The sequence below is a fragment of the Callithrix jacchus genome, chromosome 18, assembly GCF_049354715.1.
Source record: "Callithrix jacchus isolate 240 chromosome 18, calJac240_pri, whole genome shotgun sequence".
Classification (NCBI taxonomy): Eukaryota; Metazoa; Chordata; class Mammalia; order Primates; family Cebidae; genus Callithrix; species Callithrix jacchus.
In genome coordinates, this window is record NC_133519.1 from 21,154,402 (window position 1) to 21,221,884 (window position 67,483).

Sequence of the window (67,483 nt, forward strand, 5' to 3'; positions counted from 1 at the left end):
AACTCACGTAAAAGCAGAGACTGACAGAGTTTACAACGTAGTATAATCTCACTGCATATTTGTTGAATGTATGAATGCGTCTTGTGAACCTATTTCAGAGTTCCTTCTAGTACACTATATAAGCCCACCCCCAAAAAACACACTCAACAACTGAAACCAAGTATGGCAAGTATGGAAGGTTGGGGATGGGTGGGGGGCAGGAATTTTTCCCAGGAGAACTAGGAAATTTTTGACGAGGCAGCAGCTTCTGGAAATGTCAGTGTTTATTAAACATTTAAGGACATTTGGAGGTTTGAGAAGAAATATACAGAATGTAGAAAAATCCTAAGAATCCCCTGTGGCTGGAGTGCAGCCTCTTCCCCCCCGCCCCCATTTCCCATTTGTTTTTCCTGCTTTCTGGTTGTTTAAAAACCATTTCTTAAGGCTCATTTGCCCCTCCTCCACTCCCTGACCTATGAGGATCCATTCTCTCTCCCTCTCTCTCAAGACCTGGAGTCCCAGAACAGTGCTCCAAAGTGGTGGTGGTGGTGGGGGGGGGCACCAATGCTATACCGAAGTGTGAGGATCGGGGCCCCTCTCCTTGGGCTGGCTCTTCATTAAGGACTTGGGGGGGGGGGGTGAAGAATTGCAAAAGCCACATGACGTCATTGGTCCTCAGTCATGGGTGTAAGGGCAGAGGATGGGCACAGATAAACAAAGAATGGATTAAAAAATAAAAAATAATAACCTAAATAAACCCTGAAGGACAGTCTGATCTGGGTGCTCTGGGCATTAGCTGGGGGGGACAGAGTATGGAGCTGGGGCCACCTGGTAGAGGGGAGGGAGGGGATGGGAGAGGAAACAACCGAGGGGTTTGGCTGGGGAATGCAGGGGTGGGAATGCCAGGTGGCCTGGATGTGAGGCAGAAGGTATCAAGGTCCCTTTCTTCTCAGTGCCCAGGCAGACAGGCACCAAACACACAGTCCTTGGGGCAGGTGAGGGGTAGGATTAGCTCCTGGGCTCCCAGAAAGCCAGGGGTGAAGGTGGGGAAAATACAATTGCCTAGGGAATGAATTCTGGAATGAAACTTACATCTCAAAGGGAGGTGCGGGCTGCGGGCAGGGCAGGGCGGGGGAGCAAGGAAGGGAAGCACCTAGACGGGGATAAGAGGAGCCTAGGTCCCCCTGCTCTGGCAGGGCCTAGGGTTGGGGGCGGCCATCACTTGTCCGAGTCCAGGCCCATCATGTTCTTGAGGGCGTTTTTGAAGCTGGTTCTGCTGGGGGACTTGACAGCAGGCCGGAGCTCCGAGCTCTGCTCATCCTTTCGTAGCTCCATCTCGATGACCACCACCTTTGGGCGTTTGGCGGACTCCACCCCTAACCCCCGACCCCCCGCCCGGCCCGCTAACCGCTATTTCTTATCCTTGCGAGACTCCCCCAGCCCCTTGGGTTTCTTCTCACTGGCAGCTTTGGTGCTTCTGCTGTGGTCCAGCATGGCATACAGCACTGGCGTCTGGGAGAGAGGCGCACACATCAGTCACCGCGCGACTGGGGCTTGACGGTTCCCATCCCACCACTCACTGCTGCCCGGCGGCTCCCAGGGTTTTCCTTCCCATCTTGCACAGGCCCCAAGTCCAACTAACCTGACGCCCGCGCTTCGACGAGTCCTTTCCAGGCTTGTGCAATTTCCCCTTCTCCATGGCACTGCAGGAAGAGAGGGTGCTGTGCATTTGGCCTTGCCGGAACCCCTAGCTCCGCGGACACAGCTTCCTCTTCACTTTGGCCCTTCCACCCACTGGAGTAGTCTCCGCCCAGGTGGGGGAACGGGGGATAGTGGGGAGAGGGGCAGGGGAGCCAGGTTCCCCCACTTACCTGAGCCTCCTCTGCAGGGCCGCTTGCCGGCGAAGCCAGCAGTACCGAATCAGGTAGAAAAGCAGCAGCAGCAACAGCACCACCCCGAGGACACCCCCGATCACAGCTCCCAGAATCACCCCGTACCTAGTTGGCACTAGGAGGGGTGGGAAAAGAAGTGGGAGAATGAGCAGGGCCCTGTATCTGTGGTTCCTAGTCCGCGTCTGTGCCCTGCATTGAGGATGTAGGACTCCCAGATAAAACTGCCTTCTGCCCACCCTCCTAGAGCCTGAAGGTCCTTAGACGGGGCTTTTTGCCCCTTGCCCCAGCCAGTCAGTCCTCCCTGATCCCCTCCCAAACTGCCTCCCAGATCATTGTCCCCATCTCCTCTCACACCTTTTTCAAAGACATACAGCGTGACCTGAGAGGTCTTGCCCACTATGTCTGGAGGGTTTTTGACGTCACAAGTGAAGGTGCCATTGTCGCTGTAGTCTAGGTTGTGTATGACAATGGAGCCATCCTTCCAGCGAGGGTCCCCTACCCACTGGATGCGCTCTTTGAAGGTCCCCACCTCGTCGATGTAGGGTTGTCCCTTGGCATAGTGGAAGATCTGTGAGGAATGAGGGGAAGCATGTGTCTCTCACATGCTTCCCCTCATGTGAACACAGCTGTCAAAACTTAGCTTCATAATTTGTTATAGAAAGAAAGCAAAAAAAACAAAACAAAACAAAACAAAACCAAAAAAAACGCTTAGCTCCAGCATCAGGGTGAGGGATCTTGGGCTGGAAAAGCTAGTGCTGCGGAAGGGAGGACTATGTAGACTGGACATAGTCAGGGTGATAAAGATTGCCATTTGCCTTACCAAAGGTGGGGTTATGGTTCATAAAGGATTTCCCTCTCCTTAGTCCAAGTTCTCTTTTTTGTTGTTCTTTGAAGCACTTTCTGTTCTCCAACCCCAGGATTCCTCCAGGCACTCACCGAAATAGCATCTCTGCCCCCTTCGGGCTGGTAGCGCCAAGTGAAGGAGATGTCATCTGAGACCCACTCACTGGACCAAAAGGAGCAGTGCAGGGTCACCCGGGAGCCCACAGCACCATGGACCTCCCTGTCGGTGTAAACCACGATGGCCTGGGCTGGGGACAGCACTGCAAACACAAATCAGGGAATCAGATGCACATATGGGCCCAGTGAGGTAGCGAGATCAGTAGGAAATCAAAGGCTGAGACACAGGTCAGAGGCCAATTTGGAAAAGAAACAACAAATTCTGAGCCCCAAGTCTCTAGGGACTAACTGAACAGATGAGCATAAATGCCGTGTCTGTCAAGCTTGTCAGCAAGTCTGTGCAGATGAAATCAGCACTAACAGAATTCTCCTGTGGACTTCCAGAGATTAGGTTTTGTCTTTTAAGTCTTACGTTTCCTTTGGATCAGTATCTAATTCTTAAGCTATCCTTTAGATGTAGTGTTTTAAATTTTTTAAATTTATTATAAATTATACAGGTAATACATATTGTGTTCTTATAAACTGTTCAAACAACAGAAATAAAACAAAAGTCTCCTTGGACACTCAGCCCAACAAATTCCTTTCCTCTAGTCCCTTCCAAGATGTAACCAGTTATCCATTTAATACGAGTCAAACTCCGTAAAAACTCAATAAACTGGAGATATACATGTACTTACAACAAATAGTTTTTTTTAAAAACATACATATTGCATTGTATTCTAGTGTTTTCTTTTTTGCATAAGAATATATGTATCTGGAGGAGCTTTCCCTGTAGATTCATAGATATCAATCTTATTTTAACAGCTGCATTGTATTTCACAATGCAGCAAACTGAAATTTCTTGCAGAAAAAAAAATGAAGATAACTAGAGAATGTAAGTCTTCTTCCTAGCACAACTGTCCTCATTGCTGAATCCCTGGTTGCTCTTGGCAGGGGAGTCAGAAAGGGAAGGACCTCATATCCCTCTCAGCTAGGTGCAGAGCAAGACCCCAAGCCTAGAGCTCAGATGACTCTACATGTGAGCCCTCTATAGTTCAACCGTCCTCACCCTCTTGGCCATTCCGGTCCAGTGCCACCCCCAAGACTTACCCACACAAGGAAGGCCATTCCAGAGAGACTATGTGTGTGGGCTGGCCCCAGGGATGGGCAACTGTAGACCTTTTTGTTCTACAGGAGGGGGAGGTGAAAATCAAACAAAGTCCCATTGTTCCAAGAAGGTTGGGGGGCTCATGCCACCCCTACTCCCACCCCCATTGTCCTGAATCTCTCACCTCAGCATGCAATACTATTTACTTACCTCCTGGAACTTCCACCTGAGAACCTTCTTGGGAATCCCCCTTGTGTAACAAGGGAGGTTATTCATTGGCTCTAACTTCTATTCTTCCTGTTATAATGTCAACCTTTGCCCTTCTCGGCTCTGCTAAATGGTTCTATGAGTGGAACAGGTGTTGAGATAGAACTCTCCCTCTCCCTTATACAACAAGATTCCTTCCCTCTACTTCTCTCACTGTGCCCTTCTCCAACTCTCTCTAATATTTTCATAGGGTACCTCCAAGTAGCCCAGTATAACCCAGAAGAGTCTAGAGCTCAAGCAGCTGACAGCAGAGAACCATGGGCATTCTGGCCAGCCCCCTTTCCCTTGCCGCCCCCCTCCCTCCCACCACTTGCCTACGGCTCATTTGTTGCCCTAGGAGTCAGGGCAGTTCAGAGAAGGAAAGGAGCCATTCCAATAATACCGATTTGACCTCTTGCTCACCCAAAATCTGCCAGGGGGCAAGGAAAGGGCTTGTTAACTTATGAAGGAAGACAGCTTTAGAGGGACAAGATCACAGAATCTCATAGAACCTTCCTCCATTCACCCACACAACAGGTGAGGAACCACAAAGAGACAAAAAATCTGAGGAGCTGAGACCACAAACCTGGGCTCCCTATTTAGACCACACTCTCTTTTTCCTTCTGGAAAACTAAGGTTAGGCACTTCCTGCACTACCAGAAGATGAGTGGGAACCAAACCCGGGGTTTGTGTCTGTTCCTTTCCAAGATCTAACACTGCTTCCCACTGGCTCTTAGCATGGCTCTGGGGGCAGGCTGCTGGTTTCCAGCCTGGGCCAGCCACACCCACTCTCTTTTACCCTTGCTACCATCTCTTTTACCCTTTCTTTTCAGAGAATACCTCTAGTGCCTCCCTCTAAATGCATATTTTTTCTTGTTTTCATACATAACTCTACATAAAACTTTATATCTATATAATTATTTTTTATTTTATAGATGGAGTCTCACTATGCTGTCCAGGCTGGTCTCGAACTACTGTGCTCAAATAATTCTCCTGCCTTGGACTCCCAGAATGCTGGGATTGCAGGTGTGAGCCACCACCTCACCTGGCCACGTATTTTTTTCTCTCTGTATATAATGTCACCTTCCTGCTCCCGCTTGCTCTTTATTTGGTTGCAGTGGGGAGAGCAGCAAAGGCAGTGGGGGCTGCTGAGTCCCCACACCTGAGTCCTGAGGCTCCCAGACTAGGGTGGCTCCACTTACCCAAAGAAGAGAAGAGCAGCACAGCCAGGATAGGGCTGGGGCTGGATGAGGGAGCCCCAGGAGCCATAGCTGGGGCAGGGCCAGGGGCCCGGAGCGTCTGTGGGGTTGAGAAAGTGGGGAACCAGGAACTGAGCGGGGGTTCCTGGAACCCGCTTAAAATCCCCTGGGGCCCCAGCATGAGGAGGCTGTCCTCAGCCAGTAACCAATTGCAGCCTGGCATGTGCAGTTGAGAGGTGGTGGGGAGGGGGCAGAGTGCAGGGAGCAGAAGGGGCATTGTATAGTCTGGGTGGAGGGGTGGGGGACACATACCACCCCATACACAGAGGGCTTTGTGTTTACTGGCCTCTCCCTGTCCCAGGCTGGAATGTTGTGGGGGGCTGGCTGGTGAGGGAGAGGGACAAAAACAGGGACACAGACAGACTTCTCTGAGGGACAGATAGGGAACCTCAATTTAAAGGCCATCAAAAGGGATCCCTCCTTAGCCTCCTTGCCTGAGGGGCTGCTTCAGAGCCCTAGGAACTAGAGGTGGGTGTCCCCCAGAGAACGCTGAAAATAGGATATCCCTTATCTCCACTAATGTGGGCTCCATTATGGACTTCTTGAGATGACCAAGACCTATAGGAGTTTTTTTCCTCTCACTTCCCTGCATCCTGCATGATTCTTCCCAGATAGAAGTTTTTCTCCACCTGATTATTTCCCGCCAAGAAGCCTCTGACCTTTCCCCCTTTGTCAAGGAGTCCTTCAGTGCCTGATGCTGCTATTTAAGTCAATTTCAATTTATATCAAGGATACACAATTGTACTGAGTGCCAGCAATATGTAAAGTATGAGAATGCAGGTAACAGAGAGAGGAATAAAAATTAAGTCCTTCCTTCAAGGAGTGGAAAATTAGGTTTGGGGAGGTGGAAGTGGGAGGATCAGAGGACAAACCCATCAACAACCAACTATAATAAGCTCGATGCTTCCTTTAGTAACGAACAAAGCTCTGGGAGTACAAAAGAGGGCACACACAGCTGCAACATCAGGGAGACTGAGTAAGTTACATGAGAAATTAAAGACAAAATAAACTTTATTCAATAAATGAAGTTTATGTCAGGCACAGTGGCTGACACCTGCAATCTCAGCACTTTGGAAGGCTCAGGCAGGAGGATCACTTGAGTTTAGGAATTTCAGACCCACCTGGGCAACATAGTGAGACCTTGTCTCTACTAAAAATTTTTTAAAAATCAGCTGGGCATGTTGTCGCATGCTTGTAGTCCCAGCTAATTGGGAGGCTGAGGCAGGAGGATCACTTAAACCTGGGAAAACAAGGCTGCAGTGAGCTATGACTGAGCCACTGCATTCCACCCTGGGCTACAGAAGGAGACTCTGTCTCAAAAATAAATAAATAAACAAATAAATAGTTCAGAGGGAAGAACAGTTGTGTCTAGGAGGTGATGTTAAATATGAACCAACCTTGAAGGATGACTGCCATTTTGGAAAGGGAGGAAGGAAGGGTTGCCAGAAGATAGAACAGCAAAAGCAAGGACAAAGAGGTGAGAGAACGTGTGTTTGTGTGTGTGTGTGTTAATGTAGGTTTGTGAGGTGCTGGATATATTCAGGGCAGCTCTTGTGCCATTAATTTTGACTTGATTTGGGGAAACTTGAAGTGGCATAGTCAAAAACAAGACCAGACAGAAAAGTCAAAGCTAGTCTGTGAAAGGCCTTAAACGACAGGTGAAAGAGGGTGAATTCAATTTGGTACATCATGAGAATCTGAAGGTGTTGGTGTTAGGGTGGAGTTAGCAATGGAAATGCCTACATAACCAGAGCTGAGGTTTTTTTTGTTTTTTTTTTTGAGGCAGTCTCGCTCTGTTGCCCAGCCTGGAATGCAGTGGCATAATGGCTCACTGCAGCCTTGACCTCTGAGGCTCAAGCAATCCTCATATCTCAGCTTTCCAAGTAGCTGGGGACCACTACAGGAGCATGCCACCATGTCCAGCTAGTTAAAAAAAAAATTTTTTTTTCAGACACAAGGTCTTGCTCTGTGGCCCAGGCTGTAGTGCCGTGGTGTGATCATTGCTCACTGCAGCCTCAATCTGTCAGGCTCAAGCGATCTTCCTGTTTCAGCCTCTAGATTAGCTGTAATTTTAGTGGAGATGGAGTTTCACTATGTTGGCCAGGCTGGTCTCAAACTCCTGACCTCAAGTGATCTGCCCACCTCGGCTTCCCAAAGTGCTGGGATTATAAGTGCTGGGCAGGCCCCACCACACCCAGCTAATTTTTCAATTTTTTTTTGGAGATGGGGTTCTCACTATGTTGCTCAGGCTGGTCTTGAACTCCTGTACTCAAATGATCCTCCTGCCTTGGCTTCCCTAAGTACTGGGATTACAGGTGTGAGTCACTGTGCCTGACCTCTAGAGGTTAATTTGAGTGGGATAGTCATTGTTATTCTCCATATGAGACCACTGCAGATCAGCCCATGTAAAGGAACGGTGTCCTGGTACCTTCCTGGGATCTCATTAGGCCACAGTCCTGGTGGGTTTGGTCATTAGTATTAGATTTGGGTTGTGGAATTCTAAATATGGGATTGCTTATGAAGTCCACAGGCAAAATTATCATCATTGACAAATGTTTACAGGACATTGTAGTCAACATTTCTATAAAATAGCAATTCAAAGTACTGTAAACAACAACAAAAAACCCAAAAATCTCCCCCTCCAAAATTTTCACCTAACTCCACCTCCCAACTGTAAGTAATCATTTTCTCCTTATCTAACTGTAAGGTTGACCAAAAGGTTGGAGAGGCAGACGCAGGGTCAGGTTTAGCAAGTTTATTTCAACCTGCCAGGCTGCTGCCTTACCACAGGCAGTGAAGCAGCAGTCCAGCTTACAGACTATGTGGGTTATATAGCCGGTTTGCAGATAGCGGGGTGCTATTCTAAGAAAAACTGCATCTTGGTTCTCAGGGGCTGACATTCTGCTTAAATGAGTTAACGTCCTGGGTTTGAGAGCTGGTGCCACCACATCCTGGCACCCAGGTGCCCTGTTTACAAGGCTTGAGGCTGTTTTTGTTATGAGCTTGGCTTAGCGTGGGAGAACAGGGAGGGGGTCTATGGGCTTGCCTTGCTGTGACCCTAACACTAACCACCCCTTTTATCTACACGCTTTTCAAGCAGCTGTTGCTACTTTATTGCATTTCTTTATTAATCCTGCTAAGGCTATAGCCTTCTTGGGGACAATATAAACGTCTGCAGCTTTGAACCCCCTACAGAACTTTTCACAGACTGAAGAAAAGTCCATACCTACATGCTAAATGAAATGATTAATATTTAAACAGCCTATTGGGCTGGGAGTGGTGGCTCACACTTATAATCCCAGCACTTTGGGAGGCCGAGGTGGGCAGATCACTTGAGGTCAGGAGTTTGAGACCAGCCTGGCCAACAGGGTGAAACTCTGTCTCCACTAAAATTAGAGAAAATCAGCCTGGCACGGTGGTACTTGGGAGGGTGAGGCAGGAGAATCGTTTGAACCTGGGAGGCAGAGGTTGCAGTGAGCCGAGATCATGCCATTGCACTCCAGCCTGATTGACAGTGTAAGACACTGTCTCAAAAAAAAAAAAAAAAAAAAAGCTGAGTGAAAGAGGCATCCCCTGGGTTAATGTGAAGCTCCAGAGAGCTAAGGTAGGATCAATGACTGGAAGTTCGACAGCACAAAGCTGTATTTAAATGTCTTTCTAATGAATAAGTTGTTCACTAAATAAAACTTGTTTTTTGAGGTACCCATCATTAAATGTGTGGGAGCAGAGTCTTGAAGATCGGCTGTCAGGGGTGTTGTAGAGGAGATCCTAGCTTGGATTAGAGAGGCTTTTCCAATCCTAAAGCGTATGAATGTGCTTTCTTTGTCAAGCATTATATAAATGCAAAATAGTACTATTCATTTGATGCAGAAATAAATGAATTTGTGCTATTTAAATCCTGAAGTGCAGGGATGCCAAATATACATAAGATCTGAATATTAATATAATTTTTTTTTGTAGTAATAAAACTAAAAATTTTTGCTCTGGGCTGTCCTTTTTTACTCCTCTTCACCCTACTCCCTACAAAACACTCAAGAATTGTGCACTCTGTTCCCTTCCTTTCTCACTTGTTCGTCTTCTTTCTTCAGTCTTGAGTGGTCGTCAGTTGATTCCTGTGCTTGGGGCTTGGGTTCCTATATATACATAAATCAATGCGTGTTCTCCCCCCAGGTTCTTCTAACTGTGGGTGTCACCCACATAGCGCTGAAACAAGGAACAAGAGAGCATTGTCCTCTGCTAGTGGGCGCCTGGTTCATGTGGCAACTCAAACCCAGGAATTGTGGGGTCTGATCCAGATGGTTAGACGAGGCTCCTCGTTCATGGGAATGGTGGTCCGCAAGGTCCTCTCGAGACCCCTTTACACACTCCCCAACTTAGATCACAATTTATGTATCTCTCTGGTTAAAGCTTCACATTAGAACAGGAGGGAGCCCGAAGTATCTTTTTCCTTGGGTGTCTGAACCGGCCAGCCACGTTTTTAGGCCGACTTAGGAGGGAGAGGGAGTACAGCAGACAGCTAAGCCCTCAAGGAAGACTAAACGAGTCCGCCGTTCTGTTCGGGAGTGGGATACAAATTGAATATGCACGCAGGTGGAACATAGACTGCAGATTTTGAGCCAGCGGCGTTTCTGCCGAAATCCTGGCAAATTCCGGTAGAAGTGAGCGGAATGAGGCGGGGGAGGAGACCAAAGAACCAGAAAACAGCAAACCATCTGAGGAGAGACGAGCGGAGAAGCTCCGCAGCCCTCTAAAGAGACTCTAGTCACGGGACATCCCAACCCCGCCCGCGCGCCTCCACCCTTAGGTGGCGGGGCCGTCTGGCGTCACTTCCGTCCAGACCGGAACCCGAGATGGCGGCGTTCTTGCTGAGGTGACTTTCGTGTGGGGCTGGGAGTTGGTGGCTGCGGCCCTCCGGAGACCTGAACTGGTCTCTCACGTTTTGCTGACAAGTGTTTACCCTGTGCCTGAGCGGGGAGAGGACTCATGGGTGTGGAGGCCAAACCCTCGGGAATCCTAGAGACCCCTTTTCCAGTCCCCCGCCAGCAGCTCCGGTGCGCTCCGTAGGGCTTCGGGGTCACTGACTCCCTATCGTGGGGCGCGCGGCTCTCGCCCCTTCTGTTTTCTCCACCTCCTCTAGTATTTCTTCCGCAAATTGCTCTCGTGCCTGCACCCAGAGCCGAGCTCCGAGAAAATAACGCCGAGGTCAGCCACCCACGGCTCCTACGATTTCGAGACCGTTATTTAGGAGAGAGAGTTCTTGGTGTATTTTGCCTTTGCTTCTAATGCCTTCAAACACTGGCTGCTCCCGGCAGTGAGTGGCACTGTCAGCGTTCCCAGCGGGCCGCTGGCAAAGGGTGCAGAAGGCCTGGACCCCTGCTGGGGTGATGATTGGCATTAGCACCCAGGGCAGCCCTCTGCTGCCCCAAAGCAGTACAGGGATTTCATTTTTAGTTCATCTTTTTATTTGGGAGAGAAAGTGGGTGTCCCAGTTTTTCTCTAAAATATGAGTTAGTTGTCCAGAGAAATACCCTAGATTTTCTTTCATTCTGAACTTTCTGCTCTATAGGTCTCATGCTCTACTCAGCCTCTCTACTCGCAGCGACTAGACTAGCGCCTTTAGAGGCTCTTGGTACAAATGCCAGTACAGTTTTGTGCCAGCCCTATTTTTGGAAATTATTTGTTGTGGAAAGTTAGCTTCAATGCTATTGAGATTTCAATCCCTGATTTTCCCAAATGTGTTCTCATTTCTCTTTCCACTTCAGTCACCCAGTTTAAAAATAGAGGGACTTTGTTTAATTTTTTTCAGTGATGAAATGATTCCTTTTGGAGTTGAAATCAGGGTTATCTTAATCCGTCATTTTCTCCCTGTTTTTCATCTCCATATGTGTCTTCTTTCTAAGGTATGCCAAGGCTTGTTTTGCTAGTGCTGCCTCCTTTATTCCAGATGGTTTGACCATAATTGAATGGTTTTGAATTCTCTGATATATTTTGGTATCGATGTTAGGGGCTTTTGGTAGAATTAACATTTAGTTTGAAATGATCATATTGGTCCCAAACAGTTCATTAAGGAGTTTTGGGATTAGTATTTACAAGCTGAGGATCATTATACTCATTAAGTGTATCCATACAGTATCATCTGAGTTGTATAGCACTGTCCATACTAGGATTCAATGCCAAGAAAGATGGTATTTTTCATTACTGGCAATCTGAAGTTCTCATGGGAAGGGCACCTCTATTTCTCGTAAGGGTTTTTTTTTTTCTTTTAGGAGGAAAAATGAGGAATTACATTTTTTTTCTTGATAGAAGTTTCCAGTCTAATTCCATTTTACCAGAGGGATCTGGAACTGTTCATAATGTTCTGATTTAACCTCAAAGGAAAATACCTTCTGAGAAATCCTAGGAGCTGGCTTCCAGTTCTACATTTATTTTGGACAAGTCAAGGTCATTGATTCCATGATTGTGGTTTCCTCATTTGTGTTGACAACGGCAATAACTTGGGCCCACTTAAGAGAAATATTGGTTAAACATTTTTTTTTTGAGACGGAGTTTCGCTCTTGTTACCCAGGCTGGAGTGCAATGGCGCGATCTCGGCTCACCACAACCTCTGCCTCCTGGGTTCAGGCAATTCCCCTGCCTCAGCCTCCAGAGTAGCCGGGATTACAGGCGTGTGCCACCATGCCCAGCTAATTTTTATTATTATTATTTTTTGTGATGGAGTCTTGCTCTGTTGCCCAGACTAAAGTGTAGTGGTGCGATCTTGGCTCACTGCAATCTCTGCCCCCCCCGCCTTGGTTCAGGTGATTCTCCTGCCTTAGCCTCCTGAGTAGCTGGGAATATGGGCGCCTGCCACCATGCCTGGCTAATTTTTGTATTTTTAGTAGAGACTGGGTTTCACCATCTTGGCCAGGCTGAACTCCTGACCTTTCGATCCACCTGCCTTGCCCTCCCAAAGTGCTGGGATTACTGGCGTGGGCCACTGTGCCTGGCCTTTATTTTTATTTTTGGTTAAACTTTTTAAAAAAATTATTTATTTACTTCTAACTGGCAGATGAAAATTGTATATATGGTGTAAAACATGTTTTGAAAAATCATTTATGCTAAATGGAGCTATAAACATATGTATTACATCTTTGTGAGGAGAACACTTGAAATTTATTCTTACTGATTTTTAAGTATAGAATGCCTTGTTATTAACTATGATTAATAATAATCTAATAAGGTAATAATTGTACTATGTAGTTGTACCATAGATCTCTTGAACTTATTACTCCTAACTGAAATTTTGTATCCTTTACCAATTCTTCCCCTTCCCCCCATATAAATGTTTAATGCTTGTCTAATTAGTTATCAGAGTATTATCATGGTTTTTTTTTTTTTTTTTTTTTGAGACGGAGTTTCGCTCTTGTTACCCAGGCTGGAATGCAATGGCGGGATCTCAGCTCACTGCCACTTCCACCTCCTAGGATCAGGCAATTCTCCTGCCTCAGCCTCCTGAGTAGCTGGGATTACAGGCACGTGCCACCATGCCCAGCTAATTTTTTGTATTTTTAGTAGAGACGGGGTTTCACCATGTTGACCAGGATGGTCGCGATCTCTTGACCTCGTAATCCACCCGCCTTGGCCTCCCAAAGTGCTGGGATTACAGCCCGGCCCTTATCATGGTTTTTGAATATATACTGTATATTTTGTATATTCCCTAAACAGTTCAGGGACCAGCCAGAGATGAACAACCAGCTGAGTAACACAAACCATTGGCAATCAGTCAAGGAATGACTTGCCAAAGCCAAGGAGTCAGAGAACTAAGCTAAGGACAGTTAGGCTTCTGTCTTTACAATGTTCATGCTCCTTAAGCAGAAAGTCACCAAGAGTCATTAAGTGTCTAATTGTATTAAATACTGTGTGTGAAATGCCCCTAAATATTAAGGTTTAACTCAATTTATGAGACTGCTTTTCAAAATAAGCACATTCATTCACAAACTTTTTTCTTTAGCTTCTTCTATGTGTCAGACATTATTACATTATTATAAGTACTGTTTGAATCCAAGGCCTGACCTTGAATTGAGACCAGCTTGACCAACATGGAGAACCCCTCTCTACTAAAAATATAAAATTAGTTGGGCATGGTGGTGCATGCCTGTAATACCAGCTACTCGGGAGGCTGAGGCAGGAGAATTGCTTGAACCCGGGAGGTGGAGGTTGGGTTGAGCTGAGATTGTGCCATTGCACTCTGGGCAACAAGAGCAAAACTCCTTCAAAACTCGTCTCAAAAAAAAAAAAGTACTATGGATCCGAACGATTCCAGTCCTGTCCTTGAGCTCAAAGTCTAGCAGGGAGGTAAATAGATTAATTATTAAACAATGTAAGAAATATTGATACGTATGAACAAGTATGAGAGCATGGTAGATACAGCAAGTAAGGCTAAAGAAGTGGTCTTACTATCCAGGAATTGTTTTTTTTTTTAATTTTTTGTGTTTTTTTGAGACTGAGCCTTGGTATGTCACCCAGGCTGGAGTGCAGTGGTATAATCTTGGCTCACTGCAACCTCTACCTCCTGGGTTCAAGAGATTCTCCTACCTCAGCCACCTGGGTAGCTGGGATTGCAGGTCTGTGCCACTATGCCCAGCTAATTTTTGTATTTTTAGTAGAAACATGGTTTCACCATGTTGGCCAGGCTGGTCTTGATATCCTGACCTCAAATGATCCAACCACCTTGGCCTCCCGTAGTGCTGGGATTACAGACGTGAGCTACGTGCCGGCACTTAGGGGTTTTGAAGGATGAGTTTAACAGGCTCTGAGGGAGGCTCTAGTCAGAGAACAGCATGAGCAAAGGCATGTGGTCAAAAGAGGGTTTGCTGTATGTGGACATGATGTAATGTTCAGTGTGGCAGAATTAGAGGGGATTGAAAGGAATTTGTGGGAGGTTAGGTCCAGAGTTGGATTGGGCCAAATTGTAAAGTGCATTGTTTGCCCACAGTTTGGATCTTATACTGTAAGCAGTGAGAAATTAACTGTTAAAGACTTTTAGGCGAAAGAATGATGAAACCATGTTATTTTATTTACTTTTCAGTAAATTAGTGTTGGTGGTATTGAATGATATGTAAGAGATTGGTGCTAGGGAGATCAGTTCAGGAGCTCCTGTTACAGTCCTAGTGAGAAATGAAGAGGATATAGATTATAGCAATGGATTGGAATGAAGATTCCTAGATGTTAATGATAAGGTTGGGTGATTCCATGCATATATATGGGGCGAAAGAAAAGAAATCAAGGATGACTTAGGTTATAGCTTGGTAGTGGAGTGGTAATAATCATTAACCAGAACTTTTGCATACAAATTATTGTTCATCACGTCATTCAAGGTTATATATTAACTTTATATATTAATTTACTGCTGCTAAAAATACAAAAATTAGTTGGGCATGGTGGCGGGCACCTGTATTCCCAGCTACTCAGGAGGCTGAGGCAGGAGAATTGCTTGAACCCAGGCAGCAGAGATTGCAGTGAGCCAAGATCGCATCACTATAGTCCAGCCTGGGCAAAAGTCATATAATATATGACTATAATAAGAGAAACTCATTATATTATAGTCACATCTTGTTTTGGACTAAATTTGGTATAATTCATTTTGATTGCATAGACTTGACTTTGAATAACGTTTGTTTTTTTCCAGAAATCAAATTTATTTTCAGTAGATGATATTCTTTTCACCTCTGAGGGTTTTAAAGAGAATGTGATGCAAATTCTAAAGACCATGGGGAGATCAGTGATAATATCTTACATATATATGTGGTGTTTTGTGGTTTAGACAGTGCTTTCCTGTATGTTTTCTTGTGCAGTCCACTCAGCAACCAATAAGGTAGGTATTATCAGTCCCATTTTATAAATGAAAATGCTGAAGCTCAATGACTCACTCAAGTTATACAACTTATTCTGAGATTTCAGTCTTGATTTTTTACTTTCTAATGTTATTTTTACATTACCTTTGCTGCCCCAATCCAGAGAAAAGTTTCAAAAATGATTTGAGCAATGATTACATTTTGGGGAGATATGTATAATGCATTTAGAAGGGGGCAACAATAACTAGAAATTCTAAGTTCTGGTTTGTCAATTAAAAATAAAGAGTCCTGTTTTCACATGAAAGGGAAGGACAGATAGCTACTTTTGTCATATTTCAAATAACGTTATGGCATTTGTGCAGCTAGTTTCTGTGAGGGCCTTGTAGAAAGTTTACATTGATATTTGTCTGGGAAACAATAGCACTAGACAGAGAGGGCACGCCATAGATTCCAACCCACTTCTGCAAACTCTTGCTGGGTAGCTGAGTGACTGGGCCTAGCCTGGTGTGAGGAATGCGTGCCCTGCAACTTCAGAGTCACAATTCAATTGATTGAAAGAGATTTGTTCCCACTTCTTTCTGGGAGCCTTGGGTATACAATGTCTGTATTCACCTCTTTCCTTCAAAGCTAGAAAGAGGGAAGAGCTGAAGAAGGAAGTGTTGGTTAGATTTTTTTTCCTTCAAATAGTGGGCCCTCCTAGTGTACTGATGGGAAACATACAGCTTTTGAAAAGTTTGTGCATTTAATATCAATGGTGTGAGGGACATCATGAGCTTTTTCAGAAGATCATTAGATCTTTATGAGATCTTGTATACTCCTAGTTCCTTGCATATAGTGGATATGCAATAAACTTTTGTAGAATCAATGTATTTTTAAGTTTTAGTTCCAGAAATTCACTCGATTCACCTTCCTAAATGCTTTTGGAAAGATTTGGTATAGTGATGTGACTGAAGAGTATAATGGTCATGTGTTTTTCATGATACACGATGAACATCACTTTTCTGAAAAGCTCGGGACCAGAAGTGTTTAGGATTTTGGATTTTTTTCAGATTTTGAAATATTTGCATTATACTTACTGGTTGAGTATCACTAAGCTGAAATCCAAAATGCTCCAGTGAGATTTCTTTTGAGCATCATGTCAAGCGCTCAAAAAGTTTTGGGTTATGGAGGTTTCAGATTTTGGATTTTCCACAATAGGGGTGCAAAAACTATGCCGTGTAAACTTTGGATCAGTTACATTCTCCTTAGATAGAGAGCCTGGGCATGTCTTAGTTTTTGACTTGAAAAGCAGTTCTGGCACTGATGTATACATTTCAAAAATAGCAACTTTTAAGTAGAAAACTTTCATGGGGTCAGTAAAAAATTTTTTTCATTCCCATTTTTTTGCATATTATTATAATTACATGAAAGACTTTGCCTTTTTATTTCTCATATGGATTTGCAATCCAATGAAAGACTTTTTGACTCGAAATCTTCACTCAGGTTATCTAGAGCTTGATTGATGTTAGTTTCTGAAATGACCTAGTTTAATATTTAGGATGCTCTATTCACAAACCCCTTGCAGTCTTCAACCTTTTTTTTTTTTTTTTTTGAGACAAGGTCTAGCCCTGTCACCCAGTCTGGAATGCAGTGGTGTGATCTTGGCTTGTTGCAACCTCTGCATCCCAGGCTCAAGTGATACTCCCACCTCAGCCTCCAGAGTAGCTGGGACTCTGGGCATGTACTACCACGCCCAGCTAATTTTCATATTTTTTAAAGAGAAGGAGTTTTACTGTGTTGTCCAGGCTGGTATTGAACTCCTAGGCTCAAGTAGTCCACTGGCCTCAGCCTCTCAAAGTGCCGGGATTATAGGCATGAGCCACCGCACCTGGCCCAACCTTTTAAATTCATCCATTTGGCCGGGCGCGGTGGCTCATGCCTATAATCCCAGCACTTTGGGTGGCTGAGGCGGGTGGATCACGAGGTCAAGAGATCAAGACCATCCTGGTCAACATGGTGAAACCCCGTCTCTACTAAAAATACAAAAATTAGTTGGGCATGGTGGCGCATGCCTGTAGTCCCAGCTACTTGGGAGGCTGAGGCAGGAGAATTGCTGGAACCCATGAGACGGAGGTTGCGGTGAGCCGAGATCGCGCCATTGCACTCCAGCAACTGGGTAAAAAGTGCAAAACACCGTCTCAAAACAAACAAACAAACAAACAAATAAATAAATAAATAAATTCATCCATTTGTAGCAGGTTTCTGTTAAAGCTAAGCTATACGCTTGCAGTTACCAGTGGGATTATTCTGTTTTTGTTTTGTTTTGTTAACCCTGTCTCTTATACCTTACCTCCTATAAGACCTACCTTTTAAAAAATCACTGTTTCTCTGTTGAACATTTCCAACTCTGATTATTCTTATTATTTTATCTTGTATTATTTGTGTTTGATTAAAACTTTATTTTGCAGCTGGGCACGGTGGCCCCCAGCACTTTGGGAGGCCGAGGCAGGTGGATCACTAGGTCAGGAGATCGAGACCATCCTGGCCAACATGGTGAAACCTTGTCTCTACTAAAAACACAAAAATTAGCCAGGCCTGGTGGCATGGGCCTGTAATCCCAGCTACTTGGGAGGCTGAGACAGGAGAATCCCTTGAACTCGGGAGGCGGAGGTTGCAGTGAGCTGAGATTGCACCACTGCACTCCAGCCTGGCGACAGAGCGGGACTCCATCTCAAAAACAAAAAACAAACTTTATTTTGCATTTTTAGGTAATATTTCTGATTATTTTCAAGTTACATAGAGTTGTAGCTTTTCAACTGGAAAATGATATCAAGGACACTGATACTGTCATTGTTTTTATCTTATTTTTAATCCATCCCTTCACCCCTAAGTCTAATATAGTACAAGAATAGAAGTTGATATACTGAAGTTGATCTTTAAATGTATATTGATTTTTGATTTTCTTGTCTTGCAGACACGTTGGTCGTCATTGCCTTCGAAACCACTTTAGCCCTCAGCTCTGTGTCAGAAAGTAAGTTTCTAAGTCTGGAGATTATTTTTTCCTGAGGTAAAACCAATAGATTATTGACTTAGATTTCGTGGATATGTACGAAAGTGGGCACTTGTAGACAATTGACTGAAACTTAAGTAATTGTGGCCACTATTTATTGTTTCTGTGTATGCGTGTTGTTTTTGTATGCGTGTTGTTTGTTTGTGTTTTCGACAGACTCTCACTCTATTGCCTAGGCTAGAGTGCAGTGGCACAGTCAGAGCTCACTGTAGCCTTGACTTCCTCAGCTCAGCTTCCTGTTGCTGGGACTACAGGTGTATGGTGTGCCACCATGCCTGGCTAATTTTTGTATTTTTTGTAGAGACAAGTTTCACCACTTTGCCCAGGCTGGTCTTGAACTCCTGGGCTCAAGTGATCATCCTCCTGCCTTGGCTGGAATTATAGGCATGAGCCACTGCACCTGGACTTTCATGCTGTATATTTATTCTCAGCCTGTTGATGTCAACAATTGCCTTTGTGTGACTTTTTAAGAACTTTTTGTTTTGGAAATATTTTATACTTTCAGAAAAGTTATAAGAATAGTTTGATGAAATTCTATATGCCTTTCACCCACATTTGTCAGTTGTTAACATTTTATTGTATTTGCTTATCACTCTTTTTCTGGCTGGTGTTTTAGATTATGCTATATGAAGTTTTTATTTTTGTAGGTCAAAACTGGTGGAATATTAATGACTTAGTGTAGTTCAGCCTAATATATATTTAATTATTACTATTTTCACTGAATGCTTTAAGAGTAAGTTTGAATATCATGACCATTTACCTCTAAATGTTTCTCCTAAGGATAAAGAAATTGTCTTACATAACGCAGTATAATTATATAAGCATAATTATCAAATTTGGGAAATTTAATATTGATTAACTTATCTGATATACAGTTGATTTTCAGATTTTTCATTTGCCCCAAATAATGTGTTTTATAGAAATATAATCAGCTGAGCATGGTGGCTCTTGTCTGTAATCCTCACAATTTAGGAGGCCTATGCAGAAGGATCACTTGAAGCCAGGAGTTCAAGACCAGCCTGAGCAACAGAGAGAGACCCCCGTCTCTACAAAAAATTAAAAAATAAAAAATTAGCTGAGTGTGGTGGTGTGTGCCTATAGCCCCAGCTATGGGGGAGGCTAAGGCAGGAGGATGTCTTGGGTCAAGCAGTTTGAGGCTGCAGTGAGATATGGTCATGCCACTGCACTCCAGCCTGGACAATAGAATGAGACCTCCATCTCTATTTTAAAAATGAGAAGGTCGGGTGCAGTGGCTCACGCCTGTAATCCCAGCACTTTGGGAGGCTGAGGCGGGTGGATCACCTGAGGTCAGGAGTTCAAGACCAGCCTGGCCAACATAGTGAAACCCCGTCTCTACTAAAAATACAAAAAATTAACCTGGCGTGGTGGCGGACGCCACCAGTTGCAGTGAGCTGAGATCATGCCATTGCACTCCAGCCTGAGCGACAAGAGCTAAACTCCGTCTCAAAAAAAAAGAAAGAAAAAAGAAACACAATTCTCCATTGTCCATCCAGAATCTAATTCGGCTCACACATTGAACTTAGTTGACCTCTTTCTTTAGTATCCTATAATCTGGAACTGTTGCTTAGACTTTCTCTACAGTCTTATGACATTGACAGTTTTTGAAGAATACAGGCCAGTTTTGTAGTGTTCCTCAAGTTGGCTTTTTCTGATTCTTTCCTAATGATTAGATTCAGGTTGTGCTTTTTTGGCAGGAGTAATGGATGATGTTATATCCTCAATACATCATGTCAAGGGCCATATGATGCCATATTTTACCATTATCGGTAATTTTTCCTTTTTTTTATTTGTTGAGACGGAGCTTTGCTCTTGTTGCCCAGGCTAGAGTGCAATGGCACGATCTTGGCTCACCACAACCTCCTCCTTCCGGGTGCAAGTGATTCTCCTCCCTCAGCCTACCGAGTAGCTGGAATTGCAGGCAGATACCACCATGCCTGCTAATTGTGTATTTTTAGTGGAGATAGGGTTTCTCCATCTTGGTCAGGCTGGTCTTGAACTCCCGACCTTAGGTGATCTGCCCTCCTTGGCCTCCAAAAGTGCTGGGATTACAGATGTGAACCACTGCACCTGGCTTTTTTTAATTTTTTTTTTTTGAGATGGGATCTCACCTAGGCTGGGTTGCAGTGGGGTGATCATGGCTCAGTGCAACCTCCACCTCCCAGGCTCAGGGGATCCTTCCACTTCAGCCTCCTGAGTAGCTGGGACCACAGGAGCTCACTACCACACCTGGCTAATTTTCTGTAATTTTGGTAGAGGTGGGATTTTGCCATTTTGGCTGGGCTGGTCTCAAACTCCTGAGCTCAGGTGATCTGCCTGCCTACCCAAAGTGCTAAGATTATAGTTGCAAACCACTGCGCCTGGACCTCTTTCTTTTTTTAAATTAGAGATGGGGATCTCACTGTGTTGCCCAGGCTGGTCTTAAACTCCTAGCCTTAAGTGATCCTCTTGCTTTGGCTTCCCAAACTTCTAGGAATTACAGATGCGAGCCACTGCACTCAGCCTAATTTTTAACTTCGATCATTTGGATAGCAAATGTCTGCTAGGATTTTTCTGTTGTAAAGTTACTGTTACTTCCTTTTGTAATTAATAGATAATCTCTAGACAGATATTTTCTTGAAGGAATGGAATCATTTTTAATATAGGCACATAATAGTTTTTTTTTTTTTTTTTTCTGAGACAGGATCTCAGTCTGTCACCCAGGCTGAAGTGCAGTGACATGATGATGGCTCACCACATTCTCAATGCCCCTGGGCTCAGGTGATCCTCCCATCTCAGCCTCCTGAGCAGCTGAACTATAGGTGCACATCACCACACCCAGCTAGTTTTTGTATTTTTTATAGAGAAGGGGTTTTACCATGTTGCCCAGGCTGGTCTTGAACTCCTGGGCTCAAGCGATCCATCCACCTCAGCCTCCGAAAGTGCTAGGATTACAGGCATGAGTCACCATGCTCAGCCTAATAAATTGTTGAGGATAGCTGTTTCTTATTTATTTATTTATAGAGACAGGGTCTCCCTATGTTGTCCAGGCTGGTCTCGAACTCCTGGGCTCAAGGGATCCTCCTGCCTCAGCCTCTCAAAGTGCTAGGATTACAGGCATAAGCCACCACACCTGGCCTGAGCGTAGCTGGTTAATAGTTGGTTTCAACCTAGCCCAGTGGTAAAGGAAACCAAGAAACTGTTGTGGTACCGAGCTGAATCTAGTTCTTGATTTTTGAGAACCTGAAAGGGAATCTTGAAAAGCCAGATGAAAGCAGATAGTAATGTATGAGTTAAAACTCTGGCCTTGGAAAAGCATAATCCATTTATGTGAATATTTTAAAAATACACTTGCCCTGCCACCCAACAAGGAGTTGTGCTTTCACTTCCAGATCTGTGTATTGGGTGGGATTAGAAAGCAGTTATTGGCTGGGTGTGGTGGCTCATGCCTGTAATCCAAGCATTTTGGGAGGCCAAGGTGGGCGGATCACGAGGTCAGGAGATCAAGACCATCCTGGCCCCATCTCTACTAAAAATACAAAAATTAGCGAGGCATGGTGGCACATGCCTGTAGTCCCAGCTACTTGGGAGGCTGAGGTAGGAGAATTGCTTGAACCTGGGATGCGAAGGTCGCAGTGAGCCGAGATTGTGCCACTGAACTCCGGCCTGGTGGCAGAGCGGGATTCCATCTCAAAAAAAAAAAGAAAAAGAAATCAAAGTTATCATCTGATATGACCTCATCAGATGATTGAGGTTATTAACTGAATTAAACTTGGTATAAAAATAAGGTAAGTGGAGGAACATGTTTTCCCAATACTGTGGATTTGTCTTGCCCACCATACTGTTATTGGAAAAGGGGTCTTGGATCTCATGTAGGAAGAAATTCAAGGTGAGTAGCAAAGCGCAGTGACAGAAGCAAGTTTATTAGAAACTACTCCATTATATAGTAGGATGTCCTAAGGAAACAAGTGGAGGAACATGCTGTCTTTAAGTTTCTTTTTTTCTTCTCTCTCTCTTTCTTTTTTGTGTTTTGTTTTGTTTTATATATTTTTTTCTATGTCTCTAAATTTTTATTTTTTTAATTTTTTGAAAATATTTTGAGATAGAGTCTTGCTTTGTTGCTGAGGCTGGAGTACCATCACGCAGTCACAGCTCACTGCAGCCTCTACCTCCCTGGGCTCAGGACATCCTCTCACCTCAGCCTCCCGAATAGCTGGGACTATAGGCTCGGACCATCATGCCTGGCTTAATTTTCTTTACATTTTTTGTGGAGACAGGGTTTTGCCACGTTGCCCAGGCTGATCTCAAACTTCTAGGCTCAAATTGTCTGACCATCTTAGCCTCCCAAAGCGCTGGGATTATAGGCATGAGCCACCATGCCTGGCCTAAGTGTTCCTTATATAGAGGTCTTGTCTGTGTAAAGACTAAACTAAGCTGTGCTTACATGCGGAGGAGCAGACAGCATGACAAAATTTATTATTCTGTTGATTTAAAGAAAAGTATCCTTGACATTTTAGTGTGTAAGGACATCAAAGCATAACAATAATTATTTTGAAAGCATATGTTGTTATGGGTATTGGGACATCTGGACTTTCTGTTGTTGGAGTTTGTCTTTGCAGGTATTACCGAGCTGCTTCCTTAGGTGTAAACATCTTAGGAACATGGCTTGTGACTGGCAAGGAATGTGCCTTGCTAGTTTTAAGATGGATTTTATTTTATTTTTATTATTTTTTGTTTTCTATTGCTGTAGCAAGATGGAGTCAATTATAAAATAGTGTCGCTCTGGCTCTCCTAGGTTCCTGCTTCCATAACAAAACCTTTTCTAAAAAGGTATTGCAATTTTTGTTTTTGAGACAGTTTTGCTTTTGTTGCCCAGGTTGGAGTGCAATGGCACAATCTCGGCTCACTGTAACCTCTACCTGCTGGGTTTAAGCAATTCTCCTGCCTCTGCCTCCACAGTAGCTGGGATTACAGGCGCCTGCTGCCACACCCAGCTAATTTTGTATTTTTAATGGAGACAAGGTTTCTCTATGTTGGCCAGGCTGGTCTTGAGCTCCTGACCTCAGGTGATCCGCCCACCTTGGCCTCCGAAAGTGCTGGGATTATAGGCGTGAGATACCATGCCCGGCCTGTACTGCAAAATATTAACTTAACAAAAAGTTATGCAAAATATTAAACCAAGCTCACTCTGGTTTTATTTTAGTGCTGTTCCTTTGGGAACCACAGCCAAAGAAGAGATGGAGCGTTTCTGGAACAAGAACACAGGTTCCAACCGTCCCTTATCTCCCCACATCACTATCTACAGGTAAGGACTCTGGAGCCAGAGAATCTAGAGGTAGTGGGTGAAAGTTCTTAAGGTTGATCTTTACCCTACCTGATACTTCCCTCACTTTTGCTCAACTAAAATACAGCTATGTAGATAAGGTGAACCCTTCACCTTATCTACATAAGGATTATCTTAGGCCTTTTTTATATGGAGATGACTAAATTCTATATCTTCTAGCGTTAGAAGGGGTAATTTATTCTGCAAAACTACCATTAAGAAAATTCTGGGCTGGGTGTGGTGGCTCATGCCTGTAATCCCAGCGCTTTGGGAGGCCCAGGTGGGTGGCGAAGTCAGGAGATTGAGACTATCCTGGTCAACATAGTGAAAACCTGTCTCTACTAAAAATACAGTAGAAATGCACCATTGTACATTTCGACTAGCAGTGTGTAAGGGTTCCAGTTTATCCACATCCTCATCAACACAACATCTGTATTTCTACTAACATCTGTTCAAGGCAATTTGGGCTTTTTAAAAATTACGGTTCTAAAAATTATTTTAATCCCTTCCACTGCCCAATTTCAAAGGCACTTCAACATTTTTGGGTATTCGTTACAGCTGCACTCCTCTTTTGGTCACCAGAGTCTATACTAGTTATCTGTTTGCTGCCATAACAAATTATTGCAAACTTAGTGACTTAAAACAACACAAATTTATTACAGTTCTGTGGGTCAGAAGTCTGGCAGAATCTTCCTGGACTGAAATCAAGGTGTTTGCAGGGCCCTGTTTCCTTCTGGAGGCCCTAGGGAAGAATGCATTTCCTTGCCTTTTCTAGCTTCCAGAGGCTATCTGAATTCCTTGGCATGTGTCCTCCTTCCTCCATCTTCAGAACCAGCAATGCTAAATTGAATTCGTCAGTCACAACAGTTGACCCTGCTTCATCACATTTCTTCTTTGACTCCTTTCTTCTGTGAGCCTCTTCTGCTTTTCTTTTTTCTCTTTTCTCTCTTCTGCTGCTAAAGACCTTTATGATTACACTGGGTCCGTCCTAATAATCTAGGATAGTCTATGTTGTTTGTTTTTGAGACAGGGTCTCGCTGTGTTGCCCAGGCTGAAATGCACAAGTTTTCTACAAGTTTTTTTTTTTTTTTTTTGAGACGGAGTCACTCACTTTGCCACTTGGCCTGCAAAATTTTTACTCTCTGCCTCCCCCTCCCCGCCCCCCGCTTTTTTATTTATTTTTATTCTTTAAGTTAGAACCCGCTTTTTTTTTGAGACAAAGTCTCACTCTGTTGCCCAGGCTGGAGTGCAGTGGCACGATCTCAGCTCACTGCAGCCTCCGCCTCCTGGGTTCAAGTGATTCTCCTGCCTCAGCCTCCTGAGTAGCTGGGATTACAGGCATGTGCCACCATGCCCAGCTAATTTTTTTGTATTTTGAGTAAAGATGGGGTTTCACCACGTTGGCCAGGCTGGTCTCCAACGTCTGACCTTATGATCTGCCTGCCTTGGCCTCCTGCTGGGATTATAGGCGTGAGCCACTGTGCCTGGCTCTACAAGTTTAAAACTTGTGGGGAATGATCATGGCTCACTGCAGCTTCAACCTCACAGGCTTAGGTGGTCCTTTCAGCTCAGCCTCCTGAGTACCTGGGACTACAAGCATGCACCACCATGCTAATTTTTAAATATTTCCTAGAAATGGAGTTTAGTCAAGTTGCGTAGGCTGACTTTGAACTCCTAGGCTCAAGCTGTCCTCTCACTTTGGCCTCCCAAAGTTCTGGGATTACAGGTGTGAGCCACTGCACACAGCCTAGTCTCTTTATCTTAAGGTTGTCTTATTAGCAACTTTAATTTCATCTGCAACCTTAATTCCCCTTTGCCATAAAAGGTAACATATTCATAGATTCTAGGGATTAGAATATGGACGTCTTTAAGGAGGCCATTATTATGCCTACTACAACTTCTTAATGCTTGGGTGTGTGTTTCCTCAATTGCAAGACAACCTCCAAAGTACAACCATCACTATGTTAATTAGAAAATTAACATTGATCGAGTGTTACTGTCTAAACCTTAGGTCCCTTTCAAATTTTGCCACTCCATGAATGTCCTTTATAGGCCTAAGATTGAACCTAGAATTATATATTATGTTTAGTCATGTCTCTTTAATCTCCTACAGTATGGAAGACATTTTTAGTCTTTCCTTATTTGTTATGACCTAGACATTTTTAGAATGTTCCTCAATTTGGGGTTATTTGGTGTTTTTTGTTTTTTGGTTTTTTTTTGAGGCGAAGATTCGTTCTTGTTGCCCAGGCTGGAGAGTGCAATGGTGAGATCTTGGCTCACTGCAACCTCCGCCTCCTGGGTTCAAGTGATTCTCCTGCCTCAGCCTCCCGAGTAGATAGGCATGCACCACCACGCCCAGCTAATTTTGTATTTTTAGTAGAGACAAGGTTTCACCGTGTTGGTCAGGCTGATCTCCAACTCTTGACCTTAGGTGATCTGCGTGCCTTGGCCTCCCAAAGTGCTGGGATTGCAGATGTGAGCCACAGCACCCGGCTATTTGCTGTTTTATGATTTATGCATTTTTGGCAGGAATACCCCTGCCGAAACGCTATAGTTCTCTGAGTACATTGTATCAGGAGGCAGGTGCTGATGATTTATCCCATTATTGGTGATGTTAACTTTTGTCACTGTTTAAGATGTGTCTGCTAGATTTCTCTACCATAAAGTTATTGAATAAGGATGTTGTATTTATTAATTAATACATATTTTGGAGGGGAGATTCTTTGAAACTAAATATTTTTTCTCATCAGATATTATTCATCAGTATCTGTTGGAGGTACTTGGCCTAAATCATTTATTACTGAGATAGTTGCCAAATGTATTGTTAATAATTTTATATAATATTTTGTAGATTTATTTGTTAGGATAGGGTAATGCTTGCTTTCTTTATCAATATGGACTCAAGCATCATTTTGCCCAAAGTTTTATACTGTGTATTTATTTATTTTTGTCACCCAGGCTGATGTGCAGTGGTGCAGTCTCAGCTCACTGCTTCCTGGGTTCAAGTGATTCTTCTTCCTCAGTCTCCTGAGTAGCTGGGATTACAGGCATGTGCCACCACATCCGGCTAATTTTTGTATTTTTAGTAGAGACTGGGTTTTACCATGTTGGCCTGGCTGGTCTCTACCTCCTGACCTCCCGCCTTGGCCTCCCAAAGTGCTGAGATTACAGGCGTGAGCCACCAGGCCAAGCCCTCTGTTATTATTTATTTTGGTCTTCAAATTGTCCCAGACCTGGCCAATAGGAGTTCTTAAAAATGACTCCTGTGAAATCAGTATCTGGGTGCTAGATATGCTCATTGCTACTGATATGTCATTGCTTCTAGGCCCTCTGTGGATAGAGGTAGCATATATATGTATGCATTCTCTGTCACACACACCACATGTGTATGTATAAAAGTGCATACATATATACATCATACATGCATATGTACACATCTCTGTTTATCTCATCTTCAAAAGTGGCATTGATAGCTGTTTTTTGCTGATGTCTTTGAAATAAGTCCCTGTAAATCTGCTTTTTTTTTTTTTTAAGGCTAACCCAGCAAAGCATCTTGAGCTCTGCTACTCTCTTGGGTTTCTGCCAATGAGGCTGGCCATTTTTTAACCACCTCCACAAATACCATAACCCTTAAGTTTTTTTTCCAAGCCAGATTCCAGGAATAATCCTGTTTGTAGAAACTGGACATGCCACTAAAACGAAGGAGACTAATAAGTGATCTCATTTCTTCCTGTTTAATGGTGAATTTTTTTTTTAAGAGATAAGGTTTTGGGGAAGAATTATAATGAAAAATATCTTACCAAATTATTCTGAATCTATATTTAAAGTCCTGGCCTTTTTTTCGCAGGCCATATAAAGAATGGTTGTAGGTTGGTGAGGTGATTCTTTCGCTACCTTGTTTGCTTTTCTTATGTAACTCCAGACATACTTGGGGTTGGTGGGGAGAAAGCAGCCGGGAACATGGGGCTGTTTCCAGAGTGGCATGTTAGGGAAACATATCTGAGATATCTGAAATCATATTTTCTATTAACCACTTTTTAGATTTTTTGAGAGGCGTGGAAGTAAATGGTTAGTGATGCTAAATATCTTTTCATGTACTTATTGGCCATTGGCAGTCTTGGCCATTGGAGAAATGTTTTTACTTTTCTGGAGGTATTTTTTGTTGTTGTTTTTTGCTTTTCAGGCAGAGTCTCCCTTTGTCAATCAGGCTGGAGTATGGTGGCAGGATCACTGCTTGCTGTAGCCTCTACCTCCTGGGCTCAGGCAATCCTGCTGCCTCAGCGCCCCCAAGTAGCTGGGACTACAGGTGCATGCCACCATATCTGGGTAATTCTTGTATTTTTTGTAGAGACAGGTTTTTTTTTTTTCTTCCCCATGTCGCCCAGGCTGGTCTCAAACTCCTGAATTCAGGCAGTCTGCCCACCTTGGCTTCCCAAAGTTCTAGGATTACAGGCATGAGCCACTGAGCCTGGCCACAATCTTGATTTTTCTATAATCAAAATGTAGAATGTTCATAAAGGACTAGTGAAGAAGACTTATCTTTGCTCCATGATGCCTGAGGCCTCAGCTGGAAAACACAAAGGCTAGGGGCTAAATTAATCTGAAGATCCAATGATTCACGTGTCTTGGGTTGATTCTGGCTGTGGATAGGGCCCTTATTTTCTCTCTCGATAGGCCTTTCACATGATATTTGTGTAAGCTGCCTTGGGTTTCCACGTAGGATGAGGGAGGAAGGAGAATTTGTAAGTCACGCAGCATCACTTCTGCTGCATTCTATCTTTTGAAGCAGTCGAGCATCAAGTCCTGCCTAGGTTCAAGGGTAGAAGCTAAATACTTGCTTGATGAGAAATGACAAGATTCTGGAAGATCATGAGGGACTGGAAATAATGTGGTTATTTTTAGAAAATAAAATCTTTTACCTTGTCATTACTGGGCTAACCAGGCTATGATTTTAACTGTTTTTGAAAATTAGGGTAACATTTGAATTCAGCAGTTTCATATTACATCATTCCCATTTTCTATATCAGTATTTCTGAAAGATTTCCAAAACAGTGCATATGTTTCTTCTATTAGCTCTTTCAGTCATGGGATTTGATTCATCTGGTCCCAGAGCCCCAAGTGTGTTTGGAATCTTCTAATTTTCTCACCTCTTTAGGGTTTCAAGTCTTTCAAATCAATATTTCTTCGGTCTTTTTCATGCTGATAATAATTCTCTTTGACAGATAAAATAGTTTTGCAATCTGTTTCACACTGTGTCATCAATTAGCATAAAATTGCTCATCCCAGTTAGGAGGCTCTCTGTCTTAGAATACAATTTTAAAAGCTCCTTTTTGTTGTCCTTGAGATTTTTGCAAGCCTCAGCTCATTCTGGGTTTCAGTCTCCTGGTTCTTCTTGCCAAATCACCCCATTGTTCTCTGCACTTGGTTATGTGGCTCTTCCACCTTTTGTATTTCTATGTTAAATCTGATTTGATCAGAGTGGTATCTAGCTAGTATTAATATTTTTAATTTATTTGGGAATACTTTCTTACTGTGACCATTTTCATTATGTAGGTAGAATATTCTTTTGAGATCTTTTTAACCTCCTCATTTCTCTAAATTAGAGTGTTTAATATATGGTTTGATTATGTTTGGTATTCTTTGTCTAAGCTAACATTCCAAGATGAGTGTTAACTTTCTATAGAAACTCTTGTTCTTTCCATTTACCCACCAGTTCTCTCTTGATCGTGAGAACTAGGTCTAGAATAACAATGTTGGTTGTCCTTCTATGGAAAGTTGATGATGCATGATTTAAAAAGGGGTTTGATGACAAAAAGTATTTCACAACTCCTGTGGATTAAGAAATATATACTAAATCCAGAAGACTGGATATGAAAATTTGGGATAGGTAATTTATTGTAGCATTTTCTTTCTTTCTTTCTTTCTTTTTTTTTTTTTTGAGACGGGAGTCTTGCTCTGTTGCCTAGGCTGGAGTGCAGTGGCACAATCTTGGCTTACTCCACTCCTGGGTTCAAGCATTTCTGCTGCCTCAGCCTCCCAAGTAGCTGGGTTAACAGGCATGTGCCACTATGCCCGGCTAATTTTGTATTTTTAGTAGAGATGAGGTTTTTGTATATTGGTCAGGCTGGTCTAAACTCCCAACATCATTTTATTTTATTTTTTGAGATGGACTTTCGCTCTTGTTGCCCAGTCTGGAGTGCAATGGTGCAAACTTGGCTCACTGCAACCTCCACCTCCTGGGTTCAAGTGATTCTCCTGCCTCAGCCTCCCGAGTAGTTGGGATTATAGGAGTGTGCCACCATGCCTGGCTAATTTTGTATTTTTAGTTGAGATGGGATTTCTCTATGTTGTTCAGGCTGATCTCAAACTCCTGACCTCAGGTGATCCCCCTGCCTCAGCCTCCCAAAGTGCTGGGATTATAGGTGTGAGCCACTGTGCCCGGCCCAGGTTTGTATTTTTAAAATAAAAAATGGAAACATGGCTGGACACAGTGGCTCATGCCTGTAATCCCAGCACTTTGGAAGGCTGAGGTGGGGTGGGCAGATCACGAGGTCAGGAGTTCAAGACCAGCCTGGCCTAGATGGTGAAACTCTGTCTTTACTAAAAATACAAAAATTAGCCAGATGTGGTGGTGGGTGGATGTAATACCAGCTATTCAGGAGGCTGAGACTGGAGAATCTCTTGAACCCAGGAGGCACAGGTTGCAGTGAGCTGAGATTGCACCATAGCACTCCAGCCTGGGTGACAGAACAAGACTCCGTCTGTGGGGAAGAAAAAAAGTGAAAACACAGAAATTTGAAAGCTGGGTTTTTGTTTGTTTGTTTGTTTTTGTTTTTAGAAAATAGTGCCTATTCAGGAGAATTGCTTGAAACTGGGAGGGGAGGTGGAGGTTGCAGTGAACCAAGATCGGGCTGCTGCATTCCAGCCTGCGTGACAGAGCGAGACTCTGTCTCAAAAAAAGGAAAAAAGAAAATAGCACCTATTCAGAATTAGTTTATATTTTTGCCAAGATGAACTCTACTATGGTGTCATCTTTTCTTTTTTAAAATTGTCTTTGTGTGTTTTACAGTTGGTCTCTTCCCATGGCGATGTCCATCTGCCACCGTGGCACTGGTATTGCTTTGAGTGCAGGTATGTATATGTGTTTTTACACACACACATTTGCTTATTTGTAAATCTTGGCTGTTTCAGTGGCCCTAGTCACTGCCTCCTTTGCAGCTCTGCAGCTTGATTTAGAGGAAACAATAAGTCTCTTTTAAGTTTATTGTTCATTTATCCCCTTAATTAATTATGAGTTGCACTGTGCTCAGATTCTTTTTTTTTTTTTTTTTTGGGACAGTTGTTCTGTCGCCCAGGCTGGAGTGCAGTGGCTTGATCTTGGCTTACTGCAGCCTCCACCTCCCACTTCAAGCAATTCTCCTGCCTCAGCCTCCCGAGTAGCTGGGATTATAGCTACGCACCACCGTGCTGGGACTACAGGAGCATGCCACCACGCCTGGCTAATTTTTGTATTTTTAGTAGAGATGGGATTTCACCATGTTAGCCAGGATGATCTTGATCTCCTGACCTCGTGATCCACTCGCCTCAAACTCCCAAAGTGCTGGGATTACAGGTGTGAGCCACTATGTCCTGCCCAGATTATTTTCTTAGCAAATTTTTAACCCATTCCCTAGCACTTCCTAATATCATATTTATTGAAATTATAGAGAGCAGAGAAATGTAATAGAGATGGGATGGCTGACTGATCATTGATGAAACATAGTCCAAGATGAATCATCAACCTTAATCTTCAGAAACTGTTTTAGCACCCATTCTTATCACCTAGATTTGATCAGTCCCCAAAGACTAGCTTACTAACCAATCTCATGAAATCTTGTTTTACAGACCAGAATGTCTGTTTATTCATTTATTTAATATGAAATGGAGCTACAGAGTGAATTATATACTGGTCTCAGATAATTAATACATCCTTTTTAGGTAGGAAGGTTTATTATTTGGAGTGCAGATTACAATCAGGTTTCTGGGATATGATATCACAGTAGGGATATACTTTTCAAGAGGTCAACTAGAGTTAAAAATTTTCTCTGGCTGTTTCTGGAAACAGACATTTTTGCTTTTTTATTTTTATGTATTTATTTTCTCACAAGAATACGCATATAACCTATTTTTATTTTTTTAGCTTTCCTTTATCTAGCCTTATAGCATGCTTTGTTCTCCTATCCCCACCAAAAACAGAAACAGAAACTAGATTATGTTCCCTAGATACATACTCTCAAAGCATTCTAGTTTTTCTTTCATAGCAATCATCTTAGTTGTAATTTACTTGTTCATTGTCATTCTTCCTTACTGGATTGCCTGTTACCTGAAGCTTAAGACGGCATCTGTCTGTATTTTTAATCATCTATTATGGTACCTGGAATGCAGTAGATAATTTAATAAATATTTGATGAATACAAAATGAATAACACTCACTTTTTTGTTAATATGTTTTATATATTTCTGTCCTAAATTTTTATTCAGTGTATGATCATAGTTCTGGGCTCTAGAAGTATCTTGTTTTGGTCCCCTGCATACCAACTATAATAACTACCTAACTAGTATTGTATTTCAACTGGTATTTCTGTGTGATATGATTACTAGTTTAGCTGAAAGCTATTCAATTCAGTGGGAGCAAGAAGAGCTTATCGGTCATTAAAGTGCTGCATAGATAAATCTAAGTTTGTTCTCTATTAGTCACCTTGAGATGTTGGGGGAACTTGTGTTCTCTCCCAGCAAAGGTGATCTAGCTGTTACATATCCACAGGGAGAACAGATACAAACTAAGAGCAGTGGAATGCTTTCTAGAAGAAATGCTCCAATGAACTGTTAGCACATATTCAGTAAGACTTCTATTTTAAGTTGACAGTCCTAGGACCCTGGCTGGGAAAGGAAAATGTTCTTATGAGTTTGAGCAGTGTGTAAATCCCTGCTGTGTGTACAGACTCTTTTCTCCTGTGGATTGTTCCCTGGTATCTTTTTTTTTTTCGAGACAGAGTTTCACTCTTGTTGCCCTGGCTGGAGTACAATGAAATGGCACAGTCTTAACTCACTGCAGCCTCCCGAGACCAGCTTCCCGGGTTCAAGCTATTCTCTTGCCTCAGCCTCTCAAGTAGCTGGGATTACAGGTGCCTGCCACCATACCTGGCTAATAATTTTTGTATTTGTAGTAGAGACAGGGTTTCCAAACTCCTGACCTCAGATGATCTGCCTGCCCAAAGTGCTGGGATTACAGGTGTGATCCACCATGCCTGGCCCCTACTATGTGTTTAACCTCATCCTAGGGAATAAGAGAAAATATCTTGCCTAGAATCTGTATGAAGTTATATACCTGAGAGACAGAAGCCCCGCTGTTTTACCTTATGTAAAACTCAGTCTGAGCCCCTCTGTCTCATCTCTTTTGGTACTTTAGCCTGGGAGCAGTGCCTAAGTTTTATTCATCACATCAGGCATCATTACAATCTTGCCAAGAGATGGCCCGTTTGTACAGAGTAGAGCAGATGGCAGCCTTCAGGTCCTCGCATGTAGTGTGCTCTTGCTTCAGAAATTTGGTGCCAAATAGAGCTGTCGAGGTAGGAAAGGGAGTTTCTCTTGACTTTTGCTTTGTTGAAGTGATAGTGGTATTGTAAAAGTGCTCTTTGTTTCTGTTTTTCATAGTATCCTTCAGGGTCCCTCCTAGGCTTTTATAAACTATTTTTTTGTTTTGTTTTGTTTTAGAAACAGGGTTTCACCATATTGGTCAGGCTGATCTAGAACTCTGAACCTCAGATGATCTGCCCACCTCGGCCTCCCAAAGTGCTGGGATTACAGGCATGAGCCACTGCGCCTGGCCCTGTAAACTGTGTTTAGTGGTCATCAGTTGGGCTGTTGGCTCTAGTGTATATCTTGTATTTAAGAAGCTGCTGATGAGACATTGGCAGGAATTATCTGAATCTAAGCCAATACTATTTGCAATCTCATATGTGTGTGTGTATAATTATGTATGTCTACTTATAGACATGTACATATAGTTTTGTTGATAAGGGTAGAGACTGCTATCTAAAATCTGATGCTGTCATTTCTGTTCTTTAATTCCTTTGGTTGGTAAAGGGATGATGGAATTGAGGTATAAGGATGATTCATCGGCCAGGCATGGTGGCTACACCTGTAGTCCCAGCACTTTGGGAGGCTGAGGCGGGTGGATCATGTGATCAGGAGTTCAAGACCAGCCTGGCCAGTATAGTGGAACCCCATCTCTACTAAAAATAGCTGGGCGTGGTGGCTCCTGCCTGTAGTCCCAGCTGCTTGGGAGGCTGAAGCAGGAGAATCACTTGAACCCGGGAGGCAGAGGTTGCAGTGAGCCGAGATCGTGCCACTGCACTCCAGCTTGGGAGACAGAGTGAGACTCCATCTCAAAAAAAAAGAAAAGAAAAGATGATTCATGTTGTTAGGAATCCATATATAGTTCTGGTTTTTAAGCTGCTTGCACTGAACTGATAAGGGTGATAGAGTAGATCTCATGATTAGGCCATTCTAACTGTAGATTCATAATTACTTTTTAATTTTTTTAATGGAGAAGGAGTCTAGCTTTGTTGCCTAGGCTGGAGTGTAGTGGTACAATCTTGGCCCACTGCAACATCTGCTTCCTGGGTTCAGGTGACTCTCCTGCCTCAGCCTCCTGAGCAGCTGGGATTACAGGCGCCCGCCACTGCACCCAGCTAAATTTTGTATTTTTAGTAGAGATGGGGTTTCACTGTCTCAAACAGACCAGCCTATTTGGCCAGGCTGGTCTCAAACTCCTATCTCGTGATTTTTTTTTTGAGACGGAGTTTCGCTCTTGTTACCCAGGCTGGAGTGCAATGGCGGGATCTCGGCTCAACGCAACCTCTGCCTCCTGGGTTCAGGCAATTCTCCTGCCTCAGCCTCCTGAGTAGCTGGGATTACAGGCACGCGCCACCATGCCCAGCTAATTTTTTGTAATTTTAGTAGAGATGGGGTTTCGCCACGTTGACCAGGATGGTCTCGATATCTTGACCTCATGATCCACCCGCCTCGGCCTCCCAAAGTGCTGGGATTACAGGCGTGAGCCACCGCGCCCGGCCCTCACCTCGTGATCTTTTCGCCTTGGCCTCCCAAAATGCTGGGATTACAAGCGTGAGCCACTGCATCTGGCCAATTACTTTTATTTCTGCTTACTTAGAATAAGAAATTTTTAGATTGATTAAGGAATTTCTAGATGGATGCTTTCTGCTCAGTTTGGTGATATTGATGAACAGATTTAATCCTAAAAATTACTGAAAGAATAAGAGCAGTTTATTAAGCTGTAATTTCCCTTATGATCTCAGTATATTTGTCACCACTAAATGAAAAAAAGGATATTGACTCTTTTATCAACTATAATGATAAAAAAATGTATTCATTTGCATTCATGGCTAAAATTAGATAGTTTTCACAACTGAGGAATTATTTAGGCAGGGTGCAGTGGTTTACATCTGTAATCCCTTTGGGAGGCCGAGGCAGGGGGATTGCTTGAGCACAAGAGTTCAAGACCATCCTGGGTAACATATCAAGACCCTATCTCTATAAAAAATTTAAGAATTAACCTGGAATGGTGGCTTGCATCTATAGTCTCAGCTATTAGGGAGGCTGAGGTGAGGAGGATTGTCCAGGAATTCGAGGCTGCAGTGATCTATGATTGTGCCACTGCACTCCTGCCTGATCACAGCAAGACCCTATTTTTTAAAAAATTGTTTTTTCTCTCTTTACCCCTTTGAATGGTGGCCTTGCATTCATCAGCATATGTCCTGTTTTTCCCAAACCTTCTCTTCTAATTCCATGATTGAATATAGTAGCTGTGTTCTATAGAGTAGTAGTTACACTGTTTTCTTCAAATGCTGATGGTCCCTCCATCAAAATTATAAAGGAACAGGTTTTTGCCGGATGGATGACTTAGACAAATTACCTAATTCTCTAAACCTCAGTTTATTTCTTATAAAATGGGCATATTAATAATGCCTATTTCAGAATTCATGGGATTTCAAGAAACTTTATGCTCTGGGTGTTGCTATATGAAACATTTGGCCTGAAACAAAGTCAGTTCCAGCAACTGTAATCTTTGCATTCTTGTGGCCCTCATCCCATCCATTTTTCATACAACAGCAAGAAAAATCTTTTGAAAATAAATGGAATCATGTCACTCTCTTCCTTAGATTCTTCCAATGACTGTATTCACTTTAGCACTTAGATTAAAATTCGGATATCCACCATAGCCTTTGCCCTGCCAGATCTGGCCCTTCCCTAACTCATTCTTGCCATTCCTCCCTTTGCTTACTGTGCTCCAGCCACACTGATGTTTGAATTCATTGGAACAGGCAAAATTCTTTGCCACCTGAGAGCCATTGCATGTTATTTTTTCTTTAGTCTGAAATGCCCACCCTAACGTCTTGCTGCACTGTGCTAGGTTAGGTCTTTCTTATCCTTTATGTCTTTGCAAAACTGTTAACTCAGAGAGCACTTTGCTTACCACCATATTTAAAGTATGAGCTTCCTTATTTCTGTTTTACAGTACTATTCCTTCATAGTTCTTATTGTGCTGTGTTGTGTCCTGCAAAGCTTTTATTACACAAGATGTAATTCTTTTGTTTGCTAACGTTTTATAAATCTGTCTTTTTTTTTTTTTTTTTTTGATGCAGAGTCTCACTCTGTTGCCCAGGCTGGAGTGCAGTGGCACGATCTTGGCTCACTGCAATCTCTGCCCCCTGGGTTCAAGCAGTTTTCTTGCCTCAGCCTCCTGGGTAGCTGGGATTACAGGTGCTCACCACCATGCACAGCTAGTTTTTGTATTTTTAGTAGATACAGCGTTTCGCTATTTGGCCAGGCTGCTCTCGAACTCCTGACCTCAAGTGATCCACCTGCCTTGGCCTCCCAAAGTGCTGGGACTACAGGTGTGAGCCACTGTGCCCAGCCAAATTTGTGTCTTTTATTAGACTGTAAAGTCTTCAAAGAGTGGGCACTGTACCTATCTTATTTATAATTCATACCTTCTAGCACTCAATAGGTGCTTAGAAAATCTTTATTTACTAGATGAGTATACCCATGTAAATCACTTTGCTCATAGTGGTCACTTAGATACATTCATTCTTTCTACCTTCTTTTTTTTTTTTAAATATATATTTTATTGCATTTTAGGTTTTGGGGTACATGTGAAGAACATGTAAGATTGTTGCATAGGTACACACATGGCAGTGTGGTTTGCTGCCTTCTCGCCATCACCTATATCTGGAATTTCTCCCCATGTTATCCCTCCCCAACTCCCCACCCTCTGCTGTCCTTCCCCTAGTGTGTGATTCTTCCCTCCCCGTGTCCATGTGTTCTCATTGTTCAACACCCGCCTATGCATGAGAACATGTGGTGTTTGATTTTCTGTTCTTGTGTCAGTTTGCTGAGAATAATGGTTTCCAGGTTCATCCATGTCCCTACAAAGAACATCAACTCATCGTTTTTTATGGCTGCATAGTATTTCATGATGTATATGTGCCACATTTTCCCTGTTCAGTCTATCATCGATGGGCATTTGGGTTGGTTCCAAGTCTTTGCTGTTGTAAACAGTGCTGCAGTGAACATTCGTGTGCATGTGTTCTTATAGTAGAACGATTTATAATCCTTTGGATATATACCCAGTAATGGGATTGCTGGGTCAAATGGAATTTCTATTTCTAGGTCCTTGAGGAATTGCCACACTGTCTTCCACAATGGTTGAACTAATTTACACTCTCACTAACAGTGTAAAAGTGTTCCTATTTCTCCACATCCTCTCCAGCATCTGTTGTCTCTGGATTTTTTAACGATTGCCATTCTAACTGGCATGAGATGGTATCTCAATGTAGTTTTGATTTGCATCTCTCTAATGACCAGTGATGATGAGCATTTTTTCATATGTTTGTTGGCCTCATATATGTCTTCTTTTGTAAAGTGTCCGTTCATATCCTTTGCCCACTTTTGAATGGGCTTGTTTTTTTCTTGTAAATCTGTTTTAGTTCTTTATAGATTCTGCATATTAGCCCTTTGTCAGATGGGTAGATTGCAAAAATTTTTTTTCCATTCTGTTGGTTGCTGATTCACTCTAATGATTGTTTCTTTTGCTGTGTCTTTCTACCTTCTGATTAACCTCCTGTTATGCATTAAAAATTAGATAGGGATAATATGTAGCCTCTACTCTCAAGGATAGAGGAATCTAAGGAGTAAGACAAATAAATATTGATAATGCACTATGATAGCTTTTTAATAGGAGGTATGAGACCCCAGAGGAGAGACCAACAAATACTGTCATCCCTTATTATCTTTGGGCGATTGGTTCCAGCATTCCTCCTCAGATACCAAAATCTATAGATACTCAAGTCCTTTATATAAAAGGATGTGGTATTTGCATATATCCTATGTACATTATAGACTTTGAATCATCTCTAGATTACTTATAATACCTAATACAATGTAAATGCTATGTAAGTAGTTATATTGTTTATGGAATAATGACAAGAAAACAAAAAGTCTGTACGTATTCAGTACAGATAAAACCATGCATTCTCCCACCCAGTATTCTCAATCCACAGTTAGTTGTATATCCACAAATGCAGGACAGAGTTGACTGCACTCTGAAGGAGATAGGGAGCTTGAAAGAAGGATGAATAGGAGAGTTTGTGAAGAGGAGGTAGAGGAGGGCATTCCAACAGTGAAACTCTTTTATGCAAAGGCATAGGGATTGGAAATCACCCGGAATCATTGGATAATTATGATGAGATCTGTTTCTTAAGAATGGTGTTTATGGGAGAAGTGACAAAAATAAGGCTAGAAAGTGGGCCACACAGTAAAGGACTTTGACTGCTATGCCGTAGACCATGAAAAGCCATTAAAAGTTCATGTTCTCTTTTCTTCCAGTAACAGGACTAGCTGGCCTAAATAAATCCAGGATAAGTTATTTATTTTTAACTATAGAGATTTTATGATTAATATATAAATTTTAAAAAGCATGTTAACACTAATTTGACTTTATAATAGAATTTATTTAAAAGGAACTTTTTAATTTTTGTTTTTTTTTTTTGAGATGGAGTCTTGCCCTGTCTCCCAGCCTGGAGTGCAGTGGCACCATCATGGCTCACTGCAACCTCTGTCTCCTGGGTTCAAGCAATTTTCCTACCTCGGTCTCCCAAGTAGCTGGAACTACAGGTGTGTGCCACCATGCCTGGCTAATTTTAGTATTTTTAGTAAAGATGGGGTTTCACCATGTTGGCCAGACTGGTCTTGAACTTCTGACCTCAAGTGATCCACCCACCTCGGCTTCCCAAAGTACTGGGATTACACGCATAAGCTACCATGCCTGGCCTACAATGTTTAAAAGGTTGAAAGAGGAGACTGATAGTACTCTTCCATTGCTTAGGTTTCATAAGGATTAAAATACTCAGGGCTGGGTGTGGTGGCTCATGCCTGTGATCCTAGCACTTTGGGAGGCCAAGGTAGGTGGATCATCTGAGGTCAGGAGTTTTAAGACCAGCCTGGCCAACATGGTGAAAACCCATCTCCACTAAAAGTAAAAAAAAAAAAAAAAGCCAGATATGGTGGCACATGGCTGTAATCCCAGCTACTCGGGAGGCTGAGGCAGAAGAATTGATTGAACCTGGGAGGTGTAGGTTGCAGTGAGCTAGGATCGCACCAGTGCACTCCCGTCTGGGCAACAGAGTGAGACTCTGTCTCAATAAATAAAAATAAAACAAAATAAATACTCAGGATTTTTCACAGTGCCAGAAAAAATCTGTTTGACTTTTTCATATAAAAATCTAGTTGAAATTAAGTACATGTTTGAGAATGGCAGATAACTGAAGCTGCAATAATGAATGAGTCTAGGAAAGCGTAAATAACAGGATAAAACATACAACAATTAAAAAGCATGAGATTAGGAAGAAAGAATAAGGATGTTAAACAACATATATTTTAAGCTTTGAGCCAATATATACAGGTATTCATAGATCTGTATATGAATAAAAACAGGTTCAGATGGAAGAATCAGAACTTTGCTGAGAGATACTTGAATTTGTAGGCAAACCTGCTGCTCAGGCAGGTAGCCTGTTCTCTAGAAAAAGCCAAATGATTTATAGATTTATAAAGTAATTGATGGGCTTTGAAAATGGCTGTTTTTTTCTTCTGGACCTGTCTTGAGATGGGATATTCATTATTGATTCTTAAATGTCATCTGTTATACTTTAGAAATTCTGGTTATTCCAGACTGAGTGTAGAAAAAGTGAAAAAAGTGCAGACTTTGGAATGAGACGGATCTGTATTCAGTTCTAACTCTGTCACTAACAGTGAGACCTTACCTTGAAAAAGTTATTTGTCACCACTCACCCCTCCAAGCCTCAGTTTTTTTGGTCCACAAATTTGGATGTTACCTTTTTTTCTCTCTTTAGTTTAAAAAAAAATTTTTTTTTTTTTTGAGACTGAGTTTTGCTCATCTCCCAGGCTGGAGTGCAATGGCATGATCTTTGCTCACTGCAACCTCTACCTCCCAGGTTCAAGCAATTCTCCTGTCTCAGCCTCCCTGTTAGCTAGGATTATAGGCACGCGTCACCATGCCTGGCTAATTTTTGTATTTTCAGTAGAGACAGCATTTCCCCATGTTGGCCAGGCTGCTCTCAAACTCCTGACTACAGGTGATCCACCCTCCTCGACCTCCCCAAGTGGTGGCATTACAGGCATGAGCCACCATACCAGGCCTAGTTTTTAAATAATTTAAAAAAAATAGAGATGAGGTTTCAGTGTTGCCCAGGCTGGTCTCAAACACCTAAGCTTGAGCAGTCTGCCCACCTCAGTCTCCCAAATTGCTAGGATTACAGGTGTGAGCCACCATGCCCAGCCTGGATAATACCCTTTTGTTCTATATGGGGAGCAACTGTTAGAATCTAGAGAGAGACCTTAAAACTAGTATAAATTCTTTCATAGTGGATATGATTTGCTCTGCATTTGAGAAAAAGAAAAGTTTATGCATGTCACTGAGTAATGTAGTGTAGCTTAAAACATCAACCAAAGTTCCAGACTCATGAAAACATATGCATTAAGTATGTACAATTTTTTGTGTTTCACTTATACCCAATAAAGATATTTTTTAAAAAAGCAGGATAGCCTGAATGTGTTAGAGACATAAGACCAGAATGTGACTGAAATTAAGTAAGGCAAAAATTCAATTGGTAGTAGTATATCCTTTCTCACAATACAAACTGGTAGCCTGTGGACCATGTTTGGTCAAGAGATGTACTTTGTTTCTTTGTGGTGTGATGAAAAGGAAGGGAATTTGAATACCTTGTAGCTCTCCTCTCCCAACAATTTTCTGTAAGCACCATAGTCTATATGGCCTTAATTGCCTCATATTCTGCTTGATTCACACACCTGTGTGGCTCCTATAGGCATTTGGGTTTGACCTGCCTCTTGGGAGAGGCAAAAAATGAGATGAGTGGTGGTGACAGTAAGAGGGAAATGGAAAATCAGAAACAAAAAAGGAAAAAAGAGAAGGCCAAGGAACCAGATATTCAATGTTTATCCTCTGGAGTCCAAAGGAGAGAGACGTTGAACCTGGAAGGCACAAATTTTTTTTTTTTAATTGCATTTTAGGTTTTGGGGTACATGTGCAGAACATGCAAGATAGTTGCATAGGTACACACAGTAATCAAAACAGCATGGACTGGTACCAAAACAGAGATGTAGACCAGTGGAACAGAACAGAGGCATCGGACGCAACCCAATGTATCTACAACCATACAATCTTTGATAAACCTGACAAAAACAAGCAATGGGGAAAGGATTCCCTGTTTAATAAATGGTGTTGGGAAAACTGGCTAGCCATGTGCAGAAAGCAGAAACTAGACCCCTTCCTGACACCTTACACTAAAATTAACTCCAGATGGATTAAAGACTTAAACATAAGACCTGGCACCATAAAAACCCTAGAAGAAAATCTAGGCAAAACCATTCAGGACATAGGAGTAGGCAAGGACTTCATGACCAAAACACCAAAAGCATTGGCAACAAAAGCCAAAATAGACAAATGGGACCTAATCAAACTCCACAGCTTCTGCGCGGCAAAAGAAACAGTCACTAGAGTGAATCGGCAACCAACAGAATGGGAAAAAATTTTTGCAGTTTACCCATCTGACAAAGGGCTGATATCCAGAATTTACAAAGAACTCAAACAGATTTACAGGAAAAAAACAAGCCCATTCAAAAATGGACAAAGGATATGAACAGACACTTTACAAAAGAAGACATACATGAGGCCAAAAAACATGAAAAAATGCTCATCATCACTGGTCATTAGAGAGATGCAAATCAAAACCATGTTGAGATACCATCTCATGCCAGTTAGAATGGCGATCATTAAAAAATCTGGAGACAACAGATGCTGGAGAGGATGTGGAGAAATAGGAACACTTTTACACTGTTAGTGGGAGTGTAAATTAGTTCAACCATTGTGGAAGACAGTGTGGCGATTCCTCAAGGCCTTAGAAATGGAAGGCACAAATTATCCAGTCAGTGAAGAAATGTGTGTGGTGTATGTGTGATTCTGGTTTATCCAGCCTCAACTTGGCCTAAATGACATTTCTGTCAAAATTTTCTCCGTTTGTTCTAACCTGCTAATTTTTAATTTGGCTTTCTGAGCCTTAGATTTTATTATTAAAGAGGTTTTGCTGTCTATCTTCTATACTTTAGTCTCTTGTCATTTTGACAAGCCTGAAGACCAGGTAGGCCTTGGGCTGTAGAAAATGCACCAAGAGTTCTTGTCATCTTTGAGATCTCTTGAGAAATGTTATAGTTACTTTTCAGTCTGCTACATGATCATTTATTTTTCTACTTAAAATAATCACTGTTAAGGATTATAAAAATTACATACTCTATGAAATTCCTAATACAGGTCTGGTGGTGATTATTATTTACATTAATAATTGGAATAGTTAACCCCATACCTCTCAGAAAATATGTGATTATTTGTAGTTAAAAAAGTCCTTCTCAGCCCTTCCTATTTCACAGCTGCATCTTAGTCCTTGTATTACCAGGATGGGATGACCTGGCAGAACTCTCACCAGAAGAGAAAATGCTTCTCAGAAATGCTTTACTTTACCTCATTGCATGAATACTCTTGACCTCCAGAGAGATTGTGGGGAAGCAGATGGGCAGTATACATCATGATGAGATTAGTGTGACAACACTGTAAATAAAAGAACAATCACGTGCTATCACACTGAGTTTTAATCATCAGTTGGACAACTTCATGAGGGCTCTTTTAGATGTTTTCTTTTCATTTGTAGTGACACCTGCAGGGGCTTGCTAGGAAGAATTGTCTGAGAGAGAGCTTATGATGATTTCTGGAAGTGACAATAGGACTTGCTGACAGTCTGCACAGTTCCATATATAGCACTTAACTGCGGTGGAGCCAGCAGGAACTGGTCTTGGCAGTCAAGCAAAAACATCGGTTAATTTTTCTTAGTGATTAGATAGGACAGCTTCAGTGGCTTTATTTTCCCAATTGTAATTGTTTAACTGTTAGAGGATGCTGTCCTCAGGCACTCATGTTCTTAGGAGCAGGGTCAGTTTCCTGATTCCCAATATACTGAACATCAGAGGAGAATTTTTAAAAATCTCATAGTTAATTCTCATATGTTTTTCACTTGCAATGATGAAAGCTTTGGCTAAAATAACTTTCAGTTGAATTAACTGATTAATATTCCTGTCTGAAGAGGTGGAGCCTTTTTTGAACTATTAGCGAGGCAATCAGCCAACATGATCTCTCTCCTAATTATATCTGGGTTGGAATCTGGTAATGATCCTGGATCTCCTTGACCTCCCAGAGATTTGTAGAAAATTTTTTCTCCCTGATTATAAGAACATATTGCAAAGAATGAAAATATTATAGAAATATATACTTAGAGGCTGGGCATGGTGGCTCATACCTGTAATCTCAGCCCTTTGGGATGCTGAGGTGGGTGGATCATGAGGTCAGGAGTTTGAGACCAGCCTGCCCAACATGGCGAAACCCCATCTCTACGCAGAATACACAAATTAGCTGGGTGTGGTGGTCAACACCTCTAATCCCAGCTACTTGGGAGGCTGAGGCAGGAGAATCACTTGAATCCGGGAGGTGGAGGTTGTGGTGAGCTGAGATTGTGCCACTGCACTCCAGCCTGGGACACAGAGCAAGACTCTGTCTCTCAAAAAAAAAAAAAAGAAATATACTTCGAAAAGTTACCCATAATCCTGCCAGTCAGAAGTAACCAGTATTCTGTGTATATCCAGAGACTGTATCATTTTATGTTTTTTGCTTAAGGACTCAATCCATCAGGAAAATACCACCTAATTCAAATACAACTATTGCTATAGCCATTATTTACTAAACATATACATAATTATTTAACCCTCATAATAATTTGAGAAACAGAAACTGAAGCAGACAAGGCGGATGGGAGGCCAAGGCAGGTGGATCACCTGAGGTCAAGAGTTTGAAACCAGCCTGGTTAACATAGGAAACCTCGTCTCTACTAAAACTATAATAAAATTAGCCGGGCGTGGTGGCACATGCCTGTAGTGCCAACACAAAGCTCTGAAACTTCAAGAACCACGCAGATGCCTTAGATATCTGGGCAAACTCAGCCCTGATCTATGCACCAAATGGGACAGCAGGCTCATGGCTGCGTCTCAGGGATGGTCACTCATACCAATATTAACCAACAGAAGACGAGACCCTGATATGATGTTATCCTAGGATAACACCACCTACTCCCAAATGACTTACGAGAGTCAAAACTCATGGGAATCCTAGGGATGTGAGTAACAGTATCTTCTTCAGCTTTTGCTTTTCCTATGAATGATACAGAATTATGTCAATTAGTTTAATCAATTCAAAAAGAGAAGACTACTTCTAAATAAGTCAGATGTCCTCAAAATCATTCTACTACTACATAGCTCCACACCAGTTTTTTCTTTTCTTTTCTTTTCTTTTTTTTGAGATGGAGTCGTGCTCTGAGACCCAGACTAGAGTGCAGTGACACGATCTCGACTCAGTGCAACCTCCACCTCCCAGGTTCAAGAAATTCTGCCTCAGCCTCCTGAGTAGCTGGGATTACAGGCGCCCGCCACCATGCCCAGCTAATTTTTGTATTTTTAGTAGAGATTGGGTTTCACTGTGTTGGCCAGGCTGATCTCGAACTCCTGACCTCGTGATCCGCCCACCTCAGCCTCCCAAAGTACTGGGATTACAAGCGTGAGCCACTGTGTCTGGCCCAATTTATTTATTTCTTAGCTATTGAGTAGACTTTTTTTTTTTTAATCATTCACATAGGCCGGGCACAGTGGCTCACAACTATAATCCCAGTGCTTTGGGAGGCCAAGGCAGAAGGATTGCTTGAGCTCAGAAGTTAGAGACCAGACTGAGCAATATAGCAAGACCCTGTCTCTATGAAAAACAAAAACAGGTGGGCTTGGTGGCTCATGTCTATAATCCCAGCACTTTGGGAGGCCGAGGTGGGCGGATCATGAGGTCAAGAGTTCGAGACCAGTCTGGCCAACATAGTGAAACCCCGTCTCTACTAAAAATATGAAAGATGAGCAGCCAGCCCGGCCCGCCCGCACCAGTCCGCAGCCGCCCGCCAGACGCGCCCAGCATGAGGGAGATCGTGCACATCCAGGCCGGCCAGTGCGGCAACCAGATCGGGGCCAAGTTCTGGGAAGTCATCAGTGACGAGCATGGCATAGACGCCAGTGGCAACTACGTGGGCGACTCTGACTTGCAGCTGGAGCGGATCAGCGTCTACTACAATGAGGCATCTTCTCACAAGTATGTGCCTCGGGCCATCCTGGTGGACCTGGAGCCCGATACCATGGACAGCGTCCGCTCTGGGGCCTTCGGACATCTTTTCAGGCCCGACAACTTCATCTTCGGTCAGAGTGGGGCCGGCAACAACTGGGCCAAGGGCCACTACACGGAGGGTGCGGAGCTGGTGGATTCGGTCCTGGACGTCGTGCGGAAGGAGTGTGAAAACTGCGACTGCCTCCAGGGCTTCCAGCTGACCCACTTGCTGGGCGGGGGCACGGGCTCTGGCATGGGCACGCTGCTCATCAGCAAGGTGCGCGAGGAGTACCCCGACCGCATCATGAACACCTTCAGCGTGGTGCCCTCGCCCAAAGTGTCCGACACGGTGGTGGAGCCTTACAACGCCACGCTGTCCATCCACCAGCTGGTGGAGAACACAGATGAGACCTACTGCATCGACAACGAGGCGCTCTACGACATCTGCTTCCGCACCCTCAAGCTGGCCACGCCCACCTACGGGGACCTCAACCACCTGGTGTCGGCCACCATGAGCGGGGTGACCACCTCGCTGCGCTTCCCAGGGCAGCTCAACGCCGACCTGCGCAAGCTGGCGGTGAACATGGTGCCCTTCCCCCGCCTGCACTTCTTCATGCCCGGCTTCGCGCCCCTCACGGCCCGGGGCAGCCAGCAGTACCGGGCCCTGACCGTGCCCGAGCTCACCCAGCAGATGTTTGACGCCAAGAACATGATGGCCACCTGCGACCCACGCCACGGCCGCTACCTGGATGGCCACTGTGTTCCGGGGCCGCATGTCCATGAAGGAGGTGGACGAGCAGATGCTGGCCATCCAGAGCAAGAACAGCAGCTACTTCGTGGAGTGGATCCCCAACAATGTGAAGGTGGCCGTGTGCGACATCCCGCCCCGCGGCCTCAAGATGTCCTCCACCTTCATCGGCAACAGCACGGCCATCCAGGAGCTGTTCAAGCGCATCTCTGAGCAGTTCACGGCCATGTTCCGGCGCAAGGCCTTCCTGCACTGGTACACGGGCGAGGGCATGGACGAGATGGAGTTCACCGAGGCTGAGAGCAACATGAACGACCTGGTGTCCGAGTACCAGCAGTACCAGGACGCCACGGCTGAGGAGGAGGGCGAGATGTATGAAGATGACGACGAGGAGTCGGAGGCCCAGGGCCCGAAGTGAAGCTGCCTGCAGCTGGCGTGAGGGGCAGGTGGCGGCCGGGGCCAAGGCCAGCAGTGCCTGACCCCCAGAGCCATCTTGCTGCCACCACTGTCCCCTGCTATCCCCCCACCCTCGGGCTCCCATGCCGCCTCCTGCAGTATTTACGGCCTCCTCCTCCCCACCCAGGCCACCTGCGGCTGCTCTGTCTCTGTCTTAATGCAGCTCCTGGCCTGATGTTTTACGGTTTTGTTTTTTACTGGTTTGCGTTTATATTTTTGGGGATACTTAATAAATCTATTGCTGTCAGAAAAAAAAAAAATAATAAAAAAATAAAAGATTAGCCGGGCATGGTGGTGGGTGCCTGTAATCCTAGCTACTGGGGAGGCTAAGGCAGGAGAATCAATTCAACCTAGAAAGCGTTGGTTGCAGTGAGCTGAGATCGTGACACTGCATACCAGCCTGGTGAGAGTGTGAGACTCTGTTGCCAAACAAACAAATCCACATAAATGAAATTTAAAAATATTTTTATTTCATTCTTAAATAACCATACTTTTTTTTGGTTTGTTTTTAAAACAAAGTTCTCACTCTGTTACCCAGGTTAGTGCAGTAGCACAATCACAGCTCACTGCATCCTTAACCGACTAGGCTCAAGTGATCTGCTCTCCTCAGCCTCCCAAGTAGCTGGGACTACAGGTGCACAACATTGTGCCCGGAGAATTTTTTTTTATTTTATTTTTAGTGGAGACGGGGTCTCATTATGCTGACCAGGCTAGTCTCGAACTCCTGGGCCCAAGCAATTCTTCCACCTTGGCCTCCTAAAATGCTGGGATTACAACCATGCCCAGCCAGTCATAATTACTTACTAATGGGTTGTATATGCTGTTAGATATTACACAACTCCTCAAACCTTAGAAATCAGATTGGACACTGCCACCCTCATTTCTTGTTCCACACTGATTTTCACACAGCACTTCCTTTTTGTTAAGAACCCAGTTTTACAAAGATGTGATCATTGAAAGAAATCTAACATCTAAGGCCGGGCGCAGTGGCTCACGCCTATAATCCCAGCACTTTGGGAGGCCGAGGCGAGTGGATCACGAGGTCAAGAGATCGAGACCATCCTGGTCAACGAGGTGAAACCTTGTCTCTACTAAAAATACAAAATTAGCTGGGCATGGTGGTGCACGCCTGTAATACCAGCTACTTGGGAGGCTGAGGCAGGAGAATTGCTTGAACCCAGAAGGCAGAGGTTGCGGTAAGCCGAGATTGTGCCATTGCACTCCAGTCTGGGTAACAACAGCGAAACTCCATCTTAAAAAAAACAAAAACAAACAAACAAAAAAGAAATCTAACATCTAATGTTGAAACTGGACTACCTTGAGCTAATAATGGTTCACATTATGTCCAGTAGATGTTAAGTATCAGTGTCTTTCATTTGAATATATAAAATATCCTGTCGAACATGTAAGTTTGCTGTAGTACCCCAGGGCAGCTTAATTTATAGTTTGGAAACCACAATTTAGCAATGATCTCAACCTGTCAGATCAGGGTCTCTGGGAGTTGTGGTGTGAATACTCTTTTTTGCTTCCCCGATATATTTTTGTTGATTGTGGGAAACAACTGGCCTTTTATTTCTTTTTTCTTTTGAGATGGAACCTCACTCTGTTGCCCAGGCTGGAGTCCAGTGGTACGATCTCAGCTCACTGCAACCTCCACCTCCTGGTTTCCAGAAGTTCTCCTGCCTCAGCCTCCCAAGTAGCTGGGATTACAGGTGTGTGACACCACGCCGGGCTAATTTTTGTATTTTTAGTAGAGACGGGGTTTCAGCATGTTGGCCAGGCCAGTCTCAAACTCCTGACCTCAATCTGCCTGCCTTGGCTTCCCAAAGTGTTGGGATTACAGGCATGACTCACCTCACCAAGATGATACCTTATTTCTAATTTGTGTTTCATATTTGTTAATCGTTGGTGGTCGATAGCCACTGAGCTCCAACAAATAATGCAGCCCTGTCAGACATTAAAATATTCATACTTTTTTTTTCACATAGGGAAATAATCTTCCAAATATATACACATAGCATTTACATTATATCATTATGGTTTTGATTTGCATTTCTCTGATGGCTAATATTGTTAAGCATCTGTTCATTTATTGATTGGCCATTTATTTATCTTCTTGGAGAGATCTCTATTCAGATCCATTTGTCATTTTATTAATTGAGTTGTAAGAGTTCATTATATATTCTGGATAAAAGTTCCTCATGATTTGCAAATATTTTCTCCCATTCCTTTGGGTTGTCTTTTTACTTACTTGATGGTATTATTTGCAGTACAAAAGTTTGTAATTTTGATGAAATCCAATTCATCTGTTTTTTCTTTTGTCATTTATGATTTTGGTATCGTCTGTGAAACCACTACCTAATTCAAGATCATGAAGATTTATTTCTATGCTTTCTTCTAAGAGTTTTATAGTTTTAGCTCTAATATTTAGGTCTCTAATTCATTTAAATTTAAATTTTTGTGTGGTAGAGATTTGAATGATTTTAAATTTTTTCTCTCTTCGGATGTAGCAACACTAGAAAATAAAGATAAAAAATAGGCCAGGTACAGTGTCTCATGCTGGTAATCCCAGCACTTTGGGAGGCCAAGGTGGGCGAATCACTTGAGGACAGGAATTCGAGACCAGCCTAGCCAACATGGTGAAACCCTGTCTCCACTAAAAGTACAAAAATTAGCCAGGCATGGCATGCATCTATAACTCTAGCTACTTGGGAGGCTGAGGCACAAGAATTGCTTGAAACAAGGAGGTGGATATTGCAGTTGCAGTGAGCTGAGATCGCACCACTACACTCTAGCTTGGGCAACAGAGTGAGAGTCTGTCTCAAAAAAAAAAAAGAGAACCTAATTTTTTTTCTCATTCTTCTCTGGACTGATATACTGTTTTTACCTTTTCTTACTTAGATGATCAACTAGATGATATACCAAGGTGTTAGTTACTTCTAAACTGGCAGGTGAAGTTTTTATAGAGAGGGATGTTGAAAGGAGGAATAATGTACTAAAACACATGGCACATTTAATTTATGAACAGATCCAAAGTAGCCTATCTCCCACTATAAACTTGAACATGAGTTTGAATCTTCTCCATTTCAAGGCCAGGTGTGGTGGCTCACATCTGTAATCCCAGCACTTTGGGAGGCGAAGGCGGGCGGATCACTTGAGGTCAGGAGTTCGAGACCAGCCTGGCCAACTTTGTGAAACGCTGTCTCTACTAAAAATACAAAAATTACCTGGGCATTGTGGTGGGCACCTGTCATCCCAGCTACTCAGGAGGCTGAAGCAGAAGAATCACTTGAACTTGAGAAGTGGAGGTTGCAGTGAGCCAATTTTGTACCACTGCACTCCAGCCTGGGTGACAGAATAAGACCCTGTCTCAAAAAAAAATCTTCTCCATTTCAAAATGGTTTAGAATTGTGCTGTCATGGAACCCAGTTTTATGTATCATATTAGTTGTATTTTGTGAGCAGCTGTGATGAGCTACTTGGTTTTCTCCTCAGGGGTCTCTCTTTTTGGCATGTCAGCCCTGTTACTCCCTGGGAACTTTGAGTCTTATTTGGAACTCGTGAAGTCCTTGTATCTGGGGCCAGCACTGATCCACACAGCTAAGTTTGCACTCGTCTTTCCTCTCATGTATCATACCTGGAATGGGATTCGACACTTGGTAAGTTAATTGGGGATTTGCACATTTTCTCAGTGAAGCAGGTGGGGAGGCTAGGAGGATTCTCTCCTTCATTACTGGGTTTAGTACTGTTCTTTTTTGTTGTTGTTGTTCCAGAGGTGGAGTCTGCTCTGTCGCCCTGGCTGGAGTGCAGTGGCACGATCTCAGCTCACTGGAACTTCTGCCCCCTGGGTTCAAGTGATTCTCATGCCTCAGCCTCTCAAATAATTGGCGTTATAGATGTGTGCCACCACTCCTGGCTAATTTTTGTTGTGTTTTTTTTTTTTTTTTTTTTTTTTTGAGACGGAGTTTTGCTCTTGTTACCCAGGCTGGAGTGCAATGGCGCGATCTCGGCTCACTGCAACCTCCGCCTCCTGGGTTCAGGCAATTCTCCTGCCTCAGCCTCCTGAGTAGCTGGGATTACAGGCACGCGCCACCATGCCCAGCTAATTTTTTGTATTTTTAGTAGAGACAGGGTTTCACCAGGTTGACCAAGATGGTCTCGATCTTTTGCCCTCGTGATCCACCCGCCTCGGCCTCCCAAAGTGCTGGGATTACAGGCTTGAGCCACCGTGCCCGGACTAATTTTTGTATTTTTAGTAGAGAAAAGGTTTCGCCACGTTGGCCAGACTGGTCTCGAACTCCTGACCTTAGGTAATCCATCCACCTCAGCCTCCCAAAGTGCTAGGATTACAGGTGTGAGCCACCGTGCCCAGCTAGTGCTGTTCTTAAGGTTAGTTCCTCTGTGCATTCTCTGGCAGTCCTGCTGGTGGTGTAGCTGAGCAGTGATAAAGGCTTCACAGATACTTCCAGAGTCTCATTGTGAGCGCTTCCTTTTTAAGAGGGATATTATTAAACAAGATCCCTGAAGGCATAGAAGGCATGTTTATTAGATAAATATTAATTGGTACCTATTTATGTGTCCGGTACTGTTGTAGACACTGGGGATTCAGTTATGAGCTAGATAAACATTGTTGCTACTTTCATTCTTATGTTCCTGTTGACCCAGAGTAATGCTTCTGACAGGACTTGAATAGATGACCTTTTGTTATCTAGACATTATATTGCATTTTTGCTTTAAGCTATTGGACAGAACAGGCCAACTTTAACAGCAGCTGGGTGCCAAGAATCCTAGGTTTTAATATCGAGTTTAGGAATCTTTTAATGGAGTGAAAACCATCCATGTTGCCTTCTTTGTGACCTCATGGTCAGCTCAAAACTGGTTTCTAAAATTAGCCAGGTATGCACCTGTGGTCCCAGCTACCTGTAAGGCTGAGGTGAGAGGATCGATTGAGCCCAGGAGGCAGAGATTACAGTGAGCTGAGATCATGTGACTGCACTTCAGCTTGGAGGACAAAGTGACCACGTCTCAAAAAAAAAAAAAACAGACTGGGCTCAGCGGCCCACACCTGTAATCGCAGCATTTTGGGCGGCCAAGGAGGATGGAGCATAAATAAAATCAAAATCAAAATCTGGTGTCTTTCTTTTTTTTCTAAAGGAATTAAAGTTTAATCAAGCCTACTCCAGGTCAGAACTCAGTCCCTCCTCTAGAATTTTAAGATTTCATATTTTGGCTGGGCGCAGTGGCTCATGCCTGTAATCCCAGCCCTTTGGGAGGCCGAGGTGGGCATGATCACTTGAGGTTGAGAGTTCAAGACCAGCCTGACCAACATGGAGAAACCCTATCTGTACTAAAAATACAAATTAGTGGGGCATGGCAACGCATGCATGTAATCCCAGCTACTCAGGAGGTTGAGGCAGGAGAATCACTTGAACCCAGGAGACAGGTTCAAGTGGTGAGCTGAGATTGCGCCATTGCACTCTAGTCTAAGCAACACAAATGAAACTCCATCTCAAAAAAATAGAAATAAAAATTTAAAATTTTAATTATTTCTGTATTTTCGTCACTTCTGAACCTGAGCCAACTGTCAGATGGATGCTTTTGCCTTAATTTGGCTTTTTATTACTTCTGAATCATAGCCTTAGAGACAAATACTTTCTGGATTTTGGTTTGGTCCAATAGACAGTTTAATGGAATAAAAAAAGTGAGAGACTAAATGACTTATCAAATTAAGTGTCTGTATCAACTGTTCCCTGGAGCAGTGTTCAGTGTGATTTAAGATGACTTTTCACTTCCCTGAGGGGGAGGGGGTAGAAAGGGAGGACATTTCCATTAATGACTTCCTATTCCGCAGAACAAAGCTCTGTAAAGAAAATCAGCTGATCAGCTTCCTCTGTTCATATTTTGGCTCAGGCAGAGACTTGCCCATATTTGTCTTTGTCTCAAAATGAGGGGAAGAGTGGGGAGGTTTTACAAGATCCCAGAACTTAGAGCTTTTCTGCCCTGGTTCCTGGCTGTGATGGTAATGTCTTTGTTGAGAGAAGTGAGGAACCTAAAGGCCCTTAAGTCTGCTTTTATTTTTTCTTCTAGCAAGTACTAGTTCTGAGTGTGGGACAGGATTTTGTGTTTTCTGTGACAGCCTGTAGTTTTTGGCCTCTGAACTTGATAGTTGACTTGCCCGAAGATCTAATGGGGGAATGGGGAGTAGGATTGATATAAAAGTCTAGGAGGTTATAGGCTCTGTGGCATTCTAGGGGATATCCCCGCCTACCACCCCTACCCAGTAGGACTCAGCTGTTTATAAAACACTGTTCCTATTTAAGCAAAACAACTCTGGGATTTACTTGACTTCTAATCTGATCTAGTTAGAAGCTATTTGAGGGTTGAGGTGGAAGCATCTTCTCATCTTGATTTTTTTTTCTTTTCTGGGCTCTCTCCATCTTTTCTCTGAACTGACTCCTAATTTAGGCAGTTTTACATTGAGACTGTGGGCGTATGTGTGTATGTGTGTGTTAAGACAGCCATGTATGTGGGAAGTGTGGAAAATGAAGACTTCTTTTGCCCCAGGGACTCATTTATTTACTTATAATGTAATATTAATATGTTAATATCCCTAAGACACAAGAGAGTCAAAGTTAGTGTTTTGTTAAATGTGGGGCCGAGGGTGTGGTAGCTCACACCTGTAATCCTAGCACTTTGGGAGGCCCAGGCCAGTGGCTCTCTTGAGCTCATGAGTTCAAGACGAACCTAGGCAACATGGCGAAACTCCAGCTCTACCAAAAAGACAAAAAATTAGCGGGGCATGGTGACAGGCTCTTGTAGTCCCAACTACTTGGGGGGCTGAGGCAGAAGAATTGCTTGAATCTGGGAGGTCAGGGCTTCAATGAGCTGAGATTGTGCCACTGCACTCCAGCCTAGGTGACAAAGTGAGACCCTGTCTCAAAAACAGAAAAGGAGTGGGGGCTGGGTGAGATGGCTTACACCTGTAATAACAGCACTTTGGGAAGCCAAAGCAGGAGGATTGCTTGACCCCAGGAATTCAGTACCAGCCTGGGCGAGACATAAGACTCTGTCTCTATTTGTTAATATTAAAAAGAAATATGGGTTTTAACTCAGTGGGTAGAAAACCAATTTAGTAGCATGCTACCAACAAAAAAAGAAATTTAAGTAGAATAGAATATCTAAGTTGGGGCTGGGTGTGGTGGCTCATGCCTGTAATCCCAGCACTTTGGGGGGCTGAGGCCAGTAGATCACTTGAGGTGAGGAGTTCGAGACCACCTTGGGCAACATTGTGAAACTCCATCTCTATCAAAAATGCAAAAATTAGCTGGGCATGGTGACTGGCACCTGTAGTCCCAGCTACCTGGGGAGCTGAGGCAGGAGGATTGCTTGAATTTAGGAGGTCAGGGAGGTCAAAGCTTCAGTGAGCTGGGATTGTACCACTGCACTCCAGCCTAAATGACAAAGTGAGATCTTGTCTCAAAAAAAATTTAAAAAGCAGGGGGTGGGTTGGGTGAGATGGCTCATACCTGTAATCCCAGCACTTTGGGAGGCTGAGGCAGGAGGATTGCTTGAGCCAGCTGTGCAAGGCATAACAAGACCCTGTCTCCTTTTTTTTTTTTGAGACGGAGTCTCTCTGTGCCATCCAGGCTAGAGTGTAGTGGCACAATCTCGGCTCACCACAACCTCTGCCTCCCAGGTTCAAGCAATTTTCCTGCCTCAGCCTCCCGAGTAGTTGGAAATAGGTGCCCACCACCACACCTGGCTCATTTTTTTTGGTATTTTTAGTAGAGATGGAGTTTCACTATTTTGGCCAGGCTGGTCTGGAACCCCTGACCTTAAATGATCTGCCCACCTCGGCCTCCCAAAGTGCTAGGATTACAGGTGTGAGCCACTGCACCCGGCCTATTTTTTAGTATTAAAAAGAAATATGGGTTTTAACTCAATGGATAGAAAACTAATTTAGTGGCATGCTACCAACAAAAAAAGAAATTTAAATAGAATAGAAAATATAGGCTGGGGCTGGGTGTGGTCACTCATGCCTATAATCCTGACACTTTGGAAGGCTGAGGCAGGTGGATTGCTTGAAGTCAGGAGTTTGAGACCAGCCTGGCCAACATTGCAAAATGCCATCTCTACTAAAAATACAAAAATTATCCGGGCATGATGGGACTTACCTGTAGTCCCATCTACTCAGGGGCCTGAAGCAGGAGAATCACCTGAACCTGGGAATCGGATATTGCTGTGAGCCGAGATTGTGCCAGCTGGAAAGGCCGGGTGCAGAAGTTCATGCCTGTAATGCCAGTTCTTAAGGAAGTAGAGAGACAGGAGGATAGCTTGAGCCGAGGATTTCAAGACCTGCCCGAACAGTATAATGAGACCCATTCTCCACAAAAAGGGAAAAAATATTTTTAATGAAACTTATTTTATATATAACATATATAAATATATATGTGTATATACGTGTGTGTGTGTGTATGGCACCACTCAGTAATGGTAAATATTGTTTTATCAACTTTTCTATATTATATATACATATCTACTGGGTTCCAATTTAAAAGGTATTTCTTAGTAGAGTCACAGTCAAAACAAAATTGAGAAATAGTGTTCTAGATCAGAGTATCCTTTAGAAATACCAGTCCTCTAATAAACAGAATTTCCTTCTATAAAAAGATTCTGTGATTGACTGTATCTAGGAAATCATGCATATTATATATCTCTTTTGGAGATTCACAGTATGCATTAATAAACTGTTGAGAAAGTCTTGCAGTTAAATGTTTACGAACTTTGTATGACCACAGAACTGTTTTTGCCCCATATAATGCTTTCAGCATTCTGAGGAACAAGTGTTTGGAAGAACATACTTTGAGAAACATTAATCTAGACGTGTGGTCATGAGGAAAAGTTTTATCTATTCAGTCTGGAAGCTTTTGTACACCACATAGGGCCTGTGGCATTCTAGAGAACATTCCTCCTACCATCACCACACAGTAGAACTTGATTTTCTGTCATTGGAATAAATGGATAATAGGTTCCATACTGTGGGTTTTGAGAAAGGTAAAGGTGGGGCATAAGGGTAGAAATGCTTTTCTCTAGACTTACGCTGAGAGGAGGTGTCTATTCCTTTACGTAGAATTACTTTCTGAGGCAGAACTGTAAATGTCCTGGTTACTGAAATTCCTTTTTTTTTTTTTCTCTATCCACAGATGTGGGACCTAGGAAAAGGCCTGAAGATTCCCCAGCTATACCAGTCTGGAGTGGTTGTTCTGGTTCTTACTGTGTTGTCCTCTCTAGGGCTGGCAGCCATGTGAAGAATGGAGGTTCCCAGCATAGTCTCCTACACATTATTACATTCACCTATCTTTCTGTTTGTCACTCTTATCTCCAACCTGGGAAAAGTTATCCTTATTTGTTTAGATCCCTTTGTGCTTTCAGATCCCCTTGGAGCAGTAGAGTACCTTGTAGACCGTAATAGTGGAAAAAGGTCTAATTTCCCCCTTGTTTCTAAAGATGGGATGGCTGCAAAAACTCCCCTTTTATGCCCACAGCTTGCCTACTCTGGGCCTAGAAGCAGTTATTCCCTCTCCATATTGGGCTTTGATTTATGCTGAGGGTCAGCTTTTGGCTCCTTTTTCCTGAGACAGTGGAAACAATGCCAGCTCTGTGGCTTCTGCCCTGGGAACTGGGGGTGAGGCTTTGGGTGCCACTGTCTGTGGGTTGCTGGCTTAAAGGACAATTCTGTTCATTGGTGAGAGCCCAGGCCATTAACACCTACGCAGTGTTATTGAAAGAAGAGAGGTGGGGGTGGAGGGGAATTAGTCTATCCCAGCTAGAGGGAGATAAAGAGGGCTAGTTAGTTCTTAGAGCAGCTGCTTTGAGGAGAAAATATATAGCTTTTGACACAGGAGGAAAATCCAGAAAATTATCATTGAACATATTAAAGTTTATTTCTTTTTCTTGCATTTCCAGAAAAGCCTCCTAATTTTATGCTTTCTCATTCCAAGTCATATACCATTTTTTTCTGAAACCGAATTAAAATACTCATTTTATCTTTGACTCTCCTTGAAATCTAGAGAAACCAAGAAAATGGCTGTTGGGAAGGGACCAATTTCCTCCTCTTCCCTTTGGTCTTCAGTTTTTCTACATCTCATAACTGGAAAAATTTTCAGGGAAATCAAATAGAACTTAGCCAGAGATTTAAATATCACAGAGAAGCCTCAGAGAAGGAAGGAGAAAAAGAAGTGATGCATGTAGAGTGCTTTTGAGTTATTACAGGCACCAAAATCCCATTAAGGACTGATTATAAGCTTAATGGTACAATTCAGCAAATTATGATTCAGTCAGGGGCACAGAGGACTAGTGTTGGTGATAGCTAAGGAATGATGACCTGAAGATACAGGCTTGGGGAGAAAGGAGAATAGAGATTAAAAAAAGAGAAGGGGTTGTTGAAAACCTAGCAAAAAATGTGTAACAAGAAAACTTGCTGCTTTTAAAATCCATGTAGGCCAGGCTTTAGCAGGCATGCTGTTTGATCGTTTTTAGAAACTCTGGAATGACCTATCCCATCTGTCACTTTGAGTTGTTGGGAGGGTTGAAGAGGGGAAACAGTAACTGGCTGCTGTCAGTTGGATAGGAAGACCTTACTTAAGGTGCGGACCTGCTGCTTCAATAGTCTTCAATCAGGGTCCCAAATAGTATTTGGCTTTAAGTAATGATTGCTTTTCTGTTTTTACTAGAGGGGCCCTGGGAAATCCTTGTACCTTTCCTCCATTTTAAATGAGCTGTTCTCTACTTTGTCCTTGGAATTAGGGACGAGTGATCATGAGAGAATACTTCGTCATTGGGACTGGGAAAGGTTTGGCAAGGGCATTAAATTTAACAGCCAGTGCCAGGAAAACGTAAAATAAGGTCAATGATAAACAGATGTTGGAGGCTAGAAAAGGGGTAGGGCGGCTGAATTTTTTAGTGCTTTCTTACCATTTCAATGTTTGAAGCATGGTAGTCGGTGGGTGGGAGGTGTGACAGAACATCATGCCTTAAATTTCTACTTACCATCTTTGTTTTTCTTCTCTGTCTTCCAATCACTTTAATATCTTCAATTTTCAAACTATATTTGTACTTGTGCCTAGATACAAAGTCTTACACAAGCATAGTATCTTCTCCTTTGGCTTTCTCTACCTTTTCTTCCCCACCTCCAAACACATACACATACTATATTCAACAATTTAGTTTCTGATTTTGAAGTCATTAGTTGTACGTGCTCAGGATAAAAAATGAGTGGGTAGGGGTGAGGGACTGGTTCTTTGAGATTCTGCCCTCTTTCCATGATTCAGACCAACTTTCCCTTGGTCATTTCTGGAGTATAACTGACTCAATTCTTGTAAAAATGTGTTCCACCCAAACCACCGTATGTTCTTTTCCTTACTTTATTTTCCCCACCTTCTTTCCCCTAACTGTGTTACAAGAGGCAGCCATAGCAAGAATAGGAAATCCAGATCAGTAAAAGATTCAACAAAAAATGTTTATTTTCCAAATTTGCTTTTACTCCCACCCCAAAATTTCCCTGTTCTATAGTTCTGCCTGGGGGCTCTTGTTTATTTCACTCAGTCACTATACAGGTTTTTCAGTGTGTGGCTACCTTGTCCATATGAAGTTTAAGGTTTGTATTTCTGGACCTCAGCTAGCTTAGGCCCTGCCCAGAGTTCTAGCATACATGGACTTCTAGGTGGGCTCTTAGGATTTTGCTGGGCTTTGGGGACCTGGAGTATGACCTGCAGAGGGGTGTGAGCTTTGGAGTTCATCTGGGGAATTGAGGTTGGCAGCTGGGGAGCGTGGAATTACGGTTGGACTTGGTGCTTGTTGTACAGTCTTTGTGATAGACTTCTTCCTGAATGTCTTCTGACTGTCTGGATCATGGGACTGTCAGTGGTAGAGTGGAACAGATAGTCATGTCTCTGGTCAGGCCCAGATCATTCCCAGTGCACCTCAGGATTCGAACTCCCTTTCTCCCCATACCATGGGTAGTAGATCAGGTTTCAAATAAGAAAATTTAAATTTGATTTCTCTAATTACCCACTCCCACTTTGAGATTAGATCATTTTCTACTGTTCGGGGTAAGATGTCCTTAGCCCATCCCTTCAGGCCTCAGAAGGTGATTAGGGACTAGTCAGGATAAGATGAATTGGTTAGAGGTCCCCCCTGCTGGGATAGTGGTGGCATAACAATATACATTTTTTGAGGTTGAAACAAAATTGAGAACAGGGTTTGGGGTTAGATGGGAAGAATAGATACCTTGCCTAAGATTTCAGGACGCAGCCCATTGGAGGCCTTGAGTAAATCAGGATTTTTCTGTATCCATTTTGTAAGGGAGGCAGCACCAGCAGTTGTACGGGAAGTCAGTGTCACCCGAGCAGGGGGTATCTTCAGAGGCATTTGCCAGGTGCCCATGAAGGAACCCCAAGGATTTGCCTAAAAATGAAAAGGGATACCTCAATAGGGCTTCTCACTCCAAGTAACTGACCAATTGACAGAACCTCTGTACATCTTATTTCCATTCTTTACCTTTAGGAATGCATGGTTATGAAACAAGACTGAAAGCATAATCTTCCCACTCTTCCTTACCCACCTCCCTCATTTAGGCTTTGCAGGCTTAATTTTTTCATCCCCTTCCCTCTGCCAACTTAAATTCAGCATCCTTAGGCTGGGCGCTGTGGCTCATGCCTGTAATTCCAGCACTTTGGGAGGCCGACGCTGGCAGATTACAGGTCAGGAGATCGAGACCATCCTGGCTAACATGGTGAAACCCCGTCTCTTCTAAAAATACAAAAATTTAGCCGGGAGTCCCAGCTATTCGGGAGACTGAGGCAGGAGAATCACTTAAACCCGGTAAACCTGGGAGGTGGAGATTGCAGTGAGCTGAGATTGCACCACTGCACTCCAGGTTTTGAGACTCTGTCTCAAAAAAAGAAAAGGGTTGGGCGTGGTGGCTCACCCTGTAATCCTAGCACTTTGGGAAGCTGAGGCAAGGTGGGCGGATCACCTGAGATCAGGAGCTTGAGACCAGCCTGGCCAACATGGCGAAACCTCCTCTCTACTAAAAATACAAAAAAATTAGCTGGGTGTGGTGGTGCGTACCTGGTCCCAGCTACTTGGGAGGCTGAGGCCAGAGAAGCGCTTGAACCCAGGAGTCGAGGTTGCAGTGAGCCAAGATCGTGCCATTGCACTCCAGTCTGGGAAACAGGGTGGGGCTTAGTCTCAAAAAAAAAAAATTGTGCATCCTTAGGCTGAATGTGGTAAAGGAATACCCACTGCACAAGTGTAATCACCTGAAGGCTTTCTTTTTTACCGATCATTGATCAATTTAAGAACTTGTGAAGGCTGCTAAACACAACTCTAACCCTGCTGGATAAGGTGGCTGGAAGTTCAGGGGCTCTCACATTGCAACATTAATTAGATTAAACTTTAATTTTTCAGATAATGGCTGTGAGAGACTGCAGATCTCCCAGTTCTGTGCCTCAGTTGTTTGCCTTTCTTGATAGGAATGAAGATAGTATCTCACCTTGGAACGGGGCACAGAAGGCAGTAGATGACCACGATCATTGGCAATAATTTGAGTGTAGCCTTCATGGGAAGAGATATACTGGGGTGCGAGCAGAAGAGAGAAATGTTTATGAGTGAAAAAAAAATATTTGGGGAGCTTGAATTAAGGGTGTGATCAGAAGGATATGAGAATTTAGAGAAGGCTAAAAGGAGTTAAGTGGCAGGAAGAACATGAGACTGTCTTGTAGGTGCACTGAACATGGAATACCTCTTTTGTTGGCTTAGCGGGAGACCAGTTCTGCAGATACTTGGATGAGAAAGCCTTTTCATACTGTGGAGAGAAAGATCAGTATCCTTTTGAAGCTTCAAGGTCCCAAACCCAGGAATTGATGACTAGGCACAGTTCTTTAGATTTGAAGACCAAAGGCCTGACCAACCATGCAGGCTTTTAACTCTATGACAAGGGTGTAATTTGGTCTAGATGTGTGCTGTCCAGCATGGAGCCAGTAGCCACATGGAGCTGTTAAACACTTGAAATATGACTAGTTCAAATTGTTGATTGAGGTGATTTGTAAGTATGAAATACACTGAAGGCCGGGCATGGTGGCTCACGCCTGTAATCCCAGCACTTTGGGAGGCTGAGGTGGGCGGATCACAAGGTCAAGAGATTGAGACCATCTCAGCCAACATGGCGAAACCCCTTCTCTACTAAAAACAATACAGAAACCCCTTCTCTACTAAAAAAAAATACAGAAATTAGCTGGGCATGGTAGCGCATACCTGTAGTCCCAGCTACTCGGGAGGCTGAGGCGGTAGAATTGCTTAAACCCAGGAGGTGGAGGTTGCAGTAAGCCGCGATCGCACCACTGCACTCAAGCCTGGTGACAGAGTGAGATTCCATCTCAAAAAAGAAAAAAAAAAAGACATACACTGAATTTTGAAGTTTTTTTTTCCTTGTTTTGTTTTTTTGATACAGGATCATGGTCTGCCACCCGGGTTGGAGTCAGAGGCGTGATCCTAGCTCTGCAGCCTTGAATACCTGGGTTCAAGCCATCGTCCTCCCTCAGACTCACCAGTAACTGGGACTACAGGTGCATGCCATCATGCCCAGCTAATTTTTTAATTTATTTGTTGAGATGAGGTCTCACCATATTGCCTAGGGTGGTCTCAAACTCCTGGCCTCAAGTGATTCTTCTGCCTCAGCCTCCCAAAGTGTTGGGATTACAGACATGAGCTACCACATCCAGCAGGTTTTGAAGATTTAGTACAAAGAACGTAAAATGTCTGATTATAATTTTTTTAATACTGATTAAATGTTTAATATTTGGATTTATTGGGTTAAATTCAGTGTATTTAATTTTTTCATGTAGCTACTAGAAAATTTAAAATTACATTTGTGGCTCACACTCTTCATCAGGCAGCACTGGTCTAGGTTAGGAGTTGGTAAACTATGGCCTATGGGCCATATCCATATTGCTGCTTGTTTTGGGATGGCCTGAGAGCTAAGGATGATTTTTATAGATGAACATTTACAATTGATTCAGTAAAATGGAACAATAACTTTGAAACTAGTTAAGTGAAATTTTTTCTCACCCCCCAAAATTCCATTATTTTCATTAGTAGTACAAAAATTGTATTCAGTTATATTTTGAATTCGTTAAACATTTTATGGAAAAATGTTTTTCTCTAATTATGTAAGTAGCTACATAATATTTTTGACTTTGCCACTTGGCCTGCAAAGCCTAAAGTTTTTACTCTCTGCCCTTTTTTTTTTTTTTTGAGACAAAGGCTCACTTTGTTGCCCAGGCTGGAATGCAGTGGCGCGATCTCAGCTGACTACAATCTCTACCTCCCAGTTCAAGTGATTCTCCTGCCTCAGCCTCCTGAGTAGCTGGGACTACAGGCATGTGCCACCACACCCAGCTAATTTTTGTATTTTTTAGTAGAAACAGGGTTTCACTATATTGGACAGGCTGGTCTCGAACTCTGCCCTCCTCAGCCTCCCAAAGTGCTGGGATTACAAGTGTGAGCCACCACGCTAAGCCTGCCCTCTGCCCTGTTACAGACAAAAAAACAAATTGCCAACTTCTGGTTTACGCCCTACAGATTTAACCTGGAGATACCTTTGGATCTTCCCTGGGCTCTCTATCCTGAGGAGGTAAAATATTATCTCACCCCACTTTCAGCTATCTGTTCAAAGATCAGAATCCTATGAGAGGGGACAGTCCAAAGATAGAATCTGGAAAACAAAAGTAAACATTAAAGAAATGGAGAATGTGAACTTACCTGGTTGGCACTGTAGTTAGTGGCCATGATCTTGTGCTGTTTACACTTGTTGCTTGGCAACTGCAGAATGCGACCTCCTGGGACTACCCCCTCAGTCAGCAGGGGCTGCCTTTCCCTCCTACTTATTCACTTCCTTGGCTCACACTGCCCCCATTTGTTTTCTTTGGAACTTGATTCATTTTCATTTTAGAGATGGGAAAGACTGAGTAAATGTGAGAAAACTAGCTGAACAGCAGCTACTTTTTTTCTGGCATAATCTACCCCTTCCTAAGAACTTACACGTGACCTTTGATTGGCTTTTTTTTTTTTTTAAATATGGAACACTTCACGAATTTGCATGTCATCCTTGCACAGCGGCCATGCTAATCTTCTCTGTATTGTTCCAGTTTTAGTATATGTGCTGCCGAAGCGAGCACTGATTGGCGTTTTTAACCTCTTTAACAAACCATGCAACCTCAACAGCTGTGTTTGTTGGACAACACAGTATAACATACCACAGGCTGTAAAGCCAGATATTGGAGTTTGAATCCTTATTCAACATGGGAACACAGGAGCTACACAGGAGGTATATAACATTAAGCAACTGACTTGCCTTCATTGATTTCTTTTTTTTTTTTTTGAGACGGAGTCTTGCTCGGTCGCCTAGGCTGGAGTGCAGTGGCGCTCACTGCAATGTCCACCTCCTGGGTTCAAGTGATTCTCCTGCCTCGGCCTCCTGAGTAGCTGGGATTACAGGTGCATGCAACCACACCTGGCTAACTTTTGTATTTTTAGTAGAAACAGGGTTTCACCATGTTGGTCAGTCTGGTCTCGAACTCCTGACCTCGTTATCTGCCCACCTCGGCCTCCCAAAGTGCTGGGATTACAGGCGTGAGCCACTGTGCCCGGCTGCCTTTCACTAAATTTCTAGCAACTCATTTGAATCATGGAGATAATAAAGCCTGCTTGTACAGGATAAGTGAAATAAAATGAATAAAGAATCTAGACAATACCATAGCATAGTAGGTATTCAATACTGGAGCATGTTTATAAGACCCACTGCTTTGTTTTCTCAGGCAGAATGACAAAGGAACAATATTTAAAAAGTGACTAACTCAAATCTGTCCCTAGAAGGAAAAACATATCTTGTCCTTGGTCCTTAAATAATTTCCTCTACCACGCTCTAGAACACAGGTGTTTAGTGTTGGCTGGAATAAAATGGAATCAGGTGCTGGTGCAGGGAAATTGAGCAGGGATGAAGAGAAAGTCACAGAGTGGAAAACACCAGGTTTGGAGAATTCACTGAGAGTGCCGGGACATAAGCCTAATATTTGCGGGACAAAGCAACCCCTCTGAAGCTTATCTAAAATGGTATTGTAATACCCGTCTACAAGATAGTTAGGAGAATTAACAAGAAAGTAGAACTGCTTTGTGAACTGTAAAGTGCATTTATATATAAGATGTTAAGATGAAAGGGAAAAACTAGGAAACAAGTTGCCCAAAGATATAGATAATTAGGATCAGGAAAGCATTATAAATTATATCCGTCAGTCCCTTCCCTTTTCCTTCTTCCCCCAGAATCCTCATCTTAACCAACACATTGAGTATAAGAACACTCCTATACTTCTGCATATGGAGGGAAGAACAGCTCTTGTTTTATAGGCTCTGGAGTTAATACCTGGATAATGTGAGATCTGGAAAGAACTCGTGTGCTTAGTCCCCGTGGTTGGAAAAGTATGGATACTTGGCCTCAAGGACTTGAAAAAAAAAAAGTAGGCTGGGCATGGTGGCTCATGCCTGTAATCCCAGCACTTTGAGAGGCCGAATGGTGGGTCTGAGGTCAGGAGTTCAAGACCAGCCTGGTCAACATGGTAAAACCCCGTCTCTACTAAAAAAAAATACAAAAATTAGCTGGGCATGGTGGCATGGGTCTGTAATCCCAGCTACTCAGGAGGCTGAGACAGGAGAATCGCTTAAACCCGGGAGGTGGAAGTTGCAATGAGCTGACATCACGCCATTGCACTCCAGCCTGGGCAACAGAGCGAGACTCGGTCTCAAAAAAAAGAAAAAGAAAAAGTAATGTACATGGAAAGAAGTTTCATATTAACAAGATGTTCAGTGAATAGCAAATCTCCATTTGATTTCAACTCTCAGTCTTGCTCCTCAGAGGCAACTACTGGTACTCATTTCTTGTCTCTCCTTCCAGAAATATTCTATGAATACAAATACTAATGAGAGAAAGCTGTCTACATTGCTTTTTGATTTGCTTTTTTACTACCTTGGGGATTATGTTTTTATCATAATATTCTATTGGGATGCACCATAGTTTATTCAGACCCAGATAGATGACCATTTAGGTTATTTATTGTCTTTTGCTATTAAGGACATTGCTGTAATGAAAAATCCCTATGTATCTTTATGAACATATATGTATTTTTATGTACATATGAGATCTATAGGACACATTTTAAAAAGTGAATTTAAAATTAGTAGATAATGTCAAATTACCACTGAAAGACATTGCACCAGTTTGTATTTCTACCAACAGCCTATGTGTGGCTATTTCTCTCTTTTCAACGCCATATTGTTTTTCTATTTTTTTCAGTCTAAACTAATTTCAGTTGAACTATATAACTAATGTTAACTGAGCAGTCACTATGTACATGCCAGGCACAGTTCTAATTGCTTTATTACATTTTCTCTGTTCTCAATCCAGCCAAGGAAACTGGAGAATACAGAGGAGTAGAGCCAGATTTAATCCCAAGTATTCTGACTCTGGAGACAGCAGTTTTAACCATTATATCATATTGCTTCTTTTTTTTTTTTTTTTAAATACGGGGTTTCACCATGTTGGTCGGGCTGGTCTTGAACTCCCGCCCTCAGGTGATCTGCCCGTCTTGGCCTCCAAAGTGCTTGGATTACAGGCGTGAGCCACCACGCCCGGCCTATCATGTTGCTTCTTAAGCTGTAGGCTGAACATGGTATATCATTTTATTTTTATTTATTTATTTTTTAGATGGAGTCTTGCTCTGTTGCCCAGGCTGGAGTGCAGTGGCGCATTCTCAGCTCATGGCAACCTCTGCCTCAGCCTCCTGAGTAGCCAGGATTTGTGCCACCACTCCCAGCTAATTTTTGTATTTTTAGTAGAGACAGGGTTTCACCATGTTGGTCAGGCTGGTCTTGAACTCCTGACCTCATGATCTGCCTACCTTGGCCTCCCAAAGTGCTAGGATTACAGGCATGAGCCACAGCACCTGGCCTTTTGTTTTTGTTTTGAGACAGGGTCTTCCCCTGTCACCTAAGCTCTGGAGTGTAGTGGTGCCATCAATGTCCTGGGCTCAAGTGATCCTCCCACCTCCGCCTCTCAAGTAGTTGGGACTATAGGCATGAGCTACCATCCCCAGTAATTGGGGGAAAAAAAAAACAGTCGTAGAGATAGGGTCTTACTATGTTTCTCAGTCTTGTCGTCTTGAACTTCTGGCCTCAAGTGATTTCTCCCCCTTTGACCTTTCGAAATGTTGGGATTACAGGCATGAGCCACCACATCCATCAACATGGTATATCATTGTTTTGAATTTGCATTTCTTTAATTAGAGTGTTTTTATATGTGTATAAACCCTTTTTATTGGCCAGGCACGGTGGCTAACGCCTGTAATCCCAGCACTTTGGAAGGCCAAGGGGGTGGATCAACTGAGGTTGGGAATTTGAGACCAGCCTGACCAACATGGGGAAACCCCATCTCTACTAAAAATACAAAAAAATTAGCTGGGCGTGGTGGCACATGCCTGTAACCCCAGCTACTTGGGAGATTAAGTCAAGAGAATCTCTGGAACCCTGGAGGTGGAGGTTGTGGTGAGCCGAGATCATGCCATTGCACTCCAGCCTGGGCAACAAGAGCAACACTCTGTCTCAAAAAAAAAAAAAAAAATCCCTTTCAATTTTAATTCATTTTTCCTAAAAATGGCCTTTGATGTCTTTTGTCACTTACTATTGGGCTGTTGCCTTTTTTTTTGAGACCAGGTTTCTCTCTGTCACTAAGGCTGGAGTGCAGTGGCACAATCTTGGTTTTCTGCAACTTCTGCCTCTCGGGTCCAAGCAGTCCTCCCACCTAAGCCTCCTAAGTAACTAAAACTACAGGGATGTACCACCATGCCCAGCTTATTTTTTTTGTTTTTTGCTTTTTTTTTTTTTTGTAGAGATGGGGTTTCCTCACGTTGCCCAGGCTGGTCTTGAACTCCTGGGGTCAAGCCATCTGCCCACCTCAGCTTCCCAAAATGCTGGTGTTATAGGCTTGAAGCCACTGCATCCAGCCTGTTGATCATTTTTATTAATCTCTTTGAACTCTGTATATTAAGGAAATTAGTCCTTTGTCAAATATGTTGCAAACATTTCCTCTAGTTGTCACTTACTTTTGTTTGGTTGGTGGCTTTTCGTTTTTTTTTGGTTTTGGTTTTTTGTGTGTGTGTGTGTGTGTGTGTGTGTGTTTGCAGTGGACATGTTTCTAATACTTATATAGTTAAATGTATTACTCATTTTTTCTTTTTTTAAACATGATCTTGTACCTGTCTTTTTTTTTGTTTTTTAAGACAGAGTATTGCTCTGTTGCCAGGTTGGAGTGCAGTGGCGTGATCTCAGCTCACTGCAACCTCCACCTCCCGGTTTCAAGTGATTTCCTTGCCTCAGCCTCCTGAGTAGCTGGGACTACAGGTGCGTGCCCCACCGCACCTGGCTAATTTTTTTTGTATTTTAGTAGACAGGTTTCACCATGTTGGCCAGGATGGTCTCAATCTCCTGACTTGTGATCTGCCAGCCTCAACCTCCCAAAGTGTTGGGATTACAGGCGTGAGCCACCATGTCTGGCCATTACTCATTTTTTCTATGATCTGGATTTTATGCTTTGAATGGCTTCTTGTAAATTCCAACATTTGAAAAATAATTCACCCCGGCTTCAGTTTTTAC

At 43.1% G+C, this 67,483-nt stretch overlaps 3 protein-coding genes, 1 non-coding gene and 1 pseudogene across 4 annotated transcripts; 2 read left to right on the forward strand and 3 right to left on the reverse strand.

The window, feature by feature from the left end:
* Positions 1–245: 245 nt before the first annotated feature.
* Positions 246–5,496, reverse strand: MPZ (myelin protein zero). The gene is made up of 6 exons (XM_035279434.3): positions 5,367–5,496; positions 2,808–2,974; positions 2,226–2,439; positions 1,851–1,986; positions 1,622–1,682; positions 246–1,491 (listed from the first exon to the last, which is right to left on the reverse strand). The coding sequence occupies exons 1-6, from the start codon at positions 5,431–5,433 to the stop codon at positions 1,390–1,392; spliced, it is 747 nt and encodes a 248-aa protein (XP_035135325.3). The 5' UTR covers positions 5,434–5,496; the 3' UTR covers positions 246–1,389.
* Positions 5,497–10,245: 4,749 nt separating this feature from the next.
* SDHC (succinate dehydrogenase complex subunit C) lies at positions 10,246–56,693 on the forward strand. The gene is made up of 6 exons (XM_003735163.5): positions 10,246–10,293; positions 18,210–18,266; positions 23,506–23,607; positions 30,695–30,756; positions 50,219–50,382; positions 55,927–56,693. Exons 1-6 carry the CDS (start codon positions 10,274–10,276, stop codon positions 56,029–56,031), a joined length of 510 nt encoding a protein of 169 aa, XP_003735211.1. The 5' UTR covers positions 10,246–10,273; the 3' UTR covers positions 56,032–56,693.
* LOC100386618 (tubulin beta-3 chain pseudogene) lies at positions 45,275–46,791 on the forward strand (annotated as a pseudogene).
* Positions 56,694–58,227: 1,534 nt separating the features above from the next.
* On the reverse strand, positions 58,228–62,600 carry CFAP126 (cilia and flagella associated protein 126). The gene is made up of 5 exons (XM_003735164.6): positions 62,546–62,600; positions 60,528–60,590; positions 60,279–60,359; positions 59,012–59,188; positions 58,228–58,639 (listed from the first exon to the last, which is right to left on the reverse strand). The coding sequence occupies exons 1-5, from the start codon at positions 62,570–62,572 to the stop codon at positions 58,454–58,456; spliced, it is 534 nt and encodes a 177-aa protein (XP_003735212.1). The 5' UTR covers positions 62,573–62,600; the 3' UTR covers positions 58,228–58,453.
* A 254-nt stretch (positions 62,601–62,854) lies between these two features.
* LOC118149305 (U6 spliceosomal RNA) lies at positions 62,855–62,961 on the reverse strand. The gene has a single exon (XR_004736695.1). It is a non-coding gene; the product is annotated as a U6 spliceosomal RNA (small nuclear RNA).
* Between the last annotated feature and the right edge of the window lie 4,522 nt (positions 62,962–67,483).

Coding starts and splice junctions, on each gene's coding strand:
- MPZ (XM_035279434.3), bottom strand. CDS start 5,433: ATGGCTCCTGGGGCTCCCTCATCCAGCCCCAGCCCTATCCTGGCTGTG. Junction 2,975..5,366: donor GCTGCTCTTCTCTTCTTTGG/GTAAGTGGAGCC, acceptor TTGTGTTTGCAG/TGCTGTCCCCAGCCCAGGCC. Junction 2,440..2,807: donor GGGGCAGAGATGCTATTTCG/GTGAGTGCCTGG, acceptor CATTCCTCACAG/ATCTTCCACTATGCCAAGGG.
- SDHC (XM_003735163.5), top strand. CDS start 10,274: ATGGCGGCGTTCTTGCTGAG. Junction 10,294..18,209: donor ATGGCGGCGTTCTTGCTGAG/GTGACTTTCGTG, acceptor CTTGTCTTGCAG/ACACGTTGGTCGTCATTGCC. Junction 23,608..30,694: donor CCCCACATCACTATCTACAG/GTAAGGACTCTG, acceptor TGTGTTTTACAG/TTGGTCTCTTCCCATGGCGA.
- CFAP126 (XM_003735164.6), bottom strand. CDS start 62,572: ATGGCCACTAACTACAGTGCCAACCAG. Junction 60,591..62,545: donor CTAACTACAGTGCCAACCAG/GTAAGTTCACAT, acceptor TTCTCTCCACAG/TATGAAAAGGCTTTCTCATC. Junction 58,640..59,011: donor GTCCTGAAATCTTAGGCAAG/GTATCTATTCTT, acceptor TACCACTGACAG/TCCCATGATCCAGACAGTCA.